Source organism: Oryctolagus cuniculus, chromosome 20 (assembly GCF_051225735.1).
Source record: "Oryctolagus cuniculus isolate XC-2025 breed Fujian yellow rabbit chromosome 20, ASM5122573v1, whole genome shotgun sequence".
NCBI lineage: Eukaryota > Metazoa > Chordata > Mammalia > Lagomorpha > Leporidae > Oryctolagus > Oryctolagus cuniculus.
Genome location: NC_142886.1, coordinates 34,370,267 through 34,442,355, shown reverse-complemented (window position 1 = coordinate 34,442,355; position 72,089 = coordinate 34,370,267).

Sequence of the window (72,089 nt, the reverse complement as noted above, 5' to 3'; positions counted from 1 at the left end):
TTGCCTTGACTGTGTTGAGGTTCCTTCTAATACCCAATTTGCTTATAGTAGTCATCATGAAAGGACGTTGTATTTTATCTAATGTTTTATCTATCCATTGAGATACTCATATGGTTTTTGTTCTTCAGTTTCTTAATATGATGTATCACATTGACTGATCTGTGAATGTTGAATCATATCAGAGATAAATCCCACTTGGGTGAGTGATTGATCTTTTTGCTGGGTTGTTGGATTTGATTGGCTAGAATTTTGCTGAGGATTTTTGTGTCTGTTCATCGTAGAAATTGGTCTGTAATTCTCTTTCTCTGTTGTATCTTTTTCTGTTGCATCTGGCTTTATAGAAAGAATTTGGGAGGATTCTCTCACTTTCAATTATTTTGAATAGCTTGTGAAGAATTGGAGCTACTTCTTTAAATGTCTCATAGAATTCAGTAATGAAGCCATCTGGTCCAGGATTTTTCTTTGTTGGAAGGGTCTTTATTACTGATTCAATTTTGGTCTTGGTTATGGTCTGTTTAGATTTTCTGTGTTTTCATGGCTCAATTTAGGTAGTTGTAGGTGTCTAGGAATCTATCCATTTCTTCTAGGTTTCCTGGTTTAATGGTATACAGCTATTTGTAATAATTTCTGATGATTGTTTTTATTTCTGTGGTATCTGTTGTGACATTTCCTTTTTCATCTCTAACTTTATTAATTTGGGTCTTCTCTCTAATTCCTTCTCTCTTTTGGTTAATTGGGCCAATAGTGTTATTTTTTTTCCAAAAAAAAACCAGCTCTTTGTTTTGCTGATCTTTTGTATTGTTTTATTGGTCTCAATTTTGTTTATTTCTTACCTAATTTTAATTATTTCTTTTCTCCTACAAATTTTGGATTTGGTTTGCTGTTTTTTTAGATCCTTGAGATGCTTCGATACTTTATTTATTTGATGCCTTTTCAATTTCTTGATGTAGGCACCAATTGCTATAAACTTTCCTCTTAACACTGATTTCACTGTAGCCTGTAAGTTTTCATATGTTGTATTGTCATCTTCACTTGTTTCCAGAAAGTTTTTGATTTCTCTTTTGATTGCTTCAATGATCCACTATTCATTCAGAGGCATGTTATTCAGTCTCCATGTGTTTGCATATGTTCTAGAGATTCCTGAGTTGCTAATTTCCAGCTTCATTCCATTGTAGTTTGAGAAGATACACAGTATGATTCCAAGTTTTTTTTTAATTTGTCTTATTACCTAACATGTGGTCAATCCTAGAGAAAGTTCCATGCATTGGTGAAAAGAATGTTTATTCTTTGGTTGTAGTATGGAAAGTTCTGTAGCTATCTGTTAGGTCCATTTGGTTTTTTGTGTCTATTAAATTTGTTGTGTCCTTGTTGACTTTCTGTCTGTTTAATTTTTCCATTGTTGAAAGTGGGGTGTTGAAATCAACCATTACTATTATATTTGAGTCTATGACTCCCTTCATCTCTCTTAATGTTACTTTTAAAAACCCAGGTTCCCTGTAGTTAGGTGCATACATGTTTATGATAGTAAGCTCCCTCCCTACTCTGCCACCTTAATCCAATCAGTCATTTGTTTTTAATACAATTATCACTTACAAAGAGTGGATTATTTATAATTTAAAAAATTTTATTTATATAAGAGGCAAGATACAAACAGTTTTCATCTACTAGTTCACTCCTCAAATGCTCACAGTAGTCTGGACTGGACCATGCCAACAAAGGAGCATGGAACTCAATCTAGGTCTCTAACATTATTGGCAGGGATCCAAGCACTTGAGCTATCACTCACTACCCTTCACTAGAAGAGAGCAGAATTACAAGTAGAGTAGCTGGGACTCAAATTAGGTGTTCCATGTGGGGTGCCAGCGTCCCAAGCCAAGTCCTCATCCATGTGTGAAATGCCTGCTAAGGTTTTTTGTTTTTGTTTTTTAAGTGCTTTGAGATTTAGTGCACTAGTATCTTTTCAAAGCCATGTAGAGCAATTTGAATCAGACTTTTTTTTTTTTTAATTTTTTTTCTGGACAGGCAGAGTGGACAGTGAGAGAGAGAGAGAGAGACAGAGAGAAAGGTCTTCCTTTGCCTTTGGTTCACCCCCAAATGACCGCTGCGGCCGGCACACTGCTGCTGGTGCACCACACTGATACGAAGCCAGGAGCCAGGTGCTTCTCCTGGTCTCCCATGCGAGTGCAGGGCCCAAGCACTTGGGCTATCCTCCACTGCACTCCCTGGCCACAGAAGATAGCTGGCCTGGAAGAGGAGCAACCGGGACAGAATCCAGCGCCCCGACCAGGACTAGAACCCGGTGTGCTGGTGCCACAGGTGAAGGATTAGCCTATTTAGTCGCGGCACCAGCCTGAATCAGACTTTTAATTCTTCAACTTGTCATCTTCAAGGAAAATGAGAATGGATTAAGTAGCTGAAAGATGCCCGAAGGCTTGCTAAAGTACTCTTATGTGTCTGTTGGAGCTCACCTCAATCTTTGTTTTTTGCTATTTTTTTCACCTCTCATGCATAATGATGCTGCTCTTTCCTGCTGCTTTAGGGATAAGGTGGTATCCTACTGGCCACATAGCAGGTGTGCCCACTGATTTAATTAAGGGAGTCTATAAATGAAAAGGGCAATGTAACAGTTTGGCCTTCTAGGCTTCACTATTTGTAAGTGCTTAGCATGCTCTATATGTTCTTTCTTTTCTTTATTAACAAACAGTAATCATGGAGTTTTGCTTTTTGTTACCGTTTTCAGCACCAATGTCATATGAAGGGGGTTTGTCCCATAAGGTCTTGCTCCATGTTTAGAACAAGCCCTGTCAGTGCTTTTACACAGTAATGTCTTTGTAAAATGGGAAAGACAAAATAATTTCTCATGACTGACCAGGACCTCAGCCCCTACCACTTCTCATCCCATAGGTCATACTTCCTCTCATCCCAGATGCACTGTAGTGGTCACATGACATTTTACTATTTAGCAAAGGGAAGGTGAGTTGGTGAGTTCAATACAGATTTTGTTAGAATGTATTGCAGTGGTTGTTTTGGTTCACAGTGGTTTCCATGGATCATCAATGCTGATCATACCTGTGTTAACTCATGGTTTATATGATGCACAGAGTTCCTAGTACTCCAGGTATGTGCCCAATAGGGTACACAAATATATGAAAAAGAGAACTAGAATTTAACTTGGGAAAAATTAATTATCTTATATATATAACATTTTACTAAAGATTTTGGCATTTCAGTGATGTCCAGTCAAAATGGAAAGTATAGAATGCATGAAATATGTTCTCTTTAAATTAAAGAATAAGAGTGAAAAAATCCAGTTTGATGAAAATAAGTATACAATGAATTTCTTTTTTAATAAAAATGACATTTTTGCAAAAGTTTAATATATCCTTTTCAGCGGGAAGATGTTTTAGAATATTTCAGTAAAACAGGAAACAAATGATAGACCTTTTATTTGACCAAATATATTGTGTAACATCTCTTATTAATTCAGATTTATTCAAAATTTTGAAAATGTTCAATTAAAGTAAATTAAAGATGAAACATAAAATAAAAAGAGTAGTAAAACTAACAGACATTGTATTCTGTTATTGGGAAACAAATTGTAGTCAAATATTTTTTTGTTGTACCAAAGGAAGTAATTGATTTTGAGAGGATGATTTCAAGTAGTGGGAATAAAGGCTTTTGGTTGTTGATATTCTACTTAATTAAGAGGAAATTATTACTTTAGCACGTGATAATAGATTTAATTATTTTTCTGAATATTTGAGTAACAGTATTAAAAATATAAGATAGATCTTACAATATGTAAGAACAATGAGGGTCTGGCTGTAAATCTTGTAACATGGGTCAGAAAATCAAAGAAAATTTAGGTTTCCTGAACACATATGCACTTTAATACTCTGAAATCAATCAAATTCTCAAACTGACAACAACATTAAAATTCAGATGACATTACTAAGCTTGAAGAATGAAGCTGAAACTTGTCTACGTTTTTAATAAGAAAAAATTATTCAAGTATGACATATGAAAAACTGAATTATTTCTCTATTCTCACTGCCAGTAGAACATTAAAATTATTCTCATGAGACCAACAAGTAAGCATATAACAAAAATTGTATATATAAATAAAGTATTAAAAAGATATATCAGGAAAAAATAGAAAAAGCAATAAATTATTTGGATTTCTGATTTTTGTGGTGTTTGTCAGTTTTCTGAAATTTGTACATGATTTATTTTCCTTTTCTGTAAATTATGTATACATACATAGCTACTTAGACCTTTTTCTACCTAATTATTATTATATTATTTTTGTAAAAAATAATGAAACTCCAAAATTATCCAAGCTTTAGTCATCTAAAAACTGGAATCTTCTCCAGCTAGGGAATTCAACATTTTTCTTTGAGTATAAGCAACACAAACTTCCTTTGTTTTATTTATGGGAAAAAAAAGGATACATTTATTGTAATAGAACTAAAGGAAAAACTGACTAAGTGGGATGCAGGAAGTAGAAGTGAGGATTGTGGAGAGAGTCTGATTTCTAAGAGCTTATCTCAGAAGCAGTTCCATAGGACATCATCTCTGATTGGAGGTCTACAGTCTTCATATGGTCAGTTTCCTTGAAATTTAAATTAGGAAGAGGACAAGTCTAAGAGAAATGCGACCACGTGGGTGCAGTCACTTGGATGACAGCCATCAGAATGGTTTGAGAACCAAGCAGATTTCTTAGGGAAGACACACAGGCAGAGAGAGGTAAAGGAGTCTTCTACAACCAATTACTGCAGTTTAAGTGGGCGACACAAGGGGGAGAGACATATGAAGGCGAGGAAGACACCTCTGTGCTGTCAAAGAACTTGTGCTTCAGTATGAGAGATACCTAATAAATAGATAATTTGAAAATTTTGTTAAAGATTGACAGAGAGCTGTGTCCAGAGAAATTTCAAAACACAGGATAGGAAAAAAAAAAGCTCACTTGGACTTTCTTGGAGCAAAACAATACCTGAGGTTAGTCTTGACTCTGTGACCACTTTTCTTTTACTTAAATAAATAAATGAAAATAAAATTTCAGGATATTATATATATATATAATTTCAGGTTTTATTTTCACAACTATCTTCTTATAGAAGCAATAACCTACATTTCAATTACAACACATTCAATATCCTATTCACCAAGAGCTGAAAAAAATAGGAATAATGCACAGATTCCATATATAATGCCTATATTTATATAATTAATTTCATCTTGTTAAGTATATTTCATAGACTGCTTTATTTGCAGTACAATAGAACATTGAATACTATACTATGAGCATATTCATAAAGACTTTCACTATAATAAAAATGTTAACACAGAGTTCTATAAAACAAAGGAAAAAACAAAAAAGTAGGAATCAGATGGTTCCAACTCCCCAGTACAACATCCTCTTTAGATACAAAGAAATTGAGTCATAGCAAAGTAAAGTGATAAAAAAAATACAACTACTTTGTGAAAGATTTTTTAAGAACCCAAGTTTTCAGAATCTCAGTGCAGTACAGTTTATCATTTCGTACAAAACATGAAAGGAATTCAGAGAACTTGTCAAACATCAAAGTGAATTAAACAAGAATTTATAGGAGGTCTCAAGGAAAGCAAGTAAAAAGATGTGGTACTTATCATTTTAATTGAGGAAACATGACTAAAAATATGTATAAATTTTTCTTAAATCAAAACAACATATGTACAGGTTAAAGCAAGCATGCTGTTGGCGAAAGAAACACGCATTTGATAAGAGGGGGCCATAAGCTTGAGTCCATGGAGTTTTTAACCAATTGACAGCATGTTCAACAGTGAGAGCAATGACATATGTCAAATATCATTCAACAGACTTTAAATCTGCAATTAAAGGCAAATGTATAACCCATTTAGACCCAGATTTCTGCCTTTGATTTCTTAAGAAAATATAGAAAGTATACTTTATAACATACATTAGGATTCATGATTTACCACGTACATAAGGATATAACGCAAAACTCAGGGCAATGAATAACAGAAATTCCAGATCTGCAAGCATAAGGGCAACACTGATCAAGGAAGAAGGAAAGTGGGAAGGACATGCAAGAAAGGCCTGAACCGTAATTCATTCCCAATGTGCATGCTAAACTGTTTATGAGCCCAGTTCTTTCTTCCTTTTCTCCTCTTTCTTTTTCTAGTGGTCCATGCATAAATGTCCCTCTGTAGTCCTTTTGCTCATTGCCGCTTCATTGAATCCCTTCTCCATTGCTCACTGAGATATCTTCCTTCACTGGACCTAAGGGTTCACTACCTGAAATTGTTACCTTTAGCTAGGATTCTAGCCAGATTCTAGGTGAGAATACATGATTAATGAAGCAAAGACCAAATGATAAAGTTATGAGCATTTGTATCAGAAAGAACTGTTTGACTCTTCTTTCCATCACTCTGAACAGATAGAAAATGAAATGTTATTATTTTCTTTTGTAACACAAAGGAAACAAGACCCTCTCAGGGCTTTGTTGATTGAACTAAACAAAATAAAGAGCAACAGCACTGTCAATAATTCTTACTTAATCATAATCATAGTAAGTATCACTGATGATAGCAATATTGGGACAAACGTCTGCCTTTTCTGAAACATTTCATCTGTATTATCTCTATAATTTTCCTTCAAGTTCATTGGATTTGGTTTAATGTTTGTTTTCAGAATATTTTCTGTAGTAATTTCCTTTTTAACTTTTTTTTTTTACTTTTTAATATAAAACAGAAGCAGAAAGGGATGAGAGAATAATTTGTGCAAGTAGGACTAGTATATGTAATGAATATCAGTTTAATAGATTAACCATTGAATTTGAGCTTATTACTCTCATTTGTTGAATCATTTTGTTCCCCTCTCTCAGTGGCTAGAAACTTTTAACCTGTTAGTTTTAATGACAGTAAACTACATGATGGGGCCGGCGTGGTGGTGCACTAGGTTAATCCTCTGCCTGCGCTGCTAGCATCCCATATGGGCATTGGGTTCTAGTCTCGGTTGCTCCTCTTCCAGTCCAGCTCTCTGCTGTGGACTGGGAAGACAGTGGAGGATGGCCCACGTGCTTGGGCACCTGCACCCACGTGGGAGACCAGGAAAGAAGCTCCTGGATCCTGGCTCCTGGCTCCTGGCTTCGAATCGGCATAGCTCCAGCCTTGGCGGCCATTTGGAGAGTGAACCAACAGAAGGAAGACCTTTCTCTCTCTCTCACTGTCTGTAACTCTACCTGTCGAATAAATAAATAAATAAATCTTTAAAAAGAATAAAGTACATGAGAACATCATCTGATGAGAATGATGGAAGCAGGGGTGAATTCAGGGGCTTGAGTCAACTGTCCTGCAATAGCTTCTTTGGGAAATTGTTTAGGGATTCAGCTAATAGTAAATAAAAGGGTAGCAGAGAAGCACCAGTGAAGATAGGCATTTTCAGTGGATCCAGTTAGTTTGGTTCCATGATTTTCTCTAACAGCTCTTGGCTAAAATAAAGAATAAGTATTTTTTTTAAAAGAATGGCTAACAAGTGAAGACTTGAACAAGAATCTAGACTTGGTCTTACTTATGCTGTTTGGAGGCTGAGCCATATGTGGCAGTTAACATTTTGTGGGATTCATACAACATAATGTGGCTACTGGTCCACACAATTTTTTTTTTATACAGAAAACAGTGTTTTTGTTTTTTTTTTTTTTTGTAAGATTATATTTATTTTTTCGAGAGGTAGGGTTACAGAAAGGTCTTCCATCCACTGGTTCACTTCCCCCAAATGTCTGCAACTGTCAGGGCAGGGCTGATCCAAAGCCAGGATCCAGGAGCTTTGGCTTTGGCCAGGGACCCAAGAACTTGGGCCATTGTCTACTGCTTTCCCAGGCCATATCAGAGAGCTGGATCAGAAGAGGAGCAGCTTGGACACGAACCAGCACCCATATGGGATGCCAACGCTGCAAGGGGAGGCTTAGCCTACTATGCCAGCACTGGCCCCAAAAAATAGTGTTTAGAAATAAATATGGAAAGGGCTATTCCCTTTAACTTAATTTACTCCAAATAAGAGATTAGACATCTAAAACTTTTGTAGGTATGCCTTTTACAAATAAAAAAATAAAAGGAGAAGAGACAGAAACAGAGACATAACTTCATGCATATGATAGATATGATGTAACAAATATTGGCTTATACTCAAATATTTAAAATTTTAATACACTGTAACATTTTCTATACTTTTCAATTGTAGATTTTATTCAACCTTTTACCACTACCTTCAAAATTTCATTGAACATAATGACAGTTAACATTGATAGTCCTGATTACTTGCTTAGTACATTTTCCTTGAAGAAAACGTCTGGGGTTGTATGTATTCCACTTTATATACCACTTGCTGTATATTGGCAAGTTGTCCTTTATGTCTTTTGAATGTGTAAGGCAGTGATTTCAGAAACTTAATTAACATTAAAAATAGTTTAATTATATATCTTAGAATTTTTAAACAAACAGAAACCTATTTCTAACTTTGCTTCTTTTTTCAAGAATTTTTTTTTTTATAATTTACCTCCTTGGAACTTACAGAGTTTTTTTTTTTTTTAATTTTTATTTTTTGACAGGCAGAGTGGACAGTGAGAGAGAGAGAGAGACAGAGAGAAAGGTCTTCCTTTTCCGTTGGTTCACCCTCCAATGGCTGCTGCAGCTGGCACGCTGTGGCCAGCCCACCACACTGATCCGAAGCCAGGAGCCAGGTGCTTCTCCTGGTCTCCCATGTGGGTGCAGGGCCCAAGCACTTGGGCCATCCTCCACTGCACACCCGGGTCACAGCAGAGAGCTGACCTGGAAGAGGGGCAACCGAGACAGAATCCGGTGCCCCGACCAGGACTAGAACCCAGTGTGCCGGTGCCTCAGGTGGAGGATTAGCTTATTGAGCCACGGTACTGGCCTTTTTTCAAGAATTTTTAAGCATTAGATATTTTCATTAATATATTTCTTAAACTTAAGATATCACAGAAAATAAAATACCCTTCATAGCAGTTATATGGATAAAACATATCCACATTTGTTTTACATCTCTCTTATTTTTTTTTTCAAAAATATGAAAGTTTGCAGATACATATCGTTGTCATATTCACTTTCCTGAATGTTATTGAGAATATCCAGAACTGGTCTTCCATTCCATAAATTTATTTTCTTATCATGATTGCTATTTTATTTTTATTTGTTTTTCTTACTTATTCATGTGAAAGGAAAAATGAGAAAGAGTGAAAGAAACATAGAAAGATCTTCCATTCATTCCCCAAAAGCCCGCAACAGCTACTGTGGGCCAATATGAAGCCAAGAGCCTGGAACTTGACCTGGTCTCCCATGTGACTGCAAGGAGTCGTATTTGACGCTTCATTTGCTGCTCCCAGGCTCATTAGCAGGACACTGCGTCAGAAGCTCAAGTGCAGGTGGGACTTTATCCCAGGTACCCTGATGAGGGATGTAGGCATCAAGCTCTGGCTTAACCTGCTGTGACACAACACCTGATCCATTTCTCTTTCATTTCCTTCTTATTCATCTGCCTTTTTGAATTAAAGTTGCAGTTCTTTAAACTTTTCTATTATTTAAAAAATGCAATTGACAGCAATATTTATTTTATGTTATTAGTACCTTTTATATTTATGCAAGCAAAAAATACTTTCTCATCCTGTCTAGCACTTCCAACTGTACGTATGCAATCCCAATTTTTATAGCATTCTAATTTTACAACTTCATAAAATATACATATGCTGATATGAATTCATTCTTATTCTTCCTTTATCTCTCCTTCTTCTGCTTTTTATTTCTTTTTTACTTTGCTTTGGTCAGAAAAAGAGGTATATCAAAAAAGTACTATGGAATTTGTTTCTTGATTTGAAACATATATAATAAAAGTGGTTAGACATCAATAACTACAGGGGTAATTTATTCTTGTCACATGATATCACTAAATCTGAATGTACTGCAAGTAAGTTAAATATTAGGGACATTCAGCGTGTTTATAATATTTTTGCCATTAAAACTGTGATATATCTCTTCATAAATCATTATGTGTTAGTACATTTATGTGTCATATATCTTTAACATGAAATTCTATGGCCAAAATATGTTTATATTTTCTTAAAAATAGACATCACTTATACACATTTTTGCAATATTACAGCAATATATATTATAACTAACAATATAAGAACTGGAGATTTGCATATATTCTTGCCTGCATCAGATGCTGTCAGGCGTTTTTTTACAATTTGATATTTTATTGTTGGTTCATTAAAATAAATTCTGACTATAAACTTCCTTCTGAGTAATCTTTGGCTGGCCTCCAGAGTTTTTGCAATAAATGGCACTCAACTTTTATTTTCATTTCTATCTAAACATATTTTTTTTTAAATTTAACCTCACCTGGTTTTCTGTGTCTAGTATTTCCTTGACTCACATCCTTCATGTATTACAATTTGTCATTGCATGAGATTTCTTTGTACTTTAATAAAGTTTTTATGTTATAATAGATTTAGATCCATATAAATATAGCATAAATAGGAAGCAAGTTTCTGTTATAGCACAAATCTACGTTCCCTTGTCACTATATGATATTTGTCTCAGTTAATGGACCATGTTGATGTGTTGTGATAAACTGAACTCCTTACCTTATTTGGATTCTCCCAGGGTTTTTTTTAATGTCTTTTTGTATCCCTGCTTCTCATCCAGGTCACATGACTTTTAGTCATAGAGTTCCTAGGCTCCTTTGGCTGTAACCATTTTTGGAGTTTCCTTGTTCTTAAAGCTTTGAGAAATACTAGCAAGACACTTTGTAAATTGTCTCATCATTGAGATTTTTATGAATTTTTTCTCCTTAACAGACTTAGGTTAAAAATTCTGGGGAGGAAGACCTCATAGATTAGTTGCTCTTCTCATCACACGGTATCAGTGGTACACCATTGACCAAGCATGACTGTCAACAGGACTTAGGCTTGTTGGTGTAAGCTTTGGTCATCTGGCTGCGGCAATATTTGTCAGTTGTCTCCACAAGAAGTTACTCTAGCTGGCGCCGCGGCTCACTAGGCTAATCCTCCGCCTTGTGGCGCCAGCACACTGGATTCTAGTCCCGGTCGGGGCGCCGGATTCTGTCCCGGTTGCCCCTCTTCCAGGCCAGCTCTCTACTGTGGCCAGGGAGTGCAGTGGAGGATGGCCCAAGTGCTTGGGCCCTGCACCCCATGGGAAACCAGGAGAAGCACCTGGCTCCTGCCTTCGGATCAGCGTGGTGGCTGGCCACAGCACGCTAGCCACGGTGGCCATTGGAGGCTGAACCAACCGCAAAAGGAAGACCTTTCTCTCTGTCTCTCTCTCTCACTGTCCACTCTGCCTGTCAAAAAAAAAAAAAAAAAAAAAAGTTACTCTATTTTTCTTCCTTTTTACACTGAAGATAAAACACACAACCCACACATAAGACATAGAGAATTATACCCCACTTTCTTGAGGGGCGAATAGCTACATAAATTATTTAAATTTTTTACATGTAAAGTTCATATTTTTTCTCTTGATTTCAAATTTATTCAAACATTTATATGTATCAGTATGAATGCACGGACATACTTTATACTTTGGATTAAAATCTAATATTACTTCAAATTTCAAATTGATCCAGCTTTGACCACTGTAACCTCTGGCAGTTGTGTTCTGTGTCTCGTTGAAAGTCCCTCTGCCCATATTTGTGTTTTCCTTTTTGCCACATAACTTCCTTTCTGGCACTTTTTTTTTTTAAAGTTATTCATTTATTTGAAAGTCAGAGTTATAGGGAGAGAGAGAGAGAGACCAAGAGACAGGCCTTCCATCTGCTGGTTTACTCCCCAAGTGTCTGCAAAGGCTAGAGCAGAGACAAACCAAAGCCAGGAACCAGGAGCTTCATCTGGGTCTCCTGAGTAGGTGGCAGAGGACCAAATACTTGGACCATCTTCTGCCGCCTTTCCCAGGCCATTAACAGGAGCTAGATCAGAATGAGCAACCAAGAATTGAAAGGGAACCCATAGGGGATGGCAATGTCGCGGTGGTGGCCTTACCTGCTACAACACAATCCCAGCCTTTCATTTTCATTTTGTATATTTCTTGTCTCAATCCTAGAGGTAGCCATTTCAGCCAGAGCTGTAGTATGTTAAGAATATGGTATTGAATATCAAGTTCCACGTGCTATGTATGTGAGCACTATGGTCAAAATGCATGTGTCCCTTCAAATTTTACGTGTTGGAACTACAATGTCATAGCATTAAGATGCAGAACCTCTAGGAGGTGATTAAGTGAGCTCTCATGAATGACATTAATAACCTTATAAAAGAGGTATAAGGAAGCTAATCCCTCTGTTTGCCCCTGTGTCCCTTCCACTGCATGAGGACGCAGCTTGAATCTTCTTCCAAAGGATACAGCAACAAGATACCAAGTTGGAAGCACAGGCTGGGGCCTTACCAGATTCCCAGCCTGCTGGTGCTTTGATCTTAGACTTCTCAGCCACTACAACTGTGAGAAATAAATTTCTTTTCTTTGCAAATCACCTAGTCCCACAGTACAGTTGTTGCTACTAGAGTGTCATTGCTCCTGGGCGCTCTGAACTGAGGGAGTGGAGAATTACATATTTGTATGCCAACATGTGCAAACATGCATACTTATTTTTGTAGCTGTCCTTTCCATCTCTATTAAGCTGAATGTGTCCATCATGATGTCTCAACTTGCAGTCCCCTACCACACAGATAGACCATTCTATCTTCTTCCCTCGCCTGTCTCTACACTCCCACTCTGGCAATGAGAATCCTGGCTTCCACCATACACCATCTGTTTAGTTAATTGTTCAACTGCAGCATGCATATATAGTGGTTTCAGAATTGTTTACCCCATCCCTGTGGGAAACAACTTTGTCGACTAGAGTATAGTTTTTAGGCTGTGTTCCATAGTTCTTTCTGCCTTTAGTTTTACTGACTCCATTCACTTCCAAAGTTAACATTTTTCTCCATAGCCTTCAGTGATGTTGCTTTATACAACTGTAATACAATTCTATTCTTTTTCCATAGATTGCATTCTACCCTGGGATACTCTGGTCTCTTAAATGATTTTTTTATTTACATATTTTTCTTCTGTTTGTTTCACTAGCTCTTCTGCTCCTATTTATTGCTGAAAATCTTCCTTGTGCCGAAGGCAGCTTTGTCTGAAATTAATAGAGCTGTACCAAATTTATTTTGATTAGTTTTACCATGGCATATCTTTTTGAGTCTTCTACTTCTAACCTATGTTTTTATTTAATGTGGATTTTTACAGGGCAACATATAGCTAGATCTTGTGTTTTTTTAATTTTTATCAAAGGGAACAGATTTCATACATTTCATAAGTACACTTCCAAGAAGATAATTATATACCCCTCCTCCCTCTTCCCTTCCTCTATTCCCCTCCTTCCTTCCTTTTTTTCTTTAATTTTTACAAAAACAACTTCAGTCTACTCTATAATCACAGGCTTAAGATATCACTAACCATAATATTCAACGAGCAAAAAGTAAAAACACAGCTCCACAGGAATATAAACAACAGCTAAAAACAACCATTATCACAGCATGTCCATTTTATTTCTATACTGTATTCCTATTTCATTAATATAGAATATTTGTTTTTATTTATTGGTAACACAAGGTGACAGAGAAAGAGAGAGTGAGAGCAAGAAAGAGCTTCTGTTTTCTTATTAACTCACCACATGTCTGCAGCAGCAATAGTTGGACCAAGCCAAATTCAGGAGCCTGGAACTCCATCCAGGTCTCACTTGTAGGAGGCAGAATCCAAGTACGTGAGCCATCAGCTGCTGTTTCCCAGGATGCACATTGGCAGGAAGCTGAACCAGAAGCGGAAGCTGGACTCAATCACAGGCACTCCAATATGAGATATGAGAGTTCCAAGCAAACAACCCTTTGCATCTTATTTTTGTATGCACTCTGTTAATGATCCTTTTCAGTCTTTACATTTTTAAATGTAATTTAAAAATTACATTTTAAATTTAAATTTAAATTAAATTTAATTATTTAAGAAGCACTGATTTATTCCCCAAATTTCCAACATTTAGGGTTATGCCAGTCCAAAGCCAGGAGCCAGGAACTCCATCTGAGTCTCCCATGTAAGTGGCAAGAATTCAAGTGCTTGAGCCATCATCTTCTGCCTCTCTAGTACATTAGCAAGAAGTTAGATTGGATGCACAGAGCAGTCATGATTCAAAGCAGGTACCCCAATATGTAATGTGGGCATCCCACCCAGCGGCTTTACCTACTATACCACACATCTACCCCAGTGATTTTTTTTCACTCATGCATTGGACTATTCAAGTTTAAAGTGATTATCAACATAATGTAGTTCATATGTAAAACGTACAGTACTGTTCCATTCATTGCTTTTGTTTCTTCTCTCCAGTCATTTTCTACCTTCTCTTGTTTTAATTACAATTGATCATTTTGGGGCTTTTGAGGCACAGCTGGTTAAACAACTGTCTATGATGCCTGCATTCCATAGGAATGTATGTTTGAATCCTGCCCGCTCTGTTTCCATACCAGTTTTTTTGCTAATGTGCCTAGGAAGGCAGTGGAAGATGGCCCAGGTCCTTGGGCCTCTGCCACCCATGTGGGAGACATGAATGGACTTCCAGACTCTTGGATTTGTCCTGGCCAAGTCCTGTACATTGTGGCCACTTAGGGAGTAAACCAGCAGTTGGAAGATTTCTCCCTCTCTTTCTGTCTCTCTCTCTCCTTCCCTCCCTTCCATCTCTTTCCACCTCGCTCTCCTTGTAACTCTGCTTTCAAAAAAATTTGTCTTTAAAAAATTATAATTCGGCCGGCACTGCAGCTCACTAGGCTAATTCTCCGCCTTGCGGCGCTGGCACACCGGGTTCTAGTCCCGGTCGGGGCGCCGGATTCTGTCCCGGTTGCCCCTCTTCCAGGCCAGCTCTCTGCTGTGGCCAGGGAGTGCAGTGGAGGATGGCCCAAGTGTTTGGGCCCTGCACCCACATGGGAGACCAGGAGAAGCACCTGGCTCCTGGCTCCTGCCATCAGATCAGCACGGTGCCCCGGCCGCAGCGCGGCGGCCGCAGCGGCCATTGGAGGGTGAGCCAACGGCAAAGGAAGAACATTCTCTCTGTCTCTCTCACTGTCTACTCTGCCTGTAAAAAAAATATATATATAATTAAACATTTTATATTATTTTATTTACAGTTTACTTTGCACATTTTAACTGACTTCTATCCACCTTCTAATAACACTATATTCTTTTCCATTTAGAGTGGATACGTATTACAGAACATTCCTCATTCCTTTCTCATTTCTCTCATTACAATACTGACATTCATTTCATTTATTCATGTGCTTCTATCACTCAAGAAATTGCTAGTGTTGTTGATTAAACCATTATCATTAAGATATATTAATAAGAAGAAAACATTTTATATTCATTTATTCCTTCTCAGATGCTCTACCTTTCTTTATTAAAATCTGTTTCTGACCTTTATTAGAACTTTTTTTTAAAAAAGTTTTATTTATTTAGTCGAAAGGCAGAGTTACAAAGAGGCAGAGGTAGAGACAGAGAGAGGTCTTATATCTGCTGTTTCACTCCCCAGATGGCAGCAAGCGCCAGAGCTGTGCCCATTCAAAGCCAGGAGCCAGGAGCTTCTTTTGGGTCTCCCACACGGGTGCAGGAGCCCAGTGACTTGGGCCGTCTTCTACTGCTTTTCCAGGCTATAGCAGAGAGCTGGATTGGAAGTGGAGCAGCCAGAACTGGCACCTATCTGAGACGCCAGCACTGCAGGCAGTGGCTTTACCAGCTAGGCCACAGCACTGGCCCCTATTAAAACTTCTTTAAAATTCCTTTTTCTTTTTTTTTTAACTTCTATTTAATAAAATTAATTTCCAAAGTACAGCTTTTGGATAACAATGGCTTCCACCCCCCATAACTTCCCTCCCACCCACAGTCCTCCCATCTCCCACACCCTTTCCCATCCCATTCACATCAAGATTCATTTTCAATTATCTTTATATACAGAAGATCAACTTAGTATATATTAAGTAAAGATTTCAACAGTTTGCACCCACACAGAAACACAAAGTGTAAAATACTATTTGAGTACTAGTTATACCATTAATTCACATAGTACAACACATTAAGGACAGAGATCCTACATGGGGAGTAAATGCACAGTGACTCCTGTTGTTGATTTAACAATTAACACTCTTGTTTATGGCGTCAGTAATAACCCTAGGCTCTTGTCATGAGTTGCCAAGGCTATAGAAGCCTCTTGAGTTTGCCGACTCTGATCTTGTTTACACAAGGTCCTAGGCAAAGTGGAAGTTCTCTCCTCCCTTCAGAGAAAGTTACCTCCCTCTTTGATGGCCCGTTCTTTCCACTGGGATCTCACTTAACAGAGATCTCTCATTTAGGTCATATATTTTTTTTTTTTTTGCCAGTTTCTTGGCTTTCCATGCCTACAAGACTCTCATGGGCTTTTTAGCCAGTTCTGAATGCCTTAAGGGCTGATTCTGAGGCCGGAGTGCTGTTAAGGACATCTGCCATTCTATGAATCTGCTGTGTATCCTACATCCCATGTTAGATAGTTCTCTCCTTTATAATTCTATCAGTTAGTATTAGCAGACACTAGTCTTGTTTATGTGATCCCTTTGACTCTTAATCCTATTATTATGATCAATTATGAACTGAAATTGATCACTTGGACTCGTGAGATGGCATTGGTACATGCCACCTTGATGGGATTGAATTGGAATCCCCTGGTACATTTCTAACTCTACCGTTTGGGGCAACTCCAATTGAGCATGTGCCAAACTGTACATCTCCTCCCTTTCTTATTCCCACTCTTATATTTAACAGGGATCACTTTTCAGTTAAATTTGAACACCTTAGAATAATTGTGTGTTAATTACAGAGTTCAACCAATAGTATTAAGTAGAAAAAATACTAAAAGGGATAAAGTATTAAGTTGTTCCTCAACAGTCAGGACAAGGGCTGATCAAGTCACTGTTTCTCATAGTGTCCATTTCACTTCAACAGGTTTCCTTTTTGGTGCTCGGTTAGTTGTCACCGATCAGGGAGAACATAGGATATTTGTCCATTTGGGACTGGCTTAATTCACTCAGCATGATGTTTTCCAGATTCCTCCATTTTGTTGCAGATGACCGGATTTCATTGTTTTTTGTTTTTTTTTTTTTTTTTTTTTTTTTTTTTTTTTTTTTTTTTTTTACTGCTGTATAGTATTCTATAGAGTACATATCCCATAATTTCTTTATCCAGTCTACTGTTGATGGGCATTTAGGTTGAGTCCAGGTCTTAGCTATTGTGAATTGAGCTGCAATAAACATTAATGTACAGACAGCTTGTTTGTTTGCCAATTTACTTTCCTTTGGGTAGATTCCAAGGAGTGGGATGGCTGGGTTGTATGGTAGGGTTATATTCAGGTTTCTGAGGAATCTCCAAACAGATTTCCATAGTGGCTTTACCAGTTTGCATTCCCACCAACAGTGGGTTAGTGTCCCTTTTTCCCCACATCCTCGCCAGCATCTATTGTTGGTAGATTTCTGTATGTAAGCCATTCTAATCAGGGTGAGTTGAAACCTCATTGTGGTTTTGATTTGCATTTCCCTGATTGCTAGTGATCTTGAACATTTTTTCATGTGCCTGTTGGCCAGTTGGATTTCCTCTTTTGAAAAATATCTATTGAGGTCCTTGGCCCATCTCTTAAGTGGGTTGTTTGTTTTGATGTTGTGGAGTTTCTTGATCTCTTTGTAGATTTTGGTTATTAAACCTTTATTGGTTACATAGTTTTCAAATATTTTTTTCCCATTTTGTTGGATGCCTCTTCACTTCCCTGTTTCTTTTGCAGTACAGAAAGTTCTCAATTTGATGCAATCCCAGTTGTTAATTTTGGCTTTGACTGCCTGTGCCTCTGGGGTCTTTTCCAAGCAGTCATTGCCTGTGCCTGTATCTTGCATGTTTCTCCAAAGTTCTCTAATAATTTGATGGTGTTGGGTCGTAGATTTAGGTCTTTATTGCATGTTAAGTGGATTTTTGTGTAAGGTGTAAGGTAGGGATCTTTCTTCATGCTTCTGCATGTGGAAATCCAGTTTCCCAGCACCATTTGTTGAATAGACTGTCCTTGCTCCAGGAGTTGGTTTTAAATCCTTGATCAAATATAAGTTGGCTGTAGAATTTTAGATTGATTTCTGGTGTTTCAATTCTGTTCCATTGGTCTATCCATCTGTTTCTGTTACCAGTACCATGCTGTTTTGATTACAACTGCCCTGTAGTATGCCCTGAAATCTGGTATTGTGATGCCTCCAGCTTTGTTTTGGTTGTACAAGATTGCTTTAGCTATTCGAGGTCTCCTGTCCCTCCATATGAATTTCAGCATCATTTTTTCCAGATCTGAGAAGAATGTCTTTGGTATTTTGATTGGTATTGCGTTGAATCTATAAATCCCTGGCACGTTTCTAACTCTACTGTTTTGTGCAAGTCCAGTTGAGCATGTGCCGAACTGTACCTCTCCTCCCTTTCTTATTCGCATTCTTATATTTACTGGGGATCACTTTTCAGTTAAATTTAAACACCCTAGAATAATTGTGTGTTAATTAAAGAGTTCAACCAATAGTATTAAGTAGAACAAAAAAAAAATACTAAAAGGGATAAAGTATTGTTTTTCCTCGACAGTCAGGACAAGGGCTAGTCAAATCATTGTTTCTTGATGGACAGAATTGTTGAGAATGAATCCTTTCCATCTATGAGAAAATCTTGACTTCTTTACTTTTGAGAAAAATAATTTCACTAAATATAGAATTGTAGGTTTTTTTTTTTCCTATGAACTCGTTAAATATTTCACTCCACTCTCTTTTCCTTGCTCAGTTTAAGGACAGTTTCCTTGCTCCTGTTTAAGGACATGGCTTTTCCCTGTGATGTTTTGGAAGATAATTTTTGATTTGCTTTTCCGTAGTAATAGCTTCTTAGTAAGATGAGGGCACTTCAAATTGCTCATAAAAATGTGCATTTTCTCAATTTCATTTTCCATGAACTGTTGGAAGTACCTTCTTATATACTGAGTTTGGCAATTTTTTGTATTTATCTTGGTTGATTTGCTCTAAATCTCCTATATCTGTGGCTTAGTGTCTTTTATTTATATGGAAAAGTTTTGACCATCATTTGCATCAAATATTTTTCCAAATCTGTTCTCTCTTATCCTATGTCCCAATAGTGTGTGTTACTCCTTTTAAAATTACCACACATTTCTTCTAGGTTACATGTTTTTATTATTGCTGTCATTCTTTTTCTCTTTGTATTTGTGTTTCAGAAGTTTCTGTTGTGTTACCTTCAAGTTCATTTTAGGTGTGTTGACCCTAACAATGATACTATTTAGGGCTTCCTTCATTTCTGTTACACTTTTTGTTTTCTACCATTTCTTTCTAAATCATCCTTAGGATTTCCATCATTCCATGTATGTATGACCCTTTCTCGTACTTTAGCAATATCTTTTTCCTGAAGAGTAAACTTTTATTATAGCAAAAATTCTAGGTGTATTTTATAGTGATTACTCCAGCCATGGCCTTCTTCCCCCACCATAACTGTTGGGAGAATTTTCTCAGATGTTCACCATGAGAAATTGCTGCGGTTCCTAAAGTAAAAGCCATCAACATGTGTTCTCACATCCACACTAGGTCTGGGTCTCTCACATGGGTGGAGGACTCAATTATTTTGATTGAATCATCACCAGCTGCTTCTCAGGTCACACATTAGCAAGAAGCTGGAAGGTAGAGGGGAACCGAAACTCAAACCAGACCACTCCAGATATGGGATGTGGGCATCTCAAGATGTGTCCTGGGGCCTGATGCTGTGGCCTAGTGGGCTAAGCTTCCACCGGTGGTGCCGACATCCCATATGGGTGCTCCTCTTCTGATCCGGCTCTGTGCTATGGCCTGGGAAAGCAGTAGCAGATGGACTAAGTACTAGGACCCCTGAACCCATATGGGAGATCAGGAAAAAGCTCCTGGCTTCTGGCTTCAGCTCTGCTCACCTCCAGCCATTTTGGCCATCTGGGGAGTGAACCAGTGGATGGAAGACCTCTCTTTCTCTCTCTCCTTCTCTCTGTAACTCTGCCTCTCAAGTAAATAAATAAAATCTTTTTTAAAAAAATGTGTCCTAACCATTGCCCCAAACATCTATTATAAAAAGACTCCTAGATTGAGATGCTAAATTGATCTTCTGTATATAAATATAATTGAAAATTAATCTTGATGTGAATGGAAGGGGAGAGGGAGTGGGAGAGGGGAGTGTTGTGGGTGGGAGGGAAGTTATGGGTGGGGGGAAGCTATTGTAATCCATAAGCTGTACTTTGGAAATTTATATTCATTAAATAAAAAAAAGAGAAAAAAAAAAGACTCCTGCCTGTGTCTCCTTAAGGATCCTTGTTTTTCCAGATTTCTGGGTGATGATTTGGCACTGTGAGCCAATCTCTGACAAATCAAAAATATCATGATTTTTATTTTTCCATAATTTTCTTTTGGTAAATACAAATTCAGAACTGAAAAATAAAGATCATACTTAAAATTTTAACATAATTAACAGTATTTGTCATTTTTTAGAGCTAATTGGAAAATACACTTTTCCTCGTTCATAAAATTATTGCCACTCAATTCTAATCCCCCCTTCTTATCCCTGCTTGTTGATACTGGATATGGACCCTCTAGGCTTTTCTTTCTTCTCACTGGCAAAATGTTTTGAGCACCGGTGGAATGATGTAGGAAAAAAGAAGGTGGCTTTCCTCCTAATTTTTGTGTGCTTTTTTTTTCTGTGGTTTAGATGCCAGTGAGTGCTTCATGGACAATGGAATGCATGAAATCTAATGCTACACAGGTAACAGCAAATATTGCGATTAGCCAGTGGGTACCTTCTTGCCAAATGTCACCAATACATGTTACCAGCAACCTGGAAGTCAACTCTTCAGTGAGTTTTAGCAATACCCCCAAAACAGTTTCATGGTCAGCAGTCACCGCTTGTGGTACATCAGTAAATATCATTCCTTGACCCACAGCTACAACCTCTCCATTGTGGTAGAAGGTTAACGTTGGCAAATGCTTCTTAAAAGATTGTGCCTCTGCTGGGTTTTCTGCCTCAGCCCTACATTCAGAATTCTTTGTGAAATTTTTGAAAACACAACTCAGGGCTGGCATTTTGACATAGCATGTTAAGCTGCCAGCTGAGGTGCCAGTATTCCATATGGGTGCCAATTCATGTCCTGGCTGCTTCACTCCTGATCCAGATCCCTACTAGTGGCCCAGGGAAAGCAGCAGATGATGGCTCAAGTGTCTGGGCCCCTGCCACCCATATTTGAGATCTGGATGAAGCTCCTGGCTCCTGTTCCAGCTTGGCTCAGCCCAGGGTGCTGCAGCCACTTGGAGAGTAAACCAGTGAATGAAGACCTCTCTCTCTCTCTCTCTCTCTTTTCTCTCTCTCCTTTTCCCTCTCTGTCTGAAACACTTTCAAGAAATAAATAAATCTTTAAAAAGATAGGAAGAACTTTTTCCTCATGTTAATTTTTCTGGGGCATGTGTTGAGCTATAGTTTTAAAAATCATATTTATTTATGTAGAAAATTGCCTTTATTTACTCAAAACTTAAAATGAATCTATTTTATAATATAGTCTTTTCTGTGCTCTATCAATAGAATTTAAGGACATGTGAAATATTCACATGTAGGCCTTTGATCCAGTATTTTTTAGTTATATAGTTCTAGTTCTACTTTTCCCAACAAGATGGCATATGTACACCTAGACAAAGACTCTACCTTCAGTTAATGAGCAATATGATGAATTTTTGGCCAAAGGGATAGGAAAGGAAAGAATATGTACAGATATTGGATTGTGTGCTTAAAAAGAAGGACAGTTTCCTTTTTTTATTCCTTTCCATTGGGTGAAACATAGTTCTGAAAACATGCTTGCACTTTTCCTGTCAATTGAGGCTATCTCGTAAGGTTGATTAAATAACTGACCACAATCTGGGCTCTAATACTAGTAATGCCCTAATAAGCCCAGATGGCTTGAGTATGGATGATTGCAAAAATATGACCAAAGAAAGGAGGAGGAATATGGGGAGAGGAAGGAAGGAAGGAGGGAAGGAAGGGAGGGAGGGAGGAGGGAAGGGAGAAAGGAAAATGGAAAAAAAAAGTATCATTTTAGTTCATGGTTATGTTTGCCTTTATTTTAGCAATTGGCTGTTTCTTTAATAATAAAGAAGGTACATTTAAATAAAATTTAATTGATGTTAAAACATGAACATTTTCATATAATTTAAATATAACGTCTAATATTAATGTATTAAGTGGCATACATTCAATGTATTAAATGGCATACATACAATAAACATTTTATACTATATGTAGTTATGCAGAGAATACACTGTTCCTTTACTTTCTTGAAATGCTATAAGGGCCCCTATGTGACCACAACTGCAAGGTTTTATGGAATCCAAGCAACAATAGCAACAAGGACAAAATTAGTACATTCAGGATAAATCTTATTTATATTTAGTATATTATATTGTGTACTTAAGTTTATGTCTAAAGTTATAGGTTTACTTATGTAGTCTTACTTCCACTCTATCATATGACAACAGACTTGTGGGAAGAAACCTCACATAGTCTCATGCCTTGGTGGGAGAGAAGAGGTACCTGTAATCCTTATCTCTGTATGTTTGCTGACTAGTGTCTGCTGAGGTAGGGACCAGCATTTCCTTACAACAGGCTCCTTTTTCGTGTTGCTGATGTTTGAGAAATTAACTGGTGTTATTCTTAGCTTTGTCATAGTCCTGTAGCCACAACCTGCCAGTTTAGCTGCTACCAGTCTTCCATGATATGTTGGCCCCTCTGATTATCATGAACAACCTTCATCTTTGTTGCATTGCATTCATTCTATAGTGTCTATGTTGTTCACAGTATAAAGTCACATATCCCTATAATAAAGTCCCCATGTTTCTCCTACTGGCTCTCAACACTGGGCCTTTTAATACAAAAAAAGAAAAAAAAGCTTGGAAGTGAAAATTAAGTCATTATTCTGATCTTGCTGTTTTACTTGCTTACCTCCTCTGGTGCTTCTTGTGTGAGCTCAAGGAACTCAATATTGATTCCTTTGAGATCTACCCAAAATTTACAAAAAATTACTTCCCTATGTCTTCAGTGTTCTCCTGTGCCTTCTTAATAATCACCTTCATTATTAAGGAAATTAAGCTTCTAGCTTATAGGCACAGTGATGAATATATATATCTTCCAACTCTTCTATTTTATTATCTCTTGTTTCCTTTTCCTGCCATCCCTCAGCTTCAAAAAATGTAAAGTCCTTTTTTATCTCCAATTTCAGTCTCTACTTGCAAAGTAGCTGCAATATTTTCTCAATGGACAATGATTACCTTTAAAATGTTTAATATCCATCCATTAAAGATATGTGGTAAATGCTTTGTGTTCCCATGGCAGTGCTTGGCTTTTGAGCCCATTACCTAGCTGTTATTTTCATTAACAAAAATGGATTATTATTTTCTTCTTTTTTCACTTAATTTATTAACAATTACAATCACTCTATCTCTGAAGGAATGTTGATGTTTTAAGGATACATCTCAATCATATTTGGATATGAAGTGAGCTGTGTTAGACTAGATGAGAGGATTCAATATTTGAGCTAGCTACTAAGCAACATAAGCTATTGTGGCAGAAAAAAATTACTAACAGATTCAAAGCTTTAAACATAATAGACATGAAATTTTTAGTTAGCATGTGCAGAAAACTTTCCATTGTCATAGATTCTTTTATTCCAAGACTGCTCCTCTAACATTGAATAATAACCACTTCCAAAAAGGCAAAGAAAATCTGAATTTCTTGAGATTTAAGGTTGCAGCAATATTGTGAACCAATAGGTACATGACCTATTCATAAATCTCTGGAGACTTTCTTGTTATGCATAAACTCTAAAGTGCTGATGATATTATTTGTTCTGTTTTGAGCTTATATAAGTTGGACAAATGTCTGTCTTTTCCATTAATTACTAGAATGAATCCCCAGTGCTCTGTAAAATATAACTTTGTTTGATTTTTTAAAGATTTTTTATTATATTTGATCATTGATGTTACAGAGAGGAAGAGAGATATAGAAAGAGGTCTTTCATCTGCTCTTTCACTCCCCCAGTTGTCTGCAATGGCCAGGGCTGAGCCAGGCTGATGACAGGAGCTTCTTCAGGCCTCTCATATAGGTGGCAGAGTCCCAAGCACTTGGACCATCTTCTGCTGTTTTTCCCAGTCTATTTAGTAAGGATCTATATCAGAAGTGGAGCAGCCAGGACTCCAGCCATCATCTGTATGGGATGCTGGACTCATAGGCCTCGGCTTTACCCACTATTGCCATAACGTCATCCACTGATATTTTCTCTGTGTGAAAACTGGATGATTTATACATGTGATTAACATACTTAAATTGCAGAATTGCCTTAAAATTTAATACTTTTATACAAAAATATAAGACAAGTGGTTTCAGCACGTTAAACTAAAAAATTAGTGATATTTCTAAGTTAAGTCATTTTGAATATGCAATATCTCTATCTTGCCACACAATGAGAAAGAAAATATTGGGGTAATTTTCTGAGTAATTGTAATGATAGCAATATGTTCTCTACTAGAGGTAATTGTGACAATGGAGTTAGAGGAGCCTCAATCGAATCATAAAATTGGTTTCAGGAAGAAATGTTGTTCCCACATATTTTATTTATAATATATTTGAGGCCTAGCAATTGGCTTTGCACAATAAACAGTGATTATTTTACTAATATAGATCAATTAAGTAGTGAAAATTCAGGAAAGAATTGACATAAATCTGAAAAGGAGAAAGTTGAAGACTAAAACTGAATGGCAGCATTAATAGTGAGAAATGTTTATGATATTTCGTACACTAGACATGGTCTACACTGAAATTTGCAGGGGGCCACCAAATACCAGAAACCATAGAGTTGGCATGGATGGTCCCAGGAATTTAATTTATTCGAAGACATAAGTAGGGAGATGCATTTAAAAATTTAAAACATATGGTTATGGTATGAAATAAAATGAAAAGTTGAAGATGCATCAAACTTAAAAGGAAATTATTGGGGCCAGCACTGTGGCGCAGTGGGTTAGCGCCCTGGCCTGAAGTGTCTGCATCCCATATGGGCACCTGTTCGAGACCTGGCTGCTCCACTTCCAATCCAGCTTTCTGCTATGGCCTGAGAAAGCAGTAGAAGATAGCCCAAAGCGCTTGGGCCCCTGCACCCATGTGGGAAACCTTGAGGAAGCTCCTGGCTCCTGGCTTCGGATTGGCACAGCTCCGGCCGTTGCAGCCAATTGGGGATTAAACCATTGGAAGGAAAACCTCTCTCTCTCTCTCTGCCTCTCCTCTCTCTGTGTAACTCTGACTTTCAAATAAATAAATAAATCTTTTTTTAAAAAAGGAAATTATCAGGCCTGCTAGGAACATATGATCTTGCCTACATCCCAGCAATGCTTCAGTGGTTAAACAAATTAATTAATTAATTAATTAATTTTATGTCTTGAAATTCTGTACTGGAAAAGTTTCAAATAGGGATTTAGGATTGAAATTAAAGCCAAGATTATATGAAAAATGTCCAATTCATCAAAACAAGAAAAAGATAATATTTAGGTATTAATATGAAAAATAGTCATTGAATGTATGTATCAGATTTCAAAAAAACTGAACCATTAGATAAACAAGATTTAATATAGGAATTAAATTTTTTGCAACAGTGAAAGCTGATGGAGATATTTACGCGAGGCTTTGCCTGGTATTGGACTTGGAGTTGCTGTCAGTTTTCAGATGATCAATCAAGAAAAGAACCTGGAGTTGGATGAGGATAAGCTGAGATCCAAACACTGGAATCTGTAAAGTCAAACTGGAACCTTGTCTGTGTCTAGATTTGATGTCATGTACAAAATCTATGAAAGCGTGGCACTTTTCACCGCGGAGTGGAACAAGTTTGATGTCAGTACTCATATTTCCAAGGAATGGGTTTACGAGAAGAGAGAAGAGTCTAGTCATGGAGAAAACAGCTTTGTTCTGAAGACTCTCAAGTGAAGGAAGGACACTTTTACAGTTAAGGTCAGATTATACCCAGTACACTTGGAATCCAAGATGAGAATTCCATTACTAGAACAAAGCCAACTGTAAAGATCCCAATCAGGCCACCTGCAGTTCTGGGTGCATTCAGAAAACTTCAGTCAAGTTCATCTGAATATAAACAATGCCTTCTGCTGAGGAAGACTAAACTGTTTCTTTTTGTTTCAGGAAGGATTTAGTAAGCAAGTAGTTACTGGGGTCTTTAAATTTAACCAATATGGGGAACCAAGAGCATTCATCTTCAAATTCAGTTTATTGAGTTTTCCTTCCTAGTTCTTCATAGTGTTTGAGGCACATCCCAACACTTTGTTGCCATCTTTGAACATTTGCATTGTATTAATGTGCAATAATTTGTAAAAGGAGTGAGAAAGCATAATAATTTATGAAAACCAAATGAAACACAACAAAAATAATGAAGGAAAGGAAGGAAAGAAGAGAAAGAGAAAGAAAAGCAAAAGAAGGAAAAAGTTATGTCAAAACTTAATACATATTTTTTAAAGACTGTTTATTTGAAAGTCAGAATAAGAAGGAGGGAGAGACAGAGAAACAGAGACAGACAGAGATTTTCTGTCTGCTGATTCACATCCCAAATGCTCCAATGGCTGGAATTGTGCCAAGCTAAACCCAGGAGCCAGACCTTCATCCAGATCCCCCATGTGGCTATATGAGTCCAAGGTCTTGGCCATCTTCTTCTGCTTTCCCTGGCACATAAGCAGTGAGCTGGATCAGAAGTGGAGCAGCCAGAACTCTAAGCAGCACCCATATGGGCTGCCGGTGTTGCAGGTGGCAGCTTAACCTGTTATGTCAAAATGCTGGCCCATAGAGATATTAAATATATCATTTCATTTCATCCCTTCCCAAATTTAGGGACCAATATTTGTTTTTTTTTTTTTCATTTTGAAAATGAATAATTAGAAAAGATGAGATTTAAGTAATTGTCCCTTAAACATATAGTAAATATCACTGCAGAGAATCAAATTCATATTAAACTAATTTTATTATTAATATCCCCTCTCCTTTCTCATGAATCCAAGCAAATAATTACAAGATGAACTCTCCTGATAGCTTCTACTGTGGTAGTTTCTTCTACACTATTATAGTTGACTTCAAATTCTATTCATTTTTGAAGGTGCAAATTCAGTAAGGCTAAGTGTTATTTAACTTGGATTAATATTTAGAATACTGACATAAAATAATTATGAAATAAACTTTCATACATATATTTAAACTACATAAGTTACTTGTACTATACCTATTCCTTGGATTACTCAATTGAATGAATACTTGCTCATTTATCTCTTATTTCAATTTGTTGAAAGTATTTGCATAGATTCCCAACACTTTCTCATTATCTTTGAATATTAACATTACATTAATCTGTAGTTATAAGCCATGTAATCTACATCTCTGCATTATATGTAACTAAAAGTCTAGCACTACTCCCTATTTGATTTTTTTTTTATCTTTTATTTAATGAATATAAATTTCCAAAGTACGACTCATGGGTTACAATGGCTTTCCCCCCCATACCGTCCCTCCCACCCACCACCCTCCCCTTTCCCACTCCCTCTACCTATTTGATCTTTGCCCAGTCTCAGAGGCCCCAGTAGAGCCATGTGCCTAGGAGGGGATGTGGTTCATGGTTGATATTCTTCCCCCTTTTTGCTCCAGCCACCCCCACCATTGCAAGCTGGCTCTGCTCTTGTTCATTCATTTCAACACTATTGGGTATGGGTAAAAATTATATATATATACACGCACACACACACACACAGAGCTCATTTTGCTGGGACTGCAGAGTACAAACTACATGAATATTTCATAGAAGATGTAAAATAGTATTTTCATAAAGGGCTCAGGGATATTTTCTGTATCCCTCATTTCCACAGGACTCTTGCAAACTGGGGACCCTGTATTTCAATATTAAACAAGCATGAAGCTAGAGAGAGAGATTCCTTGTTGTCTCTCCTGGAAAGCACCCCTCTCTCTTCAAGCAGTTTCAAGGAAACCCTCTCAATTTGATTTGGGAAATGAGGGGAATGGCTTCTCATTCTGTCTGATGAACACTCAACTCTATTAAAAACAAGCTTCATTGGTGCTGATGAATTTCTCACCTGAAAATACAAGTGGAAAGTGTCTGATGAACTGAAGGTCTCATAAGTGGGTTCGCTCCTTATTAGTGGGTCTTGCAGATGTGTTTTACCACTCTGTATAAAATATTGTAGAACTTTAAAACATTGTTTTGGGGTGTTAGAATGCTAAGACAATAGACAATTTCATTTAGCATTCTGATACCTAAGTACATAACTGTCAAAATTTGGAAAACATAGTTGTAGAATGAGAAGGCCATGCCACGATGGTGCTGGCAAGCGAGTGTCAGTTACTCAGGAATGACTTCGGGACCCACCTGGCAAAGGAGCATGCCTGGCAACAGGCAATGATTGGTTATAGCATAAACCACCCCTTGACTGGATTGGCTGGCTATATAAACTGTTGTACCAACTGAAATAAATGAGTCTGTGAACTGCTGGCCTCTAGCCCACTTTCACCTGACTCCTGGTATCTGTGTGGTGACTCTGCGCCTCTTGCCCCCGCCCCCCCGCACTCCTCCTCTCAGAACGAATCAACCTCAACACATAGTCAAAAGTATCTATTACTATGTAGAAACATAATTTTCTGTGTTGATTGATTCCATGTCCTGACATCAAGAGGGCTGGCTTGGGGCTGGCTGCATGGTGCAGTAGTAGCCGGCATTCCACATGGGCGCCGGTTCCAGTCCTGGCTGCCTCTCTTCCAATCCAGTTCTCTACTATGGCCTGGGAAGGCAGTAGAAGATAGCTCAGGTCCTTGGGCCCCTACACCCACATGGGAGACCCAGAAGAAGCTCCTGGCTTTGATAGGCGCAGCTCTGGCCGTTATGGCCATCTGGGTAGTGAACCAGCAGGTGGAAGACCTTTCACTCTGTTTCCCCCTCTCTGTCTGTAACTCTCCCTCTCAAATAAATAAATAAAATCTTTTAAAAAAAAAGAAAGAAAGAAGATGGACCAACTGCTTGGGCCCCTATACCCGCATGGGAGACGGGGAAGAAGACTTGGGTCCTGGCTTCGGATCAGTGCAGCTCTGGCCGTTGTGGCCATCTGGAGAGTGACCCAATGGAAGGGAGACCTTTCTCTCTGTCTCTCCATCCCACTGTCTGTAACTCTACCTCTCAATTAAATAAATAAAATCTTATAAAAAAAGAGGGCTGGCTTTCTTCAAGTAAACCAGCAGCATGGTAATAAGTTATGCTGGTAATTAGAAATTAGATATATGTATGTATATATAGATTAATTTTTTAAAATTTTATTTGAGAGAAGGAGACAGCATGCACTCTCATCTGCTGGTTTATTCTGCCAATGTCCTCAACAGCTGGGACTGGGAAAGCCCAAAGCTGGAAGCCTGAATCTCAATCCAGATGTCCCACATTGGTGTTAGGAGCCTAACCACTTGATCCATAATCAGCTCTTTCCCAGGGTGCACATTAGCAGAAAGCTGGAATCAGGAGCAGAGCCAAGACTGGAACCCAGGCACTCCAATATGGGATTTGGGCATCCTGAACTGCTAGGCCAATTGCTGGCCCCCAAAGTATATTTTCGGGTGGCAGTGTGTTAAAAATAATCTCTAGTACTAAATTTCAAGCTGTTCACCAAAGTATTTCCAGATTGTTTTTGGAAATCAGTTTGTTATAAAAATACTGGCAAGATCTTAATTATAAAAGGGCTACTGGGCACCATTAACCTCTTTTCAGATATATTTTATGCTGAAGAAAAAGTAACTGTAAGATACCTATTTGTTAAATGAAGACAGGTGTTACCAAGTCCCTCTTGGCATGCCATCATCACAGGAATCATTCCTTTGAAGCAGTGAAGAAGAAAGGAAGAGAAATGGAAGATCTGACAGGTCAATTGTAGACCTGCTGTATTTTGTTTGAAAACAAAGGTGTATTGTTGCAAGCTGAATGTGAAAAGGCACCCTGACAGCCCTGAGTGGAAGCATCACTTGCTGTTAGTTCCTTACAAGGAGTTTTGTGTGTAATTTCATGGTTTTGGTTAAGAGAGAAGTGGTGGAATATCATGTCTGGCTTTAAGAGATACATTCAGATACACGAAAACCTACTTTTTATCCTCCCCCCCATTTCCATGAAGATGTTGGGTAACATGTTTTGCTGGATTTAGGATGAGATCTGTTGCTGTAATTTAAAAAGTTTGACCTACCCCCAAAGAAAAATGAATTGAAGTTTACATTTCTTCTCCACTTAAATAATCTTTATTTTTAAATGTCAATGAAGAAATGTTTGTTCTTTCTTCTGTATACAATAAATGTGCATTCTAAAAGGTATTAGGCTGAGGATTAATCCTAAGTCTACTCATAACCTAAATGTCTTGTCATATTTCTGTCTTGGTAGCTATGTACAGGGAGAAGAATAACATTTATAAGCACAAATGAGTTGCAATTGTTGTTTCCATCCAGTCACTCCTGCAAGAGTGGTTCTGTGCTTAAGAGCCATGTGAGACTAAGCACTAAGAGGTACTTCAGGCTAATTACTTTCTGTGATTTCCACTCATAAAGCCTTTCTTGAACTCTAACCTCAACCCTAATGAGATTATCATGCATGACAGTTCTAGACACTAGAGGGAATCTCCCAGCAGCATGCTTGATTTCTCCTCCTTTCCTACATATGCCCCCTTCTCTCCTGGTTTCTAATTGTATAACTTGGGCTTTTTGTTTAAGTATTGCTGCAGGCATACTGTGGCCATGTGTGGAATCACAGTATGTACCTGGAAGAGGAACCCTAGATGGCTTGTAAACATTTTCTGACCATTTAAGTCCTGATGAACTGGGGGCAGAAAGGTGAAGAGCATGAATTTTTATGGACAAAACAAATCAATATTGAATTTCAAACATCATCAACATACTTTTAAAATCAACTTTAACCAAAGGTTTATTTTTACATTTTAGTTGCTAATTATAGCAAACTGTGATCCTAAATTAGTACAAACGAAGAAAATGTACTTGATGAATTCAATCTGGAATACATTGCTAAGTTCAGGAACATCAGAGAGTGGAGATCATGCCAAATCAAGGCACCCAAAAGAAAAACTACTGGTAATCCTAGAGATTGTCAAATGCACTCTGTCCTTCTGGATACAGGAAGTTGGCCCAGATGAAACAGCGGAGAACTTCCAAGCCTGTCTTCCCTGATTGAACCATCTACAAGCAGCCTTTCTCTGTGCGTAGATGCATGGACTCCAGTGCTTGTGTATTTATAGAAGAAACTGGCTGTGAACCAAGGAGTTTCTCCCACTTCCTATACTCTCCTTTCAAACACAATCAGTCTGTCAGCTGGGTGGCATTGGTTTGGTACATCTCTCAGTTTTCTTTTCAATACTTAAATGGAAAACACAGAGCACAAACACTGGCCTCCAGACCTAAATGATTAGGGCTCTTCTGATCAGCAGCTTATGGCCCTGATCCCTATTTTGAGATAATGTCTCTGGGTTGACATAAATTGCAAAAGAACAATTGGATGGTGTAAAATTTTCTTTGGTACCATTTGCTGGATTAGGAATAAAGAAGCGATTAGTATTTATACCTGAAAATAATTTCAATTGCATCTATGATCATATGCAAGTCTGCTTTTTTTCTGTTGTTAAATTCATTTAAAAGATTAGGAATTGGTTAACAAGTTAAAGCATATGTTACCAATATGATGAAATAACAATTTCTTTTTTTAACTTTTATTTAATAAATATAATTTTCCAAAGTACATTTTATGGATTACAATGGCTTTTCCCCCCCACAACTTCCCTCCCACCCTCACCCCTCCCATATCTCACTCCCTCTCCCATTCCATTCACATCAAGATTCATTTTCAATTATCTTTATATACAGAAGATCAATTTAGTATATATTAAGTAAAGATTTCATCAGTTTGCACCCACACAGAACATAAAGTGTAAAATACTGTTTCAGTACTAGTTATAGCATTAATTCACATTGGACAACACATTAAGGACAGAGATGCCACATGAGGAGTAAGTACACAGTGACTCCTGTTGTTGACTTAGCAATTTGACACTCTTGTTTATGGTGTCAGAAATCTCCCTAGGTTCTAATCATGAGTTTCCAAGGCTATGGAAGCCTTTTGAGTTCGCTGACTTCGATCTTGTTTAAGCAAGGTCATAGTCAAAGTGGAAGTTCTCTCCTCCCTTCAGAGAAAGGTACCTCCTCCTGTTATGGCCGGTTCTTTCTACTGGATCTCACTCGCAGAGATCTTTCATTTAGGTCCTCTTTTTATTCTGCTAGAGTGTCTTGGCTTTCCATGCCTACAATACTCTCATGGGCTCTTCAGCCAGATCCGAATGCCTTTAGGGCTGATTCTGAGGTCAGAGTGCTGTTTAGGACATCTGCCATTCTATGAGTTTGCTGTGTCTCCCACTTCCCATGTTGGATCATTCTCTCCCTTTTTTATTATATCAGTTAGTATTTGCAGACACTTGTCTTGTTTGTGTGATCCCTTTGACTCTTAGACCTATCAGTGTGATCAATTGTGAACTGAAAAGGATCACTTGGACTAGTGAGATGGCATTGGTACATGCAATCTTGATGGGATTGTACAATTTCTTAATTTTACATTCTACTGAATACATTTGAAGACATGTGTCTATGTGCTAATGTTACCCACAGTCTATTGTACAATGAGTACACCCACTTGAAATCCTCCTTTTTTCTGTGTCCTTCATATCAACTTACTATGTTAGCCCAGAAAACTAGTATCCTCTATAGCCATCTCAGGAAAGTCCAGTGTAAGAATTCTTATTTTCCAAATAGAACTATGAAACCACCAGAAAGTAAATAAACAGAAAAAAAAAAAACAGTGAAAAACCAAAGAATAAAGGAGAAACAAATTTTTGACACAGCAGTTAAGATTCTGCTTGGAATCCTTGGTTCCCCTACCTGGATACCTGGGTTCCAGTCTCAGCTTCCAACTACAGCTTCCTGCTGATGTATACCAAAGGAGGTGACAGATCATGGCTCAAGTACATGTGGGAGACTGAGGTTGAGTTTCAAAATTCTGAATTCAGCCTGACCCAACCCCTGATGTTGCTGGCATTTAGGGAATAATAATTAAACAAACAGAACGTGTAGAAGTAATGATGGTGGAAACTTTGGTTAAACTCATATTGATCATTATTTAAAAGAAATCTATTTCCAAGATAAAGTGGCTTCTAAACGTATAGTTTTGCTTGTGTTGTGCACTGAACAGGATTTTGGCTCTCCATATTCATGTAGACATTTAAACCCCAAGGTCTTATGATATCAGTTAATAGACTAATGCTTATCATGGATGGATTAGAGTGGAGGCTTGATACAATTTTGGTGTTTGATGGAAAGATCTTTGAGAAATGATTGGATTGGGTTAAGTGCCTAAGGTGGAGTCATATGGTGAAATATAATGAAAGCAAGGAGAAACCAAATAGAGGGAGCAATGAGCATATTTCCTGTGTGTCAGTCTGCTTCCTGGCTAGACATGTGATCATCCCCCTGTACACACTCTGCCACCGCCAGCCAACCTTGCACAGTGAACCTCCAGACTATAAGAGGAAATAAACCTTTGTCTCTCCTAACTTGCTCCTCCTAGGTATTTTATGATAGATAACACGTTGACTGATATACATTCTTCATGGAAGAGGGAGTTCAGTGGTAGAGGTGAATGAATGGAAGCCCCATTTGCTTAGCCCTGCAGAATTTTTGGCACAAGTTAATTCTTTCATATACTTCTCTCAAAGCTATGGACTAGGATTTTACCAAACATTGGCACATGCCCTTGTGTGAGATATTGTTAGTTATGTTTTCCACTTGTTGGGAATAATCAAAAAGCATTGCCATTAAACATATTGTCTAATCAATAAGTTTCTTTCTATGTGATGGCAGTCCATTCTAGTAAGCATAGCAATCTGTGATGACCATGTGTCTGGAAGTGCCACATGATGAATTTTATATGCTGTATATGTAGCACAAGTGTAATAGGTATAGAATATAGACAACTGTGCAAGTGCATCTGGATGCAAGAATTTTAAGAGACTTGTCTAAGGTCATACAGACAGTAAGAAAGATGATCTTCCAGGTTCTAACCCAAGTTGTCTTTGTCTCTAAAAAGGGTGATTCATTCTGATAAATTTCCTGAAATTAATTTCTAGCATAAAAGTACAAATATCTATAGGCATCCCCTGAATCTTTGTGCGTTTGGGAGGATGTAATTTCTCTGTTCTCCTATCAGTGGGATTCTGTCATTGTAAGAGCCCAGGGATGGTGCAAGTTTCCAATAGATCTGTGCTTGGGTTCTCTTCTGGGCATGCATTTCCAGTGTTGGTCCCAGCTAGGAAGAATGGAGTTAGAGTTTCTGGAGACGTTTCACAGAACACTCTCATAGCTCCCTTAGTTTGCCATGGAATGTAACAACTAGAGGCTTTAGGTGTTCATGGATTTGTCTCTTGCCTACCTATTATTGCTTCAGTGATATAAGTGCTAGGTAAGCCTACCAGCAACTATGAGCAATCATATCTAATAATTTAACTCAGAATAAACCCTTTCATGAGAGGATTACCTATTTGACATGACTTTTTAAGAAATAACTTTATTATCACATAGGGTTGGTATTCTTCCATCAGCGTTATAGAATACTGAGGATAATTGAAATGCCCAAATGTAAACAGCATAATGCTGGGATGATTGAGATCTGGGAAGCAAGACAGACCAAATTAACACTCTACTTAGTCATATGAATATTCTGGTTGCTGAAATGTAAAGTAGCTGAGTAGTGGAAAAACTCACCTGTTTTACTAGTGGTGGCAATCTGCATGGTGTTCATGCTTTTATAGGTAATTGGTCCCCAATTATCATCAGGGAGCTTCCAATGTGATCTCTGTTTCTAATTTACCATACAAAATTAAGATGGAGGAAGGACTTTTCTAAAAGAGAGGAGAAGGACAGGGTGGTTTGCATGTGTTTTCTCTTTTATCTAGCTCATTTCCTTTATTTCATCTTTACATGGCAAACTGTAGAGATTGAACCTAGCTCTCATGCCCTGTGGTCAAACGGTTGAATGGCACTGGGAATGGCTGTTTCTTCCCAAATGTTAGAACCACATCCTCAGAGTTTAAAATTAGTGCAGCTGAAAATATGGTGAGAAAAGAATCACATCCAGATGACATTTTTCAAGTCCTCCCTGATCTGGTACGATATCTGGCTGTTTCTTTTCTGTATTCTCTTGAACATGCCATGGGTTATGAACTTGAGTGGAATCTGCTAGCAGTTCCCCAGGCTAAGGACATAATACATAATTTCTATATGGTATGGAGATTTTCTGATTAAAGTTTTGCATCACCATGTCATGCTTTCCACCATTTCTTATTTCTACAAATATACTATAAATAATCAGCAAAGGATTACAATTTTTTTATTAAGTCTGACATATACTTCTTGCTGTTTTCCACACATTAAAGAAAATTCAGATACTATAGCTAAATGATAATGAAGTAGGCAGGCATACAGGTTAAAATTGATTAGGTCTGTGAGCTGAAAGACCACACCTTCGCCACACTCCTGTGTGACCTCACACCCCTACCTGGGCACACCTGGAGGCACACCAGCCAATCAGGTTAATTAATCACTCCCCTTTGGAAGCGGGTTAAACCACTGGGACATGATGTGTCCTGCCCTTCTCTTCTTTTCCCTGGCCTCTAGCCAGGAGGGGCTGACTGTAGCCCTGCGCCCCCAGGGTGCATGGCCTTTGGGCCACCCGCCCTAGTCTTCCTGGCCTAGACGCTCCTCCACTTGGCTGGTACCTGGTGCTTGGTATGAACTCAGATTTACCCCTCTCTCTTAGATAAAGCTCTCTCTCTCCTATGATTTCTCTCACTGAATAAAAGCTTAAAATATACCATGCTGCCTCATTTATTTATGCCAGTATTTAGAATTCTTCTCTAAAAATTAGGCAAGAACCCTCTCAGGCTTATTAATATTGGGTATTTATTAATAAGCATATGGTGATATCATATGGCACTCCAAATTTCAATAGCATATGTGGCACCCTAGATGAGACTTCTAGAAAACTTTAAGGGGCCACATTTTTGTATAGATTTTAGGGGGTCATTTCCAATATCATAATGATGTTCCAAAATATTCTAAAACTGTTTACTGTTCAAGTATACATACAGAGACACAATAATATGTATCTTTTACATGTTTATAGATATATATCTTTATAGATATATATAAAATATGTCTATAAAGCTACAACACTCAATCATAGGTATCTGTGTTATTGTGGAGAATCCCATAGGAATCTCAAAAAGAGTCATGGATCACTGCTTAACTGGAAAGGAGATGAACTGTGGAAACTCCACAGTAAAACATTAAAAAGCTACCACTAGCCACAATATAAAAGTAAAGCGGAGTTATAAGTCAGGAGCTGAGGCAATGCCTAATGGCTGTTAGGGAAACACTCCTAATCACACCAAGCAGACATCTCTGGTCAGTCAGATAACAGTGTCCTATGGACAATACCCTCCTACCCACTCTGACCGGACAGTTCAAACATATAAGTAAGGCGGGAACAGTATTGACCGGACTGTTCAACTGCAAGCAAGGAGGAAACAGCATTGATTGGACAACAAGTCAGAGGATGGCAAGCTGGAGGACTGCCGGAAAATGAGGATAAAAGGGGAGCCCTTGCACCGTTCTCCATCCTCTTGGGGATCATAGCCCAGTGTGTGTGAACCTCTCGATCTCCACACATCCAGAGCTGAAGAGGCAGCCCGCTACTCTGCATGGAGCAGGTAGCAGCACAAGCTGACCTGCAGAGCTGTCCCTGAGCTGTAACCCCACTGTCTGTGTGTGGGGGCCCAGTGCATGCGAACCTCTGGATCTCCTCGCACTTGCAGCCGAAGAGCCAGCCTGCTAGCTTTTGCTACGTGGCATAAGGCGACTACGGGATCAAAACTCCCGCCAAGATGCTGCCTCACCGCCTTGCCTGGACCCCTTATCAGCTTATTGCTAGACCTGACCACAAAGCCGGACCAGGCCTCTCAGCAGGGGACTGCTCCAACTTCTTGCCTGGCCTTCCGCCTGGGAACTTTGAGCCTACTGCCCAGAGTGACAGCCTTCCCACGACTTCCTGCCTGTAAGTGACTGATCCGAGATCCATCTCTGCCAAGACATGGAGCTCTGGACCTTGAACACTGACACTCTTTTTCCTGACTGTGATACGAGCCTTGAAAACGCAGCTTTTACAAATAATGTTAGTCATATGTAATATAATATAACTATGCTTTGACCCTATGCAAGGTATCTGCAAATAATGCTGGAGACCTTGATGTACATATACTATTATAATTGGATAGCCCTCAAAATTACTTTAACACTGTATACTGTGATTTGTGGATTAATGAATAAGTTGCAAGTAGTATTATTGATATTGATATTAATGGTATTGATTCCAGTAGTCCTCTAGTCATTAAGGAAATAGTGTTACTCTGATAATAAAGTATTATAGTAAGTTAAGTAGAAGATAAGTAGTCATGTTAAGCTAAGTAGCTAAGTTAAGTAGTTAAGTCATGTTAAGTAGTGGTGTTAAGTTTATTGATAAGTGTATTAAATAGTATAGATTGATAAGTGTATTGATACTGATAAGTGTATTGACCTCAATGAGCATGCTGATGAGTAGTGTGAGAAAAAACCCCTGGTGTATAAGCAATAAAACCTCTCATTGGAAAGACAGTCTTGTGTCCTGGTGTTCCTTTCTTCCCTGTGACTGACAAGTCTTATGTTGCACTTGCTACTGTCGAGCTGCGTGACAGTAGGCGCTCGCAACAGTTATTCACTTTTAACTTATTTATTAGTCTTTTAAAGAGGAGATGGAGAGAATGAGAGGCTGATGGGAAGTATGAGATGGAAATTTCTTTTTTTCAATTTTTATTTAATTATTTTATTTATTTGAGAGACAAACAGGCAGAGAGCTCCTGTTTGGTGGCTCACTCCCCAAATACCAACAACGACTGAGGCTGAGCCAAGCCGAAGTCAGAGGCCAGAAACTCCATCAAGATCATTATATGATTTTAGAACACTTGGGAGTGGTTCTGAGCTGTTAAACCTCCAGTACATTATGTTCAGTTCTGACCTCATATAGAATGTAAAGTACACAGTACCTTCTTCAGCATCAGTGCCTTTACTTTTAGAACTATTTGTGGGGTAACAAAAATGATCATTTATTTTGCATTTTTCTCTAATGAGTTCCCTTGAACAAATGTGAGTCAAAATATTTCTTTATAAAGTGCGTTCACTCTTTCTTAAATCAGCTTGAAGTATTTGTATCTGTGGTTTTGTGAGAATTCAGATGGGTTGGTAGGTAGTCAGGGGATCCCAATGGCATTTAGGCTCTAAACTATTTGCTTCCTTCCCCAAAACATTATCTTCAGCAAGAACAAACAGGCCGCCCTCCTTCCTTCAGAATCTCCAAATCTACCAGGAGAATAGCAAGGGAGCTCTTCCTGAGCTCACAGCTTATTGTGAGAACAAGTTGCCTACACCACCCTTAGCAGGCCAGACAGGAGAGAGAATTGTAAATGAAGTCTTTTGATGGTTTTTGTAACTGAATGCCAATCTGATTGTCAAGTTTTTTTTGTACTTAAAAAGCAGACAGCCACCAGTCCCTTTGGGTTTGTTCCTCTCTTGGATGCCCCCCTCCACACCTCTCTGGCTGGAGGCCTTTGACTCTAATAAATACTTTGCCATCCGCTTGGGAATTCTTTCAAGTGAGACAAAGAACTGAGGTAACAATAATTTCTCTGCTGCTGTTTTCCATAACAGTTTGAAAGTTCTGCATTGCAATAAGAATTGTAACTAGTCTTTAACTCCTGAAACAAAATAAACATTTTGATCTGATTGTGTTTAGAGTTTCTGTAAACCTTTTTATTCATGTTAATTGGCAATTTTAGAAACTACTGTAGCTTTGTCTGTTACTGTGTCACATCAGGCTATAATGATCTCTGGATAATTAAAATTATTACCAGTGAGGATATGCAAGTTTTTAATATAATGATATATAATATAATGACAATGTTGTAATAATAGCATGTTATCACAATAATACTTATCATTTTGTAGCTGGAACCCTATTCAGTGTCTAGTCAGCAGGAGTTAGTGCTTAAACCCAGTGTCTGCTGCTGTAACTAGCTGTTTTTCTCCCATTACACACTCTTCATTTATCTACAAATTTCTGTACTTGAACTACTATATCATAAAAAAGCATATTTTTCTCTTTATTCTTTAAGGCATCAACCATTGCAATTTAGTAACTTTAAGATAATATGTTTAAATGTAAATCTAGAGTATCTGCCCTGAGTACTTTAATATTCCATTGTTAGCAATAGGACATTAAATTGTGTTATATCAATTATAAGGCACAAATTTTGTACTTACATGATCAGTTTGCAAATAAATGCAGCTCACCAAAGAAAATAATAATCTTAATTTCTTATATATATATATATATATATTTCAGAGATCTGTTATGTGTATTTGAAAGGCAGAGTTAGACAGAGAGAGGGAGAGAGAGAGAGAGAAATATTCCATCTGCTGGTTTACTCTCCAAATGGCCGCAATGGCTAGGGCTGGTCCAGGCCGAAGCCAAGAGCCAGGAGATTATTCCAGGTCTCCCAAGTGGGAGCAGGGGCCTAAGGACTAGGGCCGTCTTCTGCTGCTTCCCCAGGTGCATTAGCAGGGAGCTGGATTGGAACTGGAGCTACCAGGACTCAAACCAGGGCCCACAGGAGATGCTGGCATAGCAGGTGGAGGCTTTCCTCTACTCCTCAATGCTGGTCCCAATTTTAATTTCAATTACACATGAAGGATAAAATATGAAACTATTAAGGCTTGTGCATTCTGAATATGTTTGTATAGTTTATCTTTACACAGGCCTCTAGAAAACCAGTTTACTGTGAATGTCTCCTGAGTTTCAGAAATGAAGAATTAAGTTATTGTTAGTAATAACATTGTTTGTAATGACATCTAAAATGTATGATTATTTTATTTTGCTCTGCCTTAAGTGCTTTTAATTCCAGTGACTACAGCATTAGTCACAAAACCTTTGGCAAAAAGATCTATAGAAACCTTATTTTTATGGATGTATAAGGTGAACATCAAGACGTGTATTTCTGGGGCCAGTGTTAATGGTGTAGCGGATAAAGTCACCTCCTGTGATGTCGGCATCCCATATCGGTGCCAGATCATGACCCAGCCACACAATTTCTGATCCAGCTCCCTGCTAATGGCCTGGGAAGAACAGCAAAAGATGGTCCAGGTGTTTGGGTCCCTGACACCCAAAAGCAGCTCCAGACTCCTGGCTTCAGCCTAGCCCAATGTTGACAGTTGCAGCCACCTATGGAGTGAAGGAGTGAATGATAGATTGCCCTTTTTCTCTGTCTCTCTCTCTTCCTCTCTTTCTGTAACTCTGACTTTTTTTTCTTTTTTTTCTTTTTTTTTTTTTTTGACAGGCAGAGTGGACAGTGAGAGAAAGAGACAGAGAGAAAGGTCTTCCTTTGCCGTTGGTTCACCCTCCAATGGCCGCTGCGGCCGACATGCTGCGGCCGGCGCACTGTGCTGATCCGATGGCAGGAGCCAGGTACTTATCCTGGTCTCCCATGGGGTGCAGGGCCCAAGGACTCGGGCCATCCTCCACTGCCTTCCCGGGCCACAGCAGAGAGCTGGCCTGGAAGAGGGGCAACCGGGACAGAATCTGGTGCCCCGACTGGGACTAGAACCCAGTGTGCCAGCGCCGCAAGGCAGAGGATTAGCCTAGTGAGCCATGGCGCTAGCCTGTAACTCTGACTTTCAAAATAAATAAAAATAGATAAATGTGGCCAATTTGTGGTGCAGCAGGTAAAGCAGTGGCCTGTGATGCTACATCTCACATGAGAGCTGGTTCCAGTCCTGGCTGCTCTACATGTGATCCAGTTCTCTTCTAATGTGCATGGCAAAGTAGTGGAAAACAGCCCAAGTACTTGGACCCTTACCCCCAGGTTATAGATCAGGATGGAATTCCAGGGTCCTGGCTTCTGCCTGGCTGATCATTGGGTCTTGCAGCCATTTGGGAAGTGAAACAGAAGATGGAAGATCTTGCTCTGTGTGTCACTGTCTCTATCTCTCTGTTTTCTGTCCCTCTCTCTGTAAGTCTACCTTTCAAATAAATTTAAAAAATCTTTTAAAAGATGTGTTTTTCTGTGGTGGGCATTTGGCTGATCAATTAAGACACAGCTTGAGACACATACATCCCATGTTGGAGTGCTTGGGCTCAAGTCCCAGCTCTGTTACCTATTGCAGCTTCCTGATAAATGTGCATCCTGGAAAACAGTAGATGATGCCTCAAGTACTTTCCTTGAATTGTGGGCTCCTGGCCTTGCACTGTTGTGGGCATTTGGGCAGTGAATCATCAGATGGGCTCTCCTTCTGTCTGTGTGTGTTTGTGTGTGAGGGTGGGTAGTATGTTTTCCCATCTCTGAATTTCAAATAAAAAATAATATTTTTAAAGAGGTGATTTCTTGTTACATAATGCATCCTCATCACTTCTTCTCTAGCATTTTATGTAATAAAATTTTACATAATGAAAATATTGCATTTTATTACATTTTATGTAATAAAACTACTGAGACTGTGCATTGGAGCTCACTGTCCATTTCTGACATACCTCCTGTAAGTCAGTCTTACAGCAGTTTGACTTTGCCATGGCATTCAAGCACATGATCAGTGGGATGCATTTTGTATGTCTTTCCTTTTACATTTTTTGCTAACAACTCATTATATTTTATTTTATAGAAATATTACTTCATTATAGATCAGAAATTTTTAAGAAAGTGGTTTTGCATCAGATATAATTAGAGAAGCCTTACTCCAGAGGGTTCATTTACAAGTGGAGCAAGCATAATTTGAAAATTCAAATTGTTCCAAATATGAAGCTTTTTGAACTCCAACATGACTCTACAGGTGCAGAATTCCATACCTGACTGCATGTATGAGGGACACAATTAAAATCAGACAATCTTAAAAAGGAAGCAAACTAGAAATATTGTTTAAAATTACCTTCAAACTATGTATAAGGTGTATTTGAAATATTATTGAATTTAATGTTTATACTTAGATCCCATCATCAAGAGGTCTCATATATACATAGTCTAACATCTGGAAAATTCTGAAATACAAAGCACTTCTGCTCCCCAACATTTCAGATCAGAGATACTCAACCTGTATTTCTAATTGATATAACTTTCTTATTCTTTTTTAAAACCATACATGCTTTAAAGATCTCGAGGGCAGCTTATGTGGGGTGTAGGTGCCATTGTTCAGTGTGAAATTTTATATAAGGTTACATAAAAGACCCTTCACCTGTTTTCTTTAGAATGTATTTAAAATTGAAGAAATATAAACACAATTACTAATTGAGAAAGGAAACTCACATTACATTTTGAGTGGTATTGGAGTTTCATACTACTGACCCCAGTCATTGAAGAGATAGCTGTCTGTGCTGTGTTGTATTTAGGAATACTTTGAGCTCAGTAAGTACTTTATAACTAAAATAATACAACTCGAAATGTGTGATTTGCAGAAGGCTTTGGAGAGAGGAAGGCATTTGGGATGCCTCCATCCCTTACCTATGGAAGAACCTATGATCAGTCTCATCTCCATTTCCAACTCTAGCTTCCTGCAAATGAATCCTGGAAAGCAGCAAGTTGTGGCTCAAGTAGTTGGGTCCCTGCCACTCACAAAGGAGACCCAGATTGTGTTCAGGGCTCCTGAGATCTTGCTCACGTGGGTCTGGCTGTTGTGGACTTTGGGGAATAAACTAGTAGATGAAAGTCTCTCTCTCTCTCTTCCCTCCCTCTTCTCTCCCTCCCTCCCTCCCTTTTAAATAAAATGAACATTTTAAGAAGGCTTTGGAGAAACTCCTTCCTTGGATTTGGACTAAGCAAGGAATTCAGATTACATATTACGGGTTCTTAAGAAATAAGCACACCAAGGACACTTTATATCAGCAGATAGAAAATGGATGTGCATCTTGATTTGTTCAGTTACTTCAAGAAATGCACTTCATTTTCTCAGCCAAATCACTTAGGACAAACTTCAGCATAGAACAGATTAATAGTTTTCTCAGCAGGAAGACAAGATCGCAGGTTTTTAGTAAACATTGAAGTCTAGAGCATGAAGATACCGATAACTTAAATTATAGAAATGTGTTTGATAATACTTTCAAGTGCACTCATAATTGTAAAATATGCCTGACAAATCTGGAATTTGCCTATTTTTAAATTAGACTTTGGAATGGTTTCCAAAAGTTTGCAAAGGATATGTTTGCTTACTTTGCCCTTGTCTTTTTAAGGAAGTAAAAGTTAATGGCAACATTATTTCATGTTTTAGAAATGCAAATTTCTATACCATTCTCTATGCTCTCTGTATCCCTACACATTCTCAGAAATACTACTGTGTACATTTTTTGCCAGTGTGGTGGAAAATGCTGTGTCTGTGTTATTTGGGCAATTATAATTTTTTGATCCATGATTGATTTGATGGTGGAATGTTGCCCAGATTCATAAATAAATCTTATGATTTTATTTCTTTTTCCCATTTTGAGTACTGGAGTTGAGCCACTTTCTTCAGCCAGAATGCTTTGTGGCCAGATAAAGGGTTGCAGAAATTATAGGCAGTAACACTTTTATAATCTGTTGTATTAACTTCCTGCATTGGCATAAACACTCAACAACAAGTGTATTTAGTTCTTGTGGTAACAATAATTAGTTTTTTTTTTTTTTTTTTTTTTTTTTTTTTTAATTTGGGAAGCAGAAAGAGAGACAGATGGAAGACAGAGAACTCTCATCACTACTGCGAAATGCCCACAACAGCCAGGGCTGGGCCATGACACAGTGACAGCTGTGACTGCAATCTATGTCTCCCACTTGTATTGTAGGAAACCAATTACTTGATCCTTCACCGCTGCCTCCAAGAGTTTGCAATGGGGAAAATAAAGACCATCCCAACAGAAAAGCCCAGGACTCAATGGCTTCACTGCTGAATTCTACCAGAGTTTTTAAGAAGAACTAATCCAATTCTTCTTAAAATATTCAAAACAGTGGAAAAGGAGGGGAACATCTCAAACTCCTTTGATGAGGCCAGCCTCACCTTAATTATAAAACCAGAGGGGACAGTGCTGTGGCATAGTGCATTAATGCCCTGACCTGAAGGGCCGACGCCGGCATCCCACATGGGTGCCGGTTCTAGTCCCAGCTGCTCCTCTTCCAATCCAGCCCTCTGCTATGGCCTGGGAAAGCAGTAGAATATGGCCCAAGTCCTTGACCCTGCACCCGCTGTGGCAGACCCAGAAGAAGCTCCTAGCTCTTGGCTTCGGATTGGCTCAGCTCTGGCCATTGCGGCCAATTGAGGAGTGAACCATTGGATGGAAGACCTTTCTCTCGCTCTGTCTCTCCTCTCTCTGTGTAACTGACTTTCAAATAAATAAATATTTTTTTAAAAAAGAAAGTAGTTATTAATTGTATGATATTTATCATATATAAGTTTTATTATGAGGAAAAATAAACAATTTCAAATCAAATGATGCATACACCATTTATGCAATTAATTTTAAGAGATTTATATATTTTATTTATTTACTTGAAACACAAAGTGACAAAGAATGGGACAGGCAGAGAGAGAGAAAGAGAGAATCTTTCTACTCAAATGGCCATCAACATCTAGGGCTAGGCCAGGCTGAAGGCAGGAGCCCAGAACTCTATCCAGGTCTCCTATGTATGTGGCAGAAACTCAAGTACTAGAGCCTTCATTGGCTACTTCCCAGACACATTATCAGGGAGCTGGATGAGAAACAGAGTAGGCCAAACTTGAACCAGCACTCAGATTTGGGATGTGGACACCCCAAATGGCATGTTAATTTGCTGCACCATACCACAGTCCTATCAAGCGAATTTTTATTTTGCCATTTCTTAGTGTTACATATCTTACAATGAATGCAAATAGAAGTTAACATTATCTTAATTTATAACTACAAATAAAATTACACTGTTTCCATAGTGTTTACACAATTCATATGTCAGTCATTTATTCAACAACTGTTTTTGATATTATATCAATTTCTAGACAGTGAGGAAACAGTAGGGAGTCAATTGAACAAACATGTGAGCTTTCATAGAATTTATACTCAGTGATTAAAATGACTAGTTCCTGGGCAGGTGCTGTGTTGCAGTGGGCTAAGCAGCTACTAGGTTTACCCACCTTCCATATCTGAGTATCTAGGTCTGAGCCCTAGCTCTAACTCCAATTCCAGTTTCTCACTAATGCACCTGGGAGACAGTGTAATGGCTCAATTACTTGGGTCTCCGCCACCCATTTGGGAGACCTGGGTGTAATTCCTGGCTTCGGGCTTCCTTCTGACCTTGTCTGACTTCCATCTGATTGTTCCAGGCATTTGGGGTGTAAACCAGTGTATGGAAGCAACGTCTCTCTCTCTCTCTCTCTCTCTCTCTCTCTCTCTCTCTCTTTCTCTCTCTCTATGTCTCTCTGCTTTTTAAAGAGAAGATTCTTTTCCCTCCTTATTTCAGGTTTATAGATTTTCAACTCATTTCGCCTTGTGTAAATTAATAAATAAATGCATACACCAGCACATAAATATTCAGATGTACACATATTCATTCTTCAAGTTTATTAACACAAAGACATCATATTATCTAGATTGTCATGCGTTCTTGGTGTACTCAATACTATATTTTATCATTTACATCCTCTGGAACTACTTAATCCCTTTTGTTTATTGTTTTCCATCATCCAAATATGGCACTGTTTACTTTTGCTGTCCTCTATAGAGGGCACCTAGATTTTTTCTATGTAAAACCATTTCTTAAGGAAGCAGATACCTAACTGAAACATTTGCAGGAACTTGAAGTTACATCCCCCACTTGTTCTTCATTCAGTCTCCTCCGGAGTTTATGAGTGTGTGCTTCCCTTTTCCTGTAAGACATTTCAGAGAATGAATATCCTATACCAGATCTGTCCCAGCCTTTCCGCACAGGACAGATGTACCCAGGCACTGTGCAAACTCCCTAACATCGCTTGCAGTGCTTCAGGTTGGCTTCCCAAGGGAAAAAAACATGTTAATCTGGTGGAACTAATCCTTCGCAGGATCTGGCCCAGTACTAATCCATAAAGAATCACCTCTCACTTATCTGTGACAAATAATGATAGGCAGTGGCAGGCAACGATCTTGAAAGAAAAAAAACAGCTATAAAATACATAGTTGTATATAAAAGCAAATTTTAACCGTGTTCCTCATCTTATCAGAGTGACTTTTGTTTCACTTATATTTATTCCTCTAATAGCAAATGGTGAAGTTTAATATAAACACGGAAAAGTTGTTTTTTTCTTTTTTTAAGAAGTACTAAAAACATGACAAAAAGGATAGGATAAGGCACCCACTGAAAGATTTACTCCTATCAGTGGAAGCTGATAGTCATGTAAAGAAACCCCAAGGGCAGGGTCATTTCTTGTGATTTATCACCACTCATTACTCTTAAATATGAGCACTTGCAACATGAACATATAGGAAAGCCATAAAAAATACACTGAAGTGAGTAGCTTTTCTCTAAGGATGTCTTGGCGGAGGAGGAGAGCTTTTGGTTTCTAAGAAAAGGAACGGCATACTATCAATATAAAGAACTGCCGTGTCATTGTAAATTCTGAGACAGAATTCATCATTGGATTTGAAAGAAATCTCTGATAAGGGATTTGGGTTGGAAGAGATTGCCTTTGGCTGCTCTGTATTGATGACAGCTGCTTCTGGGAGTTCAGTCCAGCTTCCCTCTCATTGACCTCAGTCCTCATCACTGTTGAGCTGGCAGGAATGGCAGGTTCCACTGGTGACGCTCTCCCAGTCACTGGCTGCCAGATTCTGCTCTGTAACTGCTATGAGTTCAGTGTGCAGAGCTCAATGTGCAGAGCTCAGGATTAGACACTTGCTTTTTGGTGTTCACTGCCAAAGACTGAAGTATCTCCTCTTCCCCTGAAGATTAGTTAGAAATGCAGAGGTCAACAGCAGGCAAGGGTATGGCGCTCTATTTTCATAATATAATGTTGTAGCAATTATCTTTTTATAATTTTTTTTATTTATTTGACAGATAGGTTAGACAGTAAGAGAGAGAGACAGAGAGAAAGGTCTTCCTTCCGTTGGTTCACCCCCCCACCCCAAATGGCCTCCACGGCCAGAGCTACGTGCCAGGAGCCGGGTGCCTCCTCCCATCTCCCATGAGGGTGCAGGGGCCCAAGCACTTGGGTCATCCTCCACTGCCTTCCCAGGCCATAGCAGAGAGCTGGACTGGAAGAGGAACAACCGGGACTAGAACGCAGTGTCGATATGGGATGCCGGCGCCACAGGCAGAGAATTAACCAAGTGAGCCATGGCACTGGCCCAACAATTATCTTTTAAGAATTTCATTTTTATTTATTTTTAAAATTATCTTGTACTTTATTTCAGTGACATAGAAGACAATCCTGCTTTTTTTTTTTTAAGATTTATTTTATTTATTTGAAAGGCAGAGTGACAGAAAAGAAGAGAGTGAGATTTTCCTTCCACAGGTTTACTCTCCAAATAGCCAGAACTGTTGGGCTTGGACCAGGCCAAAGCCAGAAGTGAGGAACTCCCTTTGGGTCTCCCACAAAAGTGTGAGGGCCCCAGCATTTGGTGCGTCTTCTGCTGCTTTCCCAAGAGCATAAGCAGGGAGCAGGATAGGAAGTGGAGCAGCCAGGATTCTATTCAGTACTTTGATATAGGATGCCATTGTCACAAGCTTAGGCTTAACCATCTGCACCACAATGTTGTCCCTAATCCTTAATTTCTATTCATTTTTTAATGTAGGAAAACAAAAAAATTCAGATGTTAACGTTTTGGGGATCAAATGTAGCAGTGAAACCCACAGCTGTTTCAAGGTTATTGCATGCACCTATTATTTTTGCCAATAAAATCTACACATAATATTTCTAAAAAGTCTAGGAAAGGCAGATAATTCAACAAGGGTACCCATAAAAGAAACTTTATTACACTCACAAGATCAAAAACAGGAAAAGAACACTGGCCTGCTACGTTACCGGAGATCTGTATGTGAATTAACTTAAGAATATGAGTAACTCTTTGGATAGTTTAAGGTATGTTTTAGATATGAGACAGATTCATAAATGAAGACTCCTCATATTCTATGAGTGATTTGACTTATTTTATTTAGAGTAAAAAGTAAATTTTGGGTTCTGATAGCAATATAATAGTGACTATAATTCTATTTGCTTAAATTAGTTAAAATTTGAGGCATTCGTAATTGTGTCTCATTTGAAGTATTTTGAGGGGAGATCTATCAATTTTCCAACAAATCTCTTTACAGTTTAGTGGTTTAACCGGTAGCGAATCCCAGTATGTAGAATATTCACCCTGCTAGTGAGCAAGACAGTTTATGGAGACAATGTTCACATTGGCACTGAAATAGATTTGATGTAGGCGCATATCCTTGGGTTAACCTGACAGCATTCCGTGTGTACTCATGTAGTAGGCGCACACATGTTGTGTATGTGTTTGAAAGGGAAAATCACAACGTGTATTTTAATCTTATCTGGAAGACACTGTATAATTGTGAAGGAATTCCTTCTTCACAGCAGTAAAGCTCAAAGAGCAACCAATCAAAATTGATTCTTTTTCTCACAGCATTCATACTGAATGTGATGTGAAAACAATGTTGCTGTGAAAAAAAAAAAAAAAGTGATTGCAACAAATGTTCAAATGTGCCGCAATAGCAATGTACACCAGGTGCATATCTAATCTGTGTCCCTAAAACATTTTAGTACTGACCAAAAACAGTTCCTGAAGAAAGTGATGTGTGAGTTATTGCACTATATAATTAAGATCAATCTTTTCTCCTCAGATTCTAATCCCTTTTGTTTTCCTGTTCACAAACATAATTACATTATTAGTTTGCTGGAGTTTCCCTAAGGAGGTACTATGAGCTGAGTAGCTCCAGACGAGAGAAACTGATTATCCTACATTTCTGGAAACTGCAAGTCAGAAATCAAGGCAGTGGTGGCATGACACTCACTCTGAAGTTTCCAGAGGAGAATCTTTTCTGTTTCCTCCAGCTTCGGGTAGCCCCAGGGGTTATTTGGTTTGGGCAAGCCTAACACTCCTCACTGTCTCCACCCTCACAGGGCTGCCTTGTCTTTTTTTTTTTTTAATTTTTTTTAAAGATTTATTTATTTATTTGAAAGTCAGAGTTATATAGAGAAGAAGAGGCAGAGAGAGAGAGGTCTTCCATCCGCTGGTTCACTCCCCTGTTGGCCACAACAGCCAGAGCTGAGCTGATTGGAAGCCAGGAGCCAGGAGTCAGGAGCTTCTTTCAGGTCTCTCACATGGGTGCATGGGCCCAAGGACTTGGACAATCTTCCACTGCTTTCCCAGGCCACAGCAGAGAGCTGGATGGGAAGTGGAGCAGCTGGAACATGAACCGGTGCTCATATGGGATGCCACAGCGGCCCCAGCTGCCTTGTCTTCCTGCATCTGTCTCTATGTCTTCATATGATGTTCTTCTTGCATAAATGTGTCTGATATTCCTTATCTTATCCTTATAAGAATACCAGTCATACTGGATTAGAGCCCACCAAAGACCCTAATTCCAAACAAGATAATAAACACAAGGAGTGATTGTTCAGACTTCAACATATCTTTTTGGGGGGTGGGGAAAGAAACAATCGACCCAAATCTTTTATGAACCTCTCTTTGCCCTCAAAGCACAAGATTAACAGTGCATTGTTCTTTTGGTCTGTGTATACTATGTTATGCTTTATTGTGTAGCAATGGCAACCTATGCATGTCTTTGTGCAGTGAATTTTATCATATACTTTGCCTTTTATCCTAGCACAATGTCTACTTATTAAATATTGAACATACAGATTAATAAAGATGTGTAAGACATTTTATTTTATGAAATGGTTTTTCAATTGATTTCAAACTTATTTTGCAAATGAAAACAGAAAAATTCCCTGAAGTTTGTGCGCTGTGTCACATTAACTGCTAATTTGTCAGAAAAAATATCCAAAGAATAGCAAAACTCCCAAGGTGATAATATGAAATAGCCTAATATATTATCTTGACAACATCCCTACAGGCTGCTAAGGAATATGAACTTCAGCAAGGGGAGATGCGCCTCTGCGAAAACTTCCCTGTAAGAGCAAGAATGATCACCTTCAGAAACTACACTCAAGACCACTCCAGCTGCAGGAAAATTGCTGGCAGAAAGGCATTATCATTCAGGCTCAAAGCACAGTGCCAGGTAAGGCTAATTATATTCCAACGGGAGCATTTGAACAACTTCCAAGAATAATGAAGAATCAGTAGTGGGCTTCTGTGGTCTATGTTCAACAAGAGAAAAAATTATGAATCTTTGGGAGAAACTAATAAAAGCTCTGGGCTTCACATTTTCTTCTATATCACTTCAAATGTACACAGTAAGATATATTTCATATTATCATCAAAGTACTTTTCTTATTTGACTCTCATGGTATGAATGCAAATCCTGTAAGAAACTGTAATATTTTCAAGTCAGTCTCAATCAGAATCTGGTCATTAATTTATAGGAGTCAATCATCTATCTTCACATTGTAGACCTTGTCAGGTAGCCGGTGTTCAATTCACGTTAATCATCACAGAAGAGGAATATATATGAGGGTATTTCAGAAAGTTTGTGAGAATGTGATATTAAAAATGAGTTTGTTTTCATGCCAAAAAATTTTCTAAGCATATATGCAAGGGTCTTCAAAATGTTCGTGCAAAATAGATATAATGGAAACAGTCACATGAATTTCAAAATATTTTTCACCAAAATAAACTTGCTGTTTTCTTTTTAAATTTTTAATTATTCACTTGAGTGGGAGAGAGAGCAAGAGAAGGAAAAATAGAGTGACTGAGAGTGCTCACAAAGGTTGGTTTACTCCCCGTATACCTGTAATGGTCCATTTTTGAGCCTGATACAAGGAACAGGACCTCAATCCAGATCTCTCACATACATGGCAGGAGCCATTATTTGAACTTTCACTCTGAACTCCCATGTTGCCCATGAGCAAGAAGTTGGAGTCAGGAGCGACAGGCAACTATAGAATCCAGGCATTATGATATGGGGTGGGTGTGGCCATCTGAACCACTAGGTCTTAACCTAGCCCACACCTAAACATTTCTTTTAATTTGATTTTTTTCCATGAACTCTCTGAACTATCCTCATAGGTATCAATCAGAATGTAAAATTATTTGCTTTTACATTACATTACTATAGTTTTTTTTTTTTTTTATTTGACAGATAGAGTTAGTGAGAAAGAGAGACAGAGAGAAAGGTCTTCCTTCCGTTGGTTCACCCCCCAAAATGGCCGCTACGGCCAGCGCTGCACCGATCCAAAACCAGGAGCCAGGTGTTTCTTTGTGGTCTCCCATGCTGGTGCAGGTGCCAAAGCACTTGGGCCATCCTCCACTGCCTTCCCAGGCCACAGCAGAGAGCTGGACTAGAGCAGCCAGGACTAGAACCCAGCACCCAAATGGGATGGCAACGCCGCAGGCAGAGGATTAGCCAAGTGAGCCATGGTGCCGGCCCCAATATTACATTACTATTGTAGTGACAGTTGGTCAAGCTCACCAATAACAAAAGTACAAGTTAATGAAAGAAAAAAGTCTTGTCAGTTTGAAAATTTAGAAAGCCATGACAGGTATTTTTAAGAATGTAAGGAAAAAGACTTTAACATAAGTCAATTATAATTCAAAATTAGTATCATTTGTTTTTTGTTGTTGCATTGTTAATTCATTATATATTCTGAATATTAATCAATTAGATAAAAAGCTTACAATTTTTTTTTCTATTCTGAAGGGTGACTCTTAACTCTGTTGAATGTTTACTTTGCAGGAGTTTCTTAGTTTGATATAATCCCATTTGACTATTTTTGCTTTTGTTACTTGTTCTTTGAGGATCTTATTCAAATAATCATTGCCTATACTGATGTTTAAAGTGTTTTCCTTTGGTAGTTTTGTAGTTTTCAGTATTACATTTAGGTCTATCTGATCTATTTTGAATTGATTTCTATATATGGTGAGAGACAGCTTTCAAGTTATATTCTTCTGAATCCCGATATCCAGTTTACCTAGAAGAGTTTATTGGAGAGACTGTTCTTTCTCTAGTACATTTGTGGTGCCTTTGGCAATCATTAGTTGGCTAAAGATGTGTGGATTTATCTCTGAGATCTCATGCCTGTTCCATTTGTCTATGTGTTGGTTTTTATGGCAGCACCACGCTGTCTTGGTGGTTATGGCTCTGTACTGTGTCTTGAGGTAAGATATTAAGATGCCTCCAATTTTGTTCTTTTTGTTCAGTATTGCTTTGGTTGTTCAGGGTCCTTTGCAGTTCTATACCATTTGGGGATTGTTTTTTCTATTTCCATGAAGAATGTCATTGCTATTGCTTTTTATTTTTATTTTTTTTTTGACAGGCAGAGTGGACAGTGAGAGAGAGAGAGACAGAGAGAAAGGTCTTCCTTTTTGCTATTGGTTCACCCTCCAATGGCCGCTGCAGCCGACGCACCGCGCTGATCCGATGGCAGGAGCCAGGTACTTCTGGTCTCCCATGGGGTGCAGGGCCCAAGGACTTGGGCCATCCTCCACTGCACTCCCTGGCTACAGCAGAGAGCTGGCCTGGAGGAGGGGCAACCGGGACAGAATGCGGCGCCCCGACCGGAACTAGAACCTGGTGTGCCGGCACCGCAAGGCGGAGGATTAGCCTAGTGAGCCATGGCGCCGGCCTATTGCTATTGCCTTGAATCTATAAGTTGCTTTGGGTAAGGTAGACATTTTAATAATATTAATTTTCATTTTCATGAACACAGGAGGTATTTACATTTTTGTTGTGTCCTTTTAAATTTCCTTCATCATTGTCTTATAATTATTATTATAAAGTTCTTTGACTTCTTTGGTTAAACTTATTCCTAGGTACATTTTTTTTGTGTAACTATTGTCAGTAAGATCTGTTGCTTAACTCATTTCTCACAAGTTTGTTATTGGTGTATAAAAATGCTACTGATTTTAGTATGTTGATTTTATACTCGAACTTCATTAAACTCATTTGTTAGTTTGATAGTATTTAGGTATAGTCTTTCAGTTTTTCTATATGAGCTCATGTATTCATCCATCAGGGGTATTTTGACTTCCTCCTTTCCTGTTTGTAGGCCTTTTATTTCTTTCCATTGCCTAAGCGCTCTGGCCATGACTGCTAATACTGAATTGGAAGGAGTGGTGAGAGTGCACATCAATGTTTTATTATAGATATTGCATGCTGAAAATGATAAAGGTGGAACAGTTATGTGGAGGGAACAGAACACTGCTTTGAAGGCTGTGTACAATCCATGGACATGGCTGCTTTACAACAAGATTTAAATCCATCCCTGCATCACTGTATTAAAATAAAAGCTTGAAATATCTTAAAAATTTAACTCTTTAATAGGCACATACATGTAGGAAAAAACAGACCTACAGAGTTTGTACTGTCCATCGTTTCAGGCACTCATCCACTTTCTAAGGGTATCCTTAGAGAGCATCTTTTACAGATAAGAGAGGGCCACTCTATTGTCTCCATTATACAGGTTAGGTTCAGGGAGGTTCAGTACCAAGCTAAATGTCACACAGCTTCTGAATGATCAGGATGATATTGAACCCAAGTGCTTCATATTTGGAGCTCACTAAGTCATATTATTCTCCTGCAAACACATAAACTACTTTTAAACAATGAATGGCATAAACTAAGATCAGGTATATTAGTTTAAAGGTGTTCCCTTGGTTTTGTTTTGGAAAAACAACAACAACAACAACAACAACAACAAGACATTAAAGTACATGTGCTCTTTGCCTGCAAACCAGACTCTCTCCTCTCCCACTTTTCGAGGGGAATTAATTTCATAGGTTTGACATATTTATTTTCAGTCCACTTTATAATTTTTGCATAAATAAAATGAATACATTTCCATAAGCAATATATAACCTGGTCTTGAGTGCTCTTGACGTAAAAACAGCATATTTTATACCTTCTGATTTTTTTCAACTCAATGTTATGTGACATTGAAAGTGTTCTTTATTAGCTATCTAAATTCAATATTCGGAAGTCAGCAAATAAACAGGTGTTTTTAGCACTGAATTGGGAAGGAGGCTATTTTCCTTCACTTTACAAGGCATCAAAAATGTTTCTCCAGGCTCAGAATGAAACTTGGTGGAAGTACTGGATTTTTACCCTTGATATAGACAGTTTTGAGCAGTGAGTAGACAAAGCAGAGGCAGGGAACAAAGACTAGGCTGGATGCCAAGGTTAGGTTGCAGCTCATGGACTATTTTTTGGGAGCAGGTGAGGAACATCCTAAAAATAATTGAAAGACACTCTGAAAATAAAATTGAATTTCTAGTATTTTTATGAGTGGAACTCTAACAGCAAAGTGAGATTATTCAAAATATACAGAAGTTTCATTGTTTTGTAACCACAAAATAGTGTAACCACAGACTAGTGAAACCAGCTTATACAGATTAGGAATTGTCTATATAAATCCCTTTGGCTCTTGAAAAATTTTCACAGACATCAAGAGTAACTTAACATCATGCACATTTCCTGAGGGGTCAATACACATATTAGCAAAGACTAATTTATACTGCAGTTAGGATTCGAACAATATAGTATTTGGGGTAAGCATTATGGAGTGGGAACTTTGAGAAAAAAAAATGTGGGTATGTGATGATCATTCCTAGAATATTAGGGCTTAATGCTAAAATGGCCTCTTCATAATTTTGCTTACAGGCACTTCTGCTGTTTTCCTTTAAAGTGAATGGAGGACTAATCTATAACTAGATGGGAGTAAAAAGTTCTGAGATTCTATTGCACAGTAGGATGACTGTAGGTAATGCTAATGTACTGTGTAGTTCTCTACAAAGGAAAATAGCTAGAAGAAATAATTTTAAATATTTTCACCATAAAAAATAGTAAATGTTTTAGGAGATACGTTTACCCTGATTGACCATTATGTTGTGGCAATGGGGTCCTTGGCTGGCTGATTTACAGTTTCTTCCCTCCACACATGAAAGAATTCAAAAGAGGAAGCATTAAGATATATAGGAAAGCAGGATATATTTGTAGCAAAATGAAAGTGCACAATCAAGGCCAGGTAGAAACAGTACATAAACAAGCAGCAAAAACACAAGAAAAAGCCCCAAATGAAAAGAAACATCATACCAAGGACAAGTCTCTGACACTGAAAACCTACAACAAAGAAAAGCTTCGTCTCAATAGGTTAGGCATTTCCCCATATAATCCAAAGGAAAAGGGGCTGATGTTCTGGGGAGCGTTCAACTGAATTCAAAATTGAATGCTGGGGCATGGCTCAAGCACTGCCCATTTCTGTGCCCCTTTTTGGAAATATCAGAAGTATTGGGGTGTCAGGAGCATGATGGGAGTGGGTGTGTCTGCCATAGTAACTTTATTTTAATGACATTATAATAACCCAAAGATCATTGGAAATAGATACAGCCTGCAGCTATATTGGATATTTCTACCTAGTGCTGGTTCTACATTTGCAAAATTGTGTAACTTGTGGTTTCTGCTATAGATAAAGTGGGATTGGGGGTTGTGGTTGGGGGCTTGGTGCTGCATGAAAGGTGGGTCTGGACATTGCATAAAAAGGGAGGCTTGGGTTGGTGCACAGAGAAGGAAGTGAGTTTGGATAGTGCATAGAAAGGAGTTGTCATGTGGGCTGGGACAGGCTGTCCTCTGTGCTGACTGCAGCTGCCCCACAGTAGGTCAGCACCAGCTATCAGACTGCAAATTGCCTGGAGCTGTCAATCAGGAAATAGCGCAGGTCACATGGAGCTGTCATTCAGCAACCTGCACTGCCACACAAGTCACCTAAAGCTGCCTATCAGCGTTTGGCTGGGGACATTAGACCTCTGCTCTTTCTCGTAGCTACCTACTCTCCCTCATAAATTACACAATACATACGGATATTGAAATATCACTTAGTAACCTGTAAATAGGAACCTTTTCAAGTCTGTTACAATTTAAAATTTTAAATATAAAAAATTTAAATACAAAAATAAAATTAACAGGGACAATAAAACATTTTTATATACTGTATTTTCACAATGTTTTCTCAAAGGAAGATACTGATATTTCATAGAAGCTTTCTTGTCATAAAGTCAGTTCTTCTAATTTTTGAACCAACTTTATGTTGTTAAGTCTCTGTCATTTAGTTGGCCACCTGTGCAACTTTCAAAATTTTCATTTCACAAAACCTAGTCAGTCTCCTTATATGCTGAATAAAGTGAGACAAGGAAAATTTCAAGCTTTATGGATAAAAGAATAAGGGGAAATTAGAGAGAAAAATGCATATGGAAAAAATAACACTAAGACGGTTATTCTAGTAAATGGTCACATTTGTTTTCAATATGATTTTGAATCTGGTGTGCAAGGCTAAAATTGGACTTTTCTTCGAAGTCAGTCTCAACCCAACGAAAAATGGAAGAAGTTATTGAAGGATTCAAAGAATATGTGGAACAAAACAGTATTCAGAGATGAGAAATTTCCAAGACATTACTTAGGTTAATTTGGTTACGTTTTTCTCAAGGGTAAAATAAACACAGTAATGATTGCCATTGCCTGGCATAGAATTTTTTCAATGAGAGAACTTTCTTATTTTACTCTAGCTTTACAGGTAATGCCACTGTTATTTTAGTCAAAGCTGAGTTTTAGTTGAAGCCGGAGGTTGTGTGATCAGATATGTCAGAAAACCAAGGGGAAATGAAATATCTTTGACTAAAGAGGAACAATCACTCTATGATGAGAGGCTCCAGATAAATTTCTCCCTTGTGGTGTTTGCTACTTTGTTACTCTTTGATACACCTTCATTTTTAGTCATGACAGAACTTCAGCAATACCATATGAAAATGTCCCTTGACATAGGGAATACCAAAGGAAAAATACTTTTGGATTTTGTATTTTTGTCACTTTAAAAAGCCATTTTATGGATATGTTTCAGTAGTGAACTACTCTAACCTGTAAATACTTTAGGTACATTTCATGATTCCCTCCCAAGACCAGGATGCAAAGCCAAACTTAGCTTAAGGTTGGCTGAATGTCTTGGCATAAGAGCCCTGGCATTTGGCAGTTGAATTTCCAGACCTTTAGCTAACTGGCATTTTCGTCTCAGTTTATTATTTTATTACGCTAGTTTGAGGAATGAATATGTCAAGAAATAAGCTTCCAACGTGAGTGTGTCTGACTGTGCAATTAGGTGAACCATTGCAAACATTCTAGATTACTGAGTAAAAGCAATTATTTGCTGCCATACAGGTGCAGTGACGTGGAACCAAAAAATGTCCCATAGCCAAAATGAGAGGAGCCAATCCTGCAGTCTCCCGTATGCAGAAATTCAGTGCCCAATGGAAGGCTTGGAATCACAAAGATGTGATATGGAAGGAAGGACTTAAGTGTGACATCAAAATCAAAGACACAGCTTTGCCTTTAGCCTAGGACACCTGTGTGACCATTGAACATTACACATTAAATAATAATTATAGTGTTTGGATGAAATCTCCAGGATGTTTCATGATGGTAATTAATTGTAAAGTGGAAAGAATCTGAAAGTCTAACAAACTTATCCTAAGAGCAGTACAATAAACATATCTGTACAAAGATGGGTTTCACTTCCCTCCCAGTGTTTAATTTATAAAAATGTTATAAATAATTTCAGTTGCAATAAATTTGAAACTTATTATACAAATATAGCAAATTCACAGGGCAAAATGTTATTCATAAATACAATCTTGGCAAAAGCAACCATATACTTTGGAGGAGAGCTAAAGATGAAGTAAGTGATATAAAGGAACGAGAATATAGAATACTTGTTTTGGATGAGGGTAAAATCTTCTTGCATTATGCCTTACAGACAGGAGTTTCTGGGCTAACAATGTGAGTCCTTTACTGATACATGTCACAGTTGTATAAATAGTTTGATTTGAAAGAGAGAGAGATAGAGAAAGAGAAAGAGAGGTATAAAGAGAAGCAGAGGCTTTTAGACATACAAACAATTAAAACAAAAAAGTAGACAAAGAAAGCAGAGCTACTTATCTCTGAGTTTTTCATCCGTTTGTCCTTTAAAGAGAATGCTCCTTATAATGAGAAAGGTAAATTTAATATTTAAAAGGAAGCTAATCCCAGGATTAGAGAGATGTTGTAAGAGAGCAGTAGGTACTTTTAAGGAGTTCAAAATTTAAGGGCCAATTGCATATTAAATAATCTAGGATTATTCATTCACTTTCATTATTTCAAAGCATTATCAAATATCAGAGATAAGTAAATTTATCACATTTGAATAAGGTAGTAAGAAATTAATTTTGAGCCTTATAAACCAGTAATCATGTAGCCACCATCTCAAGGATTCTTGAAAATCTTATTAAGTAGATATTTGGGGAGAAATTGGCAAAGAAGCAAAGAAAATTGAGATGTGGATAGGATCATAGAAAGTCAGTATTCAATTCAAACAGTAGTTATAAAACTTCTGTAAAATACATTTTGGGTACAATATAGGTAAAAAAAGATGAAAACTGCACAATCTAGTGAGTAATGATATATAACAAATAGATTATATAAACATAATGATACTCTAGTACAAGTTATATTGTTTATAGAAAGGATGACTTATTCTATGAAGCTTTCTCCAATATCTTTAAAGAAAAGTTTTCAATAAACTGTGTTCTGTGAATCATCACCCAAAATTTGTTTTGGAATTAAATGATCTGGAGAATTTCACAACACAAAAATAACAAATATTATTAATATAAAATAAACTGGCATGAAAATACTTGAGTTTTAAAATATACAATGATTGTAAGTGTCTAGTGTGATTAGCTTGCAGAATCTGTAACTAAAGAATTTTCTGAGATGGAACATAGAGGAATTGGGAGAAGATTGTGAAGTTCTTCATTGTATACCATAAACACTGATCAAACATATTTGAAGAAAAGACAATGTTTTAAAGAAATAGTAGTCTGGGCCGGTGCCACGGCTCAATAGGCTAATCCTCTGCCTGCGGCGCTGGCACCCCGGCTTCTAGTCCCGGTTGGGACGCTAGATTCTGTACTGGTTGCCCCTCTTCCAGGCCAGCTCTCTGCTGTGGCCCAGGAGTGCAGTGGAGGATGGCCCAAGTGCTTGGGCCCTGCACCCGCATGGGAGACCAGGAGAAGCACCAGGTTCCTGGCTTTGGATCAGCGCGGTGTGCCGGCCGCAGCGGCCATTGGAAGGTGAACCAACGGCAAAGGGAGACCTTTCTCTCTCTCTCTCTCACTGTCCATTCTGCCTGTCAAAAAAAAAAAAAAAAAAAAAAAAAAGAAATAGTAGTCTGGAATGGGAAGTGTTAGTTATAGTAAACTGAGGCAATAATCAACATTGGAACTGATTACTATTTGTAGTAAGATGATGAAAGAGGGAGTGAAACAAGGAAAATCACTGAGATATTTTATAGAAGGAATTGAACATACTAAATATAATAAATATGCAGCTAAAATCAATTTTATATTTAAATAAATATTTTTTGAATTTGCTGACTTTTCACAGAGAAACCTCTGGCAAATTTTTGGAAACAAAGGTCATAAGCTATGAAAGGTATTTTGATTAATTCAGTCAAATAAGCAGGCACAGAAAGGCATGCATGCAGTTTAATAACAGTAATATTAATAATAAGGATCAGGTTTTTCAGACAAAAGAAATAACCCCATCTCTCAGTGATAGCACATTAAATACTTATTTCATTTTTTAAAGGTTTATTTATTTGAAAGTCAGAGTTACACAGAGAGAGGAGAGGCAGGCGGGGTGGGGGGTTTCTATTGGAAGCCAGGAGCCAAGAGCTTCTTCTAGGTCTCCCACCTCCCACGCAGGTGCAGAGGCATCCTGGTGTAGGATGCTGACTTATCTATGGCATCTGGCAGGCTTCAGTTGGCTAGGGAGGTCCAATGAGTATGTCTGGCCACTGAGCTGTAAATTTTAAATAGTATATGGGTTAGTAATGTCAAGTGCAGGGAAGAATAAAATTGTGAGAAGAAAGAGGAGGTTTTTGGATCTTTCAATTTTAAGTTAGAGGAAATATTTCAAAATAGTTTGGAAGAGTCCTAATGATGATGTTCAGATCTCAGATCATGGATGATCAAAGTGGTGTTGAAAGAGGATATGAAGACATTGAATACATCATTATCTTTTAATAAACACAACAAATACAGAAAATCTGAAACTTTAGGTAAATAGCTTCACTTTTCTTGAACTAACTTTAAATTCCAAGGTGCTCCCAGCTCTGGAAATAATACTAATAACAGCAAAGCAATAATAATAATCACTATTATGAACCTTTTATTGCCAATCATATGCAAGCAATTGTGTTCTATATTTTATATATTCTCTCAAACATGTACTTAAATACACATTTTAAAAGGAGATTAATGAGATTTAGATTAAATAGCTTGTTCAAAGTCACACATTTATTATGTGAATATATTGAATAAGAGTCTAAATCTATCTTACTTCAAAGTCATGTCTTTTTATTCATAACTGATGACAGATTAGATGCACATTAAAGATAAATCTTATCATCTCCACATTTGAATCTTAATATCCTGCCTAAGAGTGTTCAAATATGGATTATCTCACTACACATTGGACAGTTATTTGCAAAGCCTATTGATTAGTGTATCAATAGTAAACTTGAGGGAGGCATTACCATTTAACTCTCTCAAAATTTCAGAGTGACTTTGATAAACACAAGTGAGCATCTATAACTGATGGTTAAATCGAGTCACTCAGTAAGGGGAGGAATCTTGCTGCATTTGGAACCTGCTGAGACTGCACAAGTAGGGAGCAGAGGTGAATGGCTTAACATTTCTCCAGAAAAGGACCTAGATATTTAGTTGATGCAGTTCAGGGTTTCCAATGCAGTTATATGCAGTGAATTACACTCCAGTGTAGCCACTTCCTGCATAAGTAGCACCTAGGTAAAATGTACCAACAGTGCCATTGAATATAGTCTGAACTGAATAAAAACATATCTGGATTTAAGATATGGCCATCACATTTAAAGACTTATCATGATGCCTGGAATTGTGGCACAGTGGAGTAAGTTGCCATTTGCAAAGCTGACATCCCATATCCTCGTGCTTGTTCAAGTGCCAGCTGCTCTGCTTCAGATCCAGTTTCCTGCTAATGTGCCTGGGAAGGCTGCAGAAGATGGCCCAGGAATAGAGCCCCTATCACTGTTGTGAGAAACCCAAGTGGTGTACCTGGTTCTGAGCTTCAATCTGGCTGAGACTTGCCTGTTGTATCCATTTGGGGAGTGAACTATTGGATGGAAAATATTTATCTCTCTCTCTCTTTCTCTCTCTCTCTCTCATTCTCTCCCACTTTCTGATGTTGTCCTTTTAAAATAAATAAATATATCTTTTGAAAATAAGAGTGATACTGATAATCTAGAGTCTATTCAAAAGAATATTACTAGGATATACTAGGCACTGGAAATCAGATCCTATTGAGTTGGGACATGGTAAAAATTGAGGAGCTGGAAACACCTGAAGGATTAATACAAGAAGATATGGAAAAATTAGAAAATAAAAAATGTATATTTTTATTGAGTCAAACACAGCACTTTCTAATTTCCAACTGTAGTCTTTTGTTCTGTCTTCCGGAGACAGAAAAGAATCATATGTGTCATAGCTGTCCAGTGGAAATAAGCTGAGACTAAAATAGCCAATGTTTTTACAGTGCAGTGTAAAATAAGTGATTATACCATTTATTTTCAAAATTGGGTTGTTTTAAATACTAAAGGGGTGTTATTGATATTTATTTTCAGAAATATATATATATATATATATATATATATATAAAGTGGAGAGGTCTCAGGCAAACTGAGATTTTTCTGTTTTATTGAATTTTCTCAGTCACTTTGTATTGTAAAATCATTGTTAGCCTCTCTTTTCACAAATGAAGAATCCAAGATCTAATGCCATGTCCAAAATTACGTTGATAGTAGACGGCAAGCAGAATTCCAATTTGACTCCAAAGTCCCAGCTTTTCTCGCTGTTCTATTCTGCTGCTCTAACTTTGTTTCCTTCTTGAGTGTACATTTATTCTGGGGCCTTAACAACTGGACAATCATCTTTTAAAGGAAATAAGTAGTAAAAATGTTTACATTCTATGAGAGATTAATAGTGTGTTTTCAACTTTGGAATACAATGGCATTGTTGTGTCTACAAAGCAGGCAGGTGTGAAAAGGAAAGAAAAGTGACATGGAAGAAATAATCTTGAAGTCTATTTCCTACTTGAAGATTCTTTATTATCATGGTGAATATGGCCTTGAAATCTTAGAAAAGATTCTTAAAGATGAGCTAAAATTTCCACAGAGGCAGGCATTTTGCACAGCAGTTAAAACATTGCTTGTGATAGCTATAACCATATGGGAGTGCTTGAGTTCAAGTCTTGTTCCTGTTTTTGATAACAGCTTCTTTTTTATGTGCACCCTATGATTTAATGATACTCAAGTACTTGGGTCACTGCCACCTGTGTGGGAGACCCATATTGAGATTCTGGATCTTGGCTACAGCAGGGCCCAACTCTAGGTGTTGCAGGCATTTGGAGTGAAGGAGCAAATAAGATCTCTCTCTGAATTTCAATTTTAATAAAATATTTAGTGGTGATAAAGGAAACCTGGAAAACATGCTGCCAGGCATTTTGTTTAGCATGGTCTATGTTAATCAATAGTGTTATCAATAACCATGCTTAAATGAATAAAAAGTAATCCAATAGAAATATAACATTTTGAGATTGTGAGATGACTGAATAGGGAAATGACACACTGCTTTAGCCAAGGGGGAAATAGTAGCAAAAAGTGGAGGAAATGTAAACCCAGGGAAGAGTTGGAAACAGATCTGATCTCTGCAAAGCTTTCATTTATGAATGAAGGTGAACTAAAAACCTCCCAAAACAAACAGAAATTGAAAAAATTTGTTACCTGTCATATAGCTTGAGGATGTGCTACACACAGAAACACAGAAAGAAAACCATCATTATGAAAGAATGAGAAGGCAGAAAGTCTCCCAGTGAAAGTACAAAGGAAATCCAAAGCAAACAATAGGAAGATTTACAGAAAAAATGCAGGGCCAAGTCATTATTTACCATTGGTAATCTTTAATGTAAATGGCCTAAATTCTCCAACTAACAGAGATAGGTTGGCTGAATGGATTTAAAAACAAGATCAATCTATTGGCCGCCTACAAGATACACAGCTCACCAGCAAAGATACATTAAGATTGAAAGTGAAAGAATGGAAAATATATTCTATACTAATGGAGACTAACAAAAAGAGCAAGTGTATCCATCCTAATATCAGACAAAATAGACTTAAACACAAAAACGGTTAAAGGAGACAAAGAAGGGCAGTTTGTAATGATCAAGCAATCAACTCAACAGGAAGATGTGACTATAATAAATGTATAATATGCACCGATGCCTGGACACTTGGCTATTTAACACAAATGTTAATGGATCTATAGGGAGACATAGACTCCAATACTATAGTATTGGGAGATGTCCACACACCACTTTCATCAAAGGACAGATCAACTAGATAGAAAATCAACAAAGAAACAACAGAGCTAATCTACACTATGGCCAAAATGGAGCTAACATATCTACAGAACATTTCATCCCACAATTGCAGAATACACATTATTTTCATCAGTGCATGAAACTTTCTCTAGAACAGACCATATTTTAGGCCATAAAGCAAGTCTCAGCAAATTCAAAAAAAATTAAAATCATACTACACATCTTTTCTGACCACAATGGAATAAAGCCGCAAATTAATAACTCTAGAATTTCTAGAAAGTATGTAAAAATATGGAGACTGAATAACATATTCCAGCGTGAACAGAGGGTCATAGGAGATATTAAAAAGTAAAAAGTAAAAAAAAATATTTCTGGAAATGAATACAGATGACAGTACAGCATGTCAAAACTTATGGGATAAAGCAAAGGCAGTGTTACTGGGGAAGTTTATAGCAATTGGTGCCTACATCAAGAAATTGGAGTGGCAATAAATAAATGAGCTATTAATGCATCTCAAGTACCTAGGAAAACAATAACAAACCAAACCCAAAATTAGTAGGAGGAAAGAAATAATTAAAATTAAAGAAGCTATAAACCAAATTGAAACCAAATGAATCAATACAAAAGATAAGTGAAAAGATGAGCTCTTTTTTTTGAAAAAAAAAAAAAGATACACTTTTGGCCCAACTAAACAAACAAAAGAGGGGGAAGACACAAATCAATAAAATCTGAAATGAAGAAGGAAATATAACAATGGATAACACAGAAATAAAAAAAAGAATCATCAGGAATCACTACAAACAGTTATTTGATAACATACAGTAATATCTAGAAGAAATGGATAGATTCCTGGACACTTACAGTCTACCATAATCAAGTCATGAAGACATAGAAAATCTAGACAGACCAATAACCAAGAACGAGACTGAATCAGTAATAAAGACTTCCCAGCAAAGGAAGCCAAGGAATGAAAGCCTGCACTGGTGAATTATACCAAACTTTTAAAGAAGAACTCATTCAATACTTCTTAAGCTATTCCAAAAATTTGAAAGGGAAAGAATCCTCCCAAACTTTTTCTATGAGGCCTGAATCACCTTAATTCCAAAACCAGGAAAAGACACAATAGAGAAAAAGAAATATAGACCAATATCCATGATGAACATAGATGCAAAAATCCTCAACAAAATGCTAGTGAATGGAGTCCAACAACATGCCAGAAAGATCATTCACCCAGATCAATCTGATTTATCCCTGGTATTTAGGGAGCATTCAATATACAATATCAATAAATGTGATATATCACATTCACAAATTGAAGAATACAAAACTTATGATTATGTCAGTAGATGCAGAGAAAGCATTTGATAAAATACAGCATCATTTCATGATGAAAACTTTAAGCAAATTAGATATAAAAGGAGCATTCCTCAACACCATCTAAGCAATTTATGAAAAACCCACAGCCAGCATCTTCTTGAATGGTGAAGAGTTGGAAGCATTTCCTCTAATATCTGGAACCAGAAAAGGATGCCCACTTTCATCCCTGCTATTCAATACAGTCCTGGCAGTTTTTGCCTAAGCCATTAGGTAAGAAAAAAAAAATCAAAGCAATTAAATTGAAAGGAGGAAGCCGAATTATCCCTGTTTACAGATGACATGATTTTATATATATATATATATATACTATATATATATATTATATATATAATTTGATAGATATATCAAAAGATTCCATTAAGTCACTATTGGAACTCATGAGTGAGTATGGTAAGTTGCAGATATAAACTTAACATACAAAAATCAATAGCTTTTGTATATACAAACAATGCCACAATTGAGAATGAACTTCTAATGTCATTCTCATTCACAATAGCTACAAAAACATTAACTACCTTGGAATATGTTTAACCCAGGAGGTGGAAGATCAATACAATGAAAATTACAAAACAGTAAAGAAAGAAATAAAGACACAAAAATGAAAAAAATCACCCATGTTTTTGATTTGTAAGAATTAATCAAAAATGTCCATTCTACCCAAAGCAATATACAGATTCAATGAGATCCCAATCAAAATATCAGCAACATTCTTCTCAGATCTAGAAAAAAAATGATGCTAAAATTCATATGGAAACACAAGAGACCCCGAATAGCTAAAGCAATCTAATATAACAAAAACAAAGCTGGATGCATAACAATACCAGATTTTGAGACATACTACAGGGCAGTTATAATCAAAACAACCTGGTACTATAAAAAAAAATAGATAAATAGACCAATGGAACAGAATAGAGATGCCAGAAATCAAATCACATATCTACAACCAACTAATTTTTGACAAAGGAGCTAAAATTAATCCCTGGAGCAAGGAAAGTTTCTTTAAAAAAATGTTGCTGGGAAAATCAGATATCTGCATTCAGAAGTCTGAAACAAGACTCCTAAATTACACCTTACACAAGAATAATCTCAGAATGGATCAGAAACCAAAAATCTCAATTCGATACCTTCAAATTACTAGAGAACATTGGGAAAACTCTGCAAGACATGGTATAGCAAAGACTTCTTGGAAAAGACCTCAGAAGCAGAGGCAATCAAAGCCAAGATAGACAAATTGCATTACATCAAGCAGAGAAGCTTCTTCTCTGCAAAGGAAACACTGAGCAAAGTGAAGAGGCAGCCAACAGAATTGGAGTTAATATTTTCAAAATGCAACTGATAAAGGGTTAATATCCAGAATCTATAAAGAGCTCAAGAAACTCCACAACAACAAAACAAACAATCCAGTTAAAAAATGGCCAAGGAAATGAACAGACATTTTCAAGAGAGGAAACTCAAATGGCCAACAGACACTTGGAAATGTGCTCAGGATCCCTAGCCATCAGGGGAGTACAAATCAAAACCATAATGTTTCACCTCACCTTAGTTAGAATGACTCTCATACAGAAATAAAGAAGCATAAATGCTGGTGAGGATGTGGAGAAAATGGTACCCTAATCCACTTTTGTGAGAATGTAAACTAGTACAGTGCTTATAGAAGACAATATGAAGATAATTCAGAAAGCTAAAAATATATCTACCATATGGCCCATCAATTCCATTCTTGGGAAATTACCCAAGGGATAAGAAATAATTATATGAATTATCTGTTCCGCCATGTTTATTGCAGCTCAATTCATAACAGCAAAGCTATGGAATCAGCCCAAATATCCACCAACTGATCACAGGATAAAAAATTATGGTATATAGAGAGTATGGAATATCACTTAACCATAAAAAATAATGAAATCCTGTCTTTAGCAATAAATGGACACAACTGTAAAGTATTATACTTACTTTAATAAGCTGGTCCCAAATCCCTGATCTGTGGTAATTAATAGAGTATCAAAATTGTAATGTATATGAGTGAAATTGACTTTTTGAGATTCACTGATTGTTTACAGCCCTTGTATCTATTGTTGAGGAACAGCGGTTTTTTTCGTACTATTTGTTGTACTCATTATGTAGCGTAGGTTTAATCTTATGAGTATAAATTGAAAGTAGAACATCGTAAAAATTAAGAAAGGACATAAGAGAGGGAGGAAGAAGTATGGTGGGAGCATGAGTTTTAGAGAGGGTAGAGTGGGAATTATTATTATGTTCCTATATCTGTATATATGAAATACATGAAATTTATTTACTTTAAATAAAACTAAAAAATTAATAATAGCTACATTTAATAATTTTGCATATTGTATATATAAATTATACTATTAGAATCATTTGGACTTCTAATGTTCTGTGTGTTTAGTGGTGCTGGTTTCCAAGAATTACGTCATGGTTGAAGAAAATGCTCACAGATTGAGAAGGGAATAAAGGAAATTTCGCAATTGTGAGGAATCCAAGTTGGATATTTTCCATACAAATCATAAAAGATTTCCTGACTCAAAGTATCAGGCATGTATCCTTTCTAGTTTTTTAATAGTACTTGGTACTAACAGTATTTTTGGTACTGTAATGAGAAATCTGAAAAAGTACAAACCCAATTTCTTGACTTAGCTCTGAAAATGTTGCTTATAAGATCAGAGGAGATGGGTCTCTGCTAACAATGTGATAGGAGAGTTTCCCTTTCCTTTAGAGTTTGAGGAAGAACTAATCATTGAACTAAGAGTAGCTTACTGAGGAAAAACACAAGGAATACACTCTAAAGGAATCGAGATACCCAGGATCCTTAGTAGTTTATAGCTCTTTGAGAGAAAACATTGAGACACAGCTCTCTACATTGATCCTTTAAATAATGATGAATTGTTTGGAAGTCAGGGAGGTTCATGAATAATTAGCTATTAAAGTCTTCAAAAAGGTCATGGAAAATGTTTATTATAAAATTTTTATACATTGATTTAAAAAATACACAAAAATAAACTTATCTTTTGATCAAAGTTCCCCAAGCTTTTAAAAGTATCCTCTTAAAATTAAGGAAATCACATTGGAGAACATAAAAATTGATGCATGTCTTAAAGGTGGATTAACAGAGAAAAAAACTGAAGAACTCCAGTTTTCTTCACCACAGAGAGACTTGGTGACCACAGAGATAGCAATTTTGCTCACTTTCTCATTCCTTAATGTGCAGTCAATCTGTCCTGAGTCCCATCTTCAGCTCTTGAAATGCAATTGCTCTTGACATAGAGGAGCATCTGTCCATATATTTTATTAAGATATGTTTAACATTTTACCTGGTCCTAAATATAAACATCAGTATGGATTATGCTTCAAAATCGCTACCTCAACAAAGATTGAGATGAAATGTCAATAAAGTTAATTTTACGTAAGCCCTCTGCTCATTTTTCATGTTGGAACCAGGTTTGGGAATGAGAATCTCCTATTCTAGCATCAGCCAGCTGCAAATCAGAAAAGATTTGTCTGATTTGTAATCATTTATATAATTGTTTACAGATATGACTTGAATACTTATAGAAATTAATTACTGATATTTTGCTTTCCTAGCTTATAGTTTCAGAATCTGTCCTTTGCAACTATATACAATATTTGAGCAATTACAGTAAATGCTTTTTACTAAGGGAAGAGAGATATTTAGTTTCCTGAGTAGCCTCAATAATGTTCTTATCTGTGCCCAGAAATCCCAGTTTATTGGCTTATTATCATTAAACTGAACTATACTATTACAGATTTTACTATTTTTCTGTGGCTTTTTCTGAGACTTCTTCAGAAACCCAGAATCTATGAATAATACTCTTAGTAGGAAAGCAAGTCGTGTTCCTAATCACGTATTTTTTAAAAAATATGATTTAGTTGCACTTATAAAGTTGCATCTATTTAATTATCATTTTCACTTTATTTTTCCTTCAAGAGAATTATTGACAGAAATTAATCCCTAATGACAAATCCCTAAAACACAGCAGATGATTTATAATGATGAGAATTGCTCTAAAGACTTTAAATTGCCCATTCCACAGGGGTATAAAGTTATCCTGGGTCTCAGCTGTCTGGATCATAATTCCATTCATAGACAATTCACAAACTACAACCCATGTGCCAAATTCATTTTCCCTTTATTTTATCAGAGAAAGTTAACTAAGAATTTTTTTTCATATTTAAAAGGCCAAAAATTTAAAAAATATTTCATGACATATAAAAGTTATAAGATGTTCACATTTCAATGCCCATCAATAACATTTTCTTAGAATCCTGCAATGCTCATTCCTTTATATATTGTTGGTGGCTATTTATGTGTTCCAACAGTAAAGTTGAGTAGTTATGACAAATAACATGACATGCAAAGCTTAAAATATTTACCAGCTTTCTCCTTAGAGGAAGAAAAAAATCAAAATAAAAAATAAAACACCCCCTTCCACCCAAAGAAAGAAGCCAAAAACAAACTAAAAAAACAAAACAAAACAAAACAAACAAAAAAACTTAGATACCCTCTTGTAGAGTAAAAAGGGCACTAAATTTCAACTACATTCAGGGGATCTGAGGTCTCATCTGTCACACTATAAGCATGCAACATGGGAAATTTTTTAACCGAAGGGAAGTAAATAATTTTCATCAATTAAGTAAGATAGTGAATCTGAATTGTAGCCATACAACAACAAAAGTACATGGTACATTGTAAGACAATGTAAAATAGAAGAAGGTAGTATTTAATTAGATGCTGTCTTAATTCATTTTCTGTTGCTATACTGAATGTCACAGTCTAGGTAATTTACTAAGAACTGAGGTTTACTTCGCTCGCATTTCTGGATATTATGAATATGACATCCATTTAGTATCTGATGAGGGCATTCTTGCAGCATCATAACCTGGTGGAAGGGGCTGGCGCTGTGGCGCAGTGGGTTAAAGCCCTGGCCTGAAGTGCCGGCATCCCACATGGGCACCCGTTCTAGTCCCGGCTGCTCCTCTTCTGATCCAGCTCTCTGCTATGGCCTGGGATAGCAGTAGAAGATGGCCCAAGTCCTTGGGCCCCTGCACCCACATGGGAGACCCGGAAGAGGCTCCTTGCTCCTGTCTTCTGATTGGCACGGCTCCAGCCGTTAATACCATCTGGAGAGTGAACCAGCGGACGGAAGACCTCTCTCTCTGTCTCTACCTCTCTCTGTAACTCTGTCTTTCAAATAAATAAAATAAATCTTAAAAAAAATAACTTGGTGGAAGATATCACATGTTCAGACAGAACAAATATGCCTCACCCTCAATAAATTGTTTATTCATGAATGGAATAATTCCCTATGGAAGGATGGGTTCTCACTATCCAGTTACATCCTAAAGTCACATCTCCAAATACATTGACATAGGACTTTGGGGATTAACTTTACAACACAGGAAATTTAAGGGACACATGCAAACCATAACAAATCATACATGCATTTGTACCAGACAATTAAAATACTGACGATTTGGTCAAGGCTTTTTGCAAGATACTTACTTTTAGAAAACCAATTTTGGTGCAAGGGAAAGAAAACGTAAAGCCTTACAAATTACCAAGTTCAAATCATGATTCACCCAGTACAGGTACAACTGGCGGTTTCTTCATCTTTCTAAAGAAATGAAGTGAACTTGTGAAGAGCATATAAAGGGTAGCTTCACCTTTTCACTTCAAATGTAATGACAGATATATGTGTGCATACAGACAATATGGATGGGCATTTTTAATATATGCACATAAATGTAGATGAGGAAGAGTGCCGAAGGGACCCACTTGCCCTTGATGCTCTAAAATGCCTTTAATTAATAAAACTGTCAAGTTGGAAATGACCAAGTTGGAAATAAATTATAGGAAGATTCACTTTTCAGCAGAAGTCCAAGGACAGGTCTGTGTGTCTGTAAGTGGGTACTGAACTCTGTGTGAAGACAATTGAAGGAAGCTCCAGGAAGCCTGGATGCTAGACCCTCGGGAGCCTGCTGGCAAGAGGCAGACAGACAGCCCAGGCTTCCCTCACGCAATCACAGCCTTGCCGGTGACATTCAACTTTGCAGAATGATGCCACTTTTGTCAGAGGGCCAAGTTCTTAGCTCAAGAGCTCCAATCTCCTCTGAACAAAGCTAAGCACCTGGGGCATGGCTGTTTTGATAGCCTGCCTGGCTCCTGGGGTGGCCTGTGTCCAGACAGGATGTGGATGACAATGCCTTTGACTTTGGCCCTTAGGGAGTCATAAAGGTAGAAAAAGATAGGGACAGGAGGAAGAGTGTCTCCAAGGTTGGCTGTAAACCCAAGACAAAATTGCTGGATTGTGATTCATCGGTGGGTCAGAAGTGACCCCTAGTGGGGTCTGAAGCTTTCTTCGGTTCAATTAAAATAATGTCTATCATAATAGATCTCAAAAACCAATTCATGAACAACAACAAAAAAAACCCCTAATAATAATAAAATAAATTGAGTAATAAATATAGATGTGAAAAGAAAAAGATCAGATTAAGAACTTAAAAGAGAAATTTTAAAAAATAAGCCAAATCAACAAAAAGAGAATAAGGACCTATGTGTTCTCTGCAAATGCATTTGCCTTGGTGAAGCAGGCATTGATTACAGTAACTGAAGTAAACACTCTCCAA